General features: G+C 40.5%; 1 protein-coding gene and 1 long non-coding RNA gene across 2 annotated transcripts; one reads left to right on the forward strand and one right to left on the reverse strand.

The window, feature by feature from the left end:
• Positions 1–14,035: 14,035 nt before the first annotated feature.
• On the forward strand, positions 14,036–49,001 carry FDX1 (ferredoxin 1). The gene is made up of 4 exons (XM_069554975.1): positions 14,036–14,525; positions 19,511–19,635; positions 37,335–37,464; positions 48,067–49,001. The coding sequence occupies exons 1-4, from the start codon at positions 14,347–14,349 to the stop codon at positions 48,191–48,193; spliced, it is 561 nt and encodes a 186-aa protein (XP_069411076.1). The 5' UTR covers positions 14,036–14,346; the 3' UTR covers positions 48,194–49,001.
• Positions 43,516–48,056, reverse strand: LOC138421130 (uncharacterized). The gene is made up of 3 exons (XR_011249415.1): positions 47,667–48,056; positions 46,493–47,381; positions 43,516–43,753 (listed from the first exon to the last, which is right to left on the reverse strand). It is a non-coding gene; the product is annotated as an uncharacterized lncRNA (long non-coding RNA).
• Positions 49,002–72,089: the final 23,088 nt, after the last annotated feature.

Below are 72,089 nucleotides of genomic sequence, written 5' to 3' on the forward strand. Positions count from 1 at the left end.
AGGGGTGAGGAGGTCAGTAGATATGTGATTTTGGAGAAGGGTTACGTGCAGCCAAGCACACATCTTGGTAGAAGGTTACTGTAAGTCACGAGGCACGGGTCTCTCAGTTAATGAATTTAGTGCTTTTCTAAGTGTGGGAAGACGCAAGAATCTGGATTTATGAAATTTCCTCCTGAAAATATCTAACTATCTGAGGGCCTGTTTCGCAGTTTTCCCAGAGCACAAAGTGCCTCATCACTGATCTTCACCCTGAATTCTCTGTGTGTTGCAGGACAGTGGGAGCAGTGGCCAATGACTGGATTCTTGTAGAGCTAGGTGGTGGGTGACATTCCTTAGTTGGCAACATCAAGGTAGCAATCTTTCGCAAGAACATAGAACTTAACTCCATTTATTACATGTTTTGTGCTAAAAAAAATTTGAATGAATCATGCCATGAATAAACAAATAGTACTAAAACTACACATTCCACTGGCTTGAACCACAGATGAGTTAGGCAGACTATATGCTAGTTTGCTGTTCTACAACATTTGAGATGGCCTAGCCTGGGCCTGAGGCTGCAAGAAGACTTTTGAGGAACTGGCAAGAAAGTCAAATCACTGGTATTTCAGGGCAATGTTGAATCCATCTCTGTTGGAACATTTACATAAAGATGTATAAATGCACTGGGTGGTTTTGTCATGCTTGTGAAATTGGACCCTTTGGAAACTCTTTTGGCAAGAAATAGTTTGGTCTATGTTTCAGAAATTTAAAATATGGCATACACTAGGTTTATAAAATTCTAGAGTTGAAGGAATTTCAGACTATTTTGTCTGACAAAACTTAATGAAAATAAATCAACACTGTGCTGTTCATCTTTTACAATAGCAACACTGTGGATGAAGAGTACTGAGCTTTGTTATTGACTCACAGTGCCACGTGGTCCTGCAAACTAGTGATGCCAACAGTGAAGTATCAGGACTTGATATCTCAGGGATCATTAATGTAACATAAATTCATTTGGAAAACTTCTATCTTCTGATGTACTTATATTGTAGAACAAAGATATGTAAATAACACATTTTAACTTATTTCAACTACTTTTTTTCTCTATGATATCACTTTTTTTGAAACGTGCTGACACTTTATTACCTAGTATATTGTCAAACGTTCTCTCTAAACTTATTAGAAAATTGGATTATTTAAGTACAGGTTACTAATGTATGAAATTTATGATATTCTTATGGATTGATCTATTCATTATTGAAAGAGATACATTTAAAAAAGTCCCTCAATATGATGGCATATTTGCCCATTTTCCATGAAATTCTGTCTAGTAAATATTATATATACACACATACACAAACACATAGGCCATGTTCTTAGAAATTTGTAGGTTTGGAATTACTAGATATTGCAAGTTTTTTTTTTAATTTTAAAAATTTATTCATTTTTAAATTTATATTTATTTTAATTTGAGGCTAATTACTTTACAATATGTTAATTTAAATGTTTAGCATTAGATAGTGGCTCCATTTATCCTTTATAATGCTTTTCCCCTTGAAAGTCCATTTAATCAAACAGCAATACAAAAAATTAACTTCCTTTGAATTGTTTTTACCTAGTATTTGTTTTTCTAACCTTTTAGCTTCAATCTTTTTGTCTTTATAATTTTGATGAGTATTTTCTAAATGTGGTAGTATAGAATTTTTGCTTCCTAAATAAAAGTCTGCCTATTCATTGGTGTATTTAGTCCATTTTCTTTTGATACAGTGGAACTTACTTTCACTATTTCATTTTACTCTTAAAATATGTTTCTTTTAAATGTTTCTCCCCTCATTTTATTCTTTCTTTTAGAGCTTAAATGATCAGGATAGATGCTAAACTGCAAGGATAACGAAAAGAATTCAAGTAGGTTAAAGAGCATAAATACTGACTTCTCTCTCATGGGACATTTCAGAAGTGAGCCAAGATGGGGATGGGGTGGGGAGAGGCGCTGCCTCGCAGACGTAGGCAGGCAACTCCACTACATGAGGTTCTTCAGGAGCTTAGGCTGGTCGGTTGGTTCTGACACTCTGCTATCTTTCATGCTTTAATGAATCTCATGTGAGCACTCTGGTTGCTGCCATTTTCTAGCCTGTGGAAAAGGAAAATAGAGAACGCTTCCTTATAAAAAAAGATTATCTGGTTGCACACATCACTTCTACTTGTGCACAACTAGCAAAAACTATAATAAGGACACACCTAGCTAAAAAAGAAGCTGAGAAATGTGGCCTCTGGCTGCTAAGTCATGTGTTTAGCTAAAATTCAGGGTATTCTATTTCTAAAAGGAAGAAAGGGGCAAAGGATCTTGCCAATAACACTTTGGCTCATTACTGCTATATATGACATTTTGGTCCATTAATATAGTTCTGTGTTTATCTTTGTCTTCTAATGAGATCATAATTATTGTTATTCAAATTTACCCATACAGTTGCTTCCCAGGTGGAGCAGTGGTAAAGAATCGGACTGCCGGTGCAGGAGACACAAGAGACTTGGTTTGATCTCTGGGTTGGGAAGATCCTCCTCCAGAGTTGGGAAGATCTCCTAGAGCAGAAAATGTCAACCCACTCCGTATTCTTGCCTGGAAAATTCCACAGACAGAGGAACCTGGGGGGCTACAGTGCATAGAGCCACAAAGAGTCGGACACAACTGAGCATGCATGATTCAGCTGCTAATTTTTTTGCTTATAATTTCTTCTTACCTCTTAGTCCTTCCTTTTGCATTCAGCTTTGCTATTCTAGAAGAACACTGTATTGTCTATTGTTGCATAACAAATTGCTCTAATATGTAATGAATTGAAATAGTATTTATTATCTCATGGCTTCTGGATGTCAGAATCTAGTGCGGCTTTGCTGGGCCCGCGGCTTCAGGGTCTCTCCCAGGCTGCAATCAATGGGGGATGTGATAATGTCAAGGTTCAACCGAGGAAGTATCTGTTTCCACCTCACTCAAATATTTGTTGACAGGATTCAGTTCTTTGAGAGTAGGCAACTGGACTGAGGTCTTGGTTCCTTGCTGGCTGTTTTCCAGAGGCAACTCTCTGTTCTTTGCCTAGTGAACCTCACAAACATGGCAGCTTCTTCATATCATGGAAGCCAGGAGTATAATAGAGGAAGAAAGTCAGCAAGACAGAAGTTACAGTCTTTTAGTAACCTAATACCAGAAGGGATATCCTATCACTTTTTCTGTATTTATTTGTTAGAAGCAAATCACCTGGTCCAATCCCATGTTCCAGACGAGGGAATTAAACCTAGGCATGAACCCCGGTAGGCAGGGATCAGTGGGAGCCAGGTCGGAAGCTGCCTACTATAAACTTTCTCTGTGTGAGTTCTAGTGAGAGTCTGAGGGTGATAGCTCTTTTAATTTTTGTTGGCTTTAAAATGTCTCTATTTCAGTCTCATCTATTTCTTCTGGACTTCAAATAGAAGTATGTTAGGCCACCTGATCAGAGAAGGCAACGGCAACTCACTCCGGTACTCTTGCCTGGTAAATCCCATGGACGGAGGAGCCTGGTGGGCTGCAGTCCACGGGGTCGCTAAGAGTCGGACACAACTGAGCGACTTCACTTTCACTTTTCAATTTCATGCATTGGAGAAGGAAATGGCAACCCACTCTAGTGTTCTTGCCTGGAGAATCCCAGGGACAGGGGAGCCTCGTGGGCTGCCATCTATGGGGTCACACAGAGTCGGACACGACTGAAGCGACTTAGCAGCAGTAGCAGCAACAGGCCACCTGATATTGTAACAGAGGCCAGTGATGCCATGTTCTTTCTCTTTTCCCCCAGCCTTTTTCTTTTTAATCTTTGGATGCCATTTTGGAGAGTTTACATTGCTGTTTTCAAGCTCACTGATCTTTGCTTCTGCCATGCTATTAATTTCTAACCTTTGTACATTTAGACATCAAAACATACTTCCAAATGGTTGACTGTTAATGAATAAACAGAGTAGAAATTTGAAAATACTTAAACAAAACAGTAAACTGTTCTGTTTCAAATTGTGGATGCAGCCAAACATAATAGAGAACCTTAAATACTTAAAAAAAAAACAAAACTGAAAATTAATGAGCTATACATCTGGATGAAGAAGTTAGAAAAAGAACGACCAAGTGAATCTAAGGAATTTAGAATAAAAGAAGTTGTTAATATAAATGAATAAATAAAATTAGAAAACAAAGGTACAGCACAGACCAATGCCCAGAGTTATTATTTGAAAAGCTTAATAAGATCAACTTTTGACAAGATTATTTAAAAAATAGGGAGATGAACCAGAAAAATAATATATGAAATATAATTGTCAGTATAGCTATAGACACATCAGAGATTTTTAAAAGATAAGTAACAGGAAAATTTTAATGTCAATAAGTACTGCAAATTAGGTAAAATACACCATTTGCTAGAAAATTATCACTTTCTAAACCAGCTTTTGAATAAATGGAAAATAAGAATAAACTTGTAAGTATGACAGATAAATAAAAGGAGGCAATCAAACATCTATTCTGCTTTTCCCATACAGGCTCTACTTCAGAATATCTGAATAGAAGATAAGGGCAAATCTCTCTTTGCAGAAGTAGCCTAGGCAATCAATGAAGAAGGATTGGCTGAATTAGAATACCTCATTTTGTATGCCCAAGTGAACTGTTCATCAGGACTGGCTAAGATCACAAAAAGAGACAACCAACTATTAACATTTGAGGATCATGTTTAAAAGTTTAGATGTACCTAGAAAGTAAACTTGAAGAATGGAACCTTAAACTGGGCATGCCACTTGGTCCAAGTTCCTATTGCACATAATGATTTAATTGCAAGCAATGGCAGAGGGATTTATAGTGTTGTAAGGTTCACAAAAGTTGTTTATGTCAGAGAATGGTTCTTGCAAGGGCTGAACTGAGTCCTGGAGGCTGGTTACACTTCAGCCAGGTACAGGCAGAAGAGTACATAACATAATTCAGGGGAGAAAAGCATGAGGCAGGACGGATGGGTAATGGAAAGAACTTGAAGGACACTGTGGATCCAATTTAACAGTTTGTTTTATTCTACTAATAAATGATGATTTTCACTTCAAGAGTGATGGAACAGCACATGATGATGGAATGTCATTCAAGGATTTCATACAGAAAGTGAAAATAAAGGAAACCTCATTTAAAATGGAGTCAGGGGACTTCCTTGGTGGTCCAGCGGTTAAGACTCAGTGCTCCCATTTCAGGGGGCCTGGGTTCAATCCCTCCCTTACCAGGGAACTAGATCCCACATGCCGCAGCTAAGACTTGGTGCAGCCAAATACACACATATTAAAAAAAAAAAAATTAAATACAATGGAGTTGGGAAGTCCTGAAGGGGGAACTCTCACACACTATCACTAACTGCCCCTTGCAGACTCCATCAGGAAGAAGCTTTCTTTCACTGTCTAACAGGAAGCAGCTTACTTTACATACCCAACAGTAGGCTGTTGCCCAGCAACAACCCAGCCAATGAGAAACTACTACACTTCCGGTCAATGAAAAGCCATTACCACCCTGAACTTTGATTTGTTGTTGTTCAGTCGCTCAGTTCAGTTCAGTTCAGTCGCTCAGTCGTGTCCTACTCTTTGCGACCCCATGAATCACAGCACGCCAGGCCTCCCTGTCCCATCACCAATTCCCGGAGTTCACTTAGACTCACGTCCTTCGAGTCGGTGATGCCATCCAGCCATCTCATCCTCTGTCGTCCCCTTCTCCTCCTGCCCCCAATCCCTCCCAGCATCAGAGTCTTTTCCAATGAGTCAACTCTTCCCATGAGGTGGCCAAAGTACTGGAGTTTCAGCTTTCTTTCCTTCCAAAGAAATCCCAGGGCTGATCTCCTTCAGAATGGACTGGTTGGATCTCCTTGCAGTCCAAGGGACTCTCAAGAGTCTTCTCCAATACCACATTTCAAAAGCATCAGTTCTTCAGTGCCTCAGCCTTCTTCACAGTCCAACTCTCACATTCATACATGACCACAGGAAAAACCATAGCCTTGACTAGATGGACCTTAGTCGGCAAAGTAATGTCTCTGCTTTTGAATATGCTATCTAGGTTGGTCATAACTTTCCTTCCAAGGAGTAAGCGTCTGTTAATTTCATGGCTGCAATCACCCTCTGCAGTGATTTTGGAGCCCAAAAATATAAAGTCTGACACTGTTTCTACTGTTTCCCCATCTATTTCCCATGTAGTGATGGGACCAGATGCCATGATCTTCGTTTTCTGAATGTTGAGCTTTAAGCCAACTTTTTCGCTCTCCTTTTTCACTTTCATCAAGAGGCTTTTTAGTTCCTCTTCACTTTCTGCCATAAGGGTGGTGTCATCTGCATATCTGAGGTTATTGATATTTCTCCTGGCAATCTTGATTCCAGCTTGTGCTTCTTCCAGTCCAGCGTTTCTCATGATGTACTCTGCATATAAGTTAAATAAGCAGGGTGGCAATATACAGGCTTGACGTACTCCTTTTCCTATATGTAACCAATCTGTTGTTCCATGTCCAGTTCTAACTGTTGCTTCCTGACCTGCATATAGGTTTCTCAAGAGGCAGGTCAGGTGGTCTGGTATTCCCATCTCTTGAAGAATTTTCCACAGTTTCTTGTGATCCACACAGTCAAAGGCTTTGCATAGTCAATAAAGCAGAGATAGATGTATTTCTGGAACTCTCTTGCTTTTTCCATGATCCAGCGGATGTTGGCAATTTGATCTCTGGTTCCTCTGCCTTTTCTAAAACCAGCTTGAACGTCAGGGAGTTCACAGTTCACATATTGCTGAAGCCTGGCTTGGAGAATTTTGAGCATTACTTTATTAGCGTGTGAGATGAGTGCAATTGTGCAGTAGTTTGAGCATTCTTTGGCATTGCCTTTCTTTGGAATTGGAATGAAAACTGACCTTTTCCAGTCCTGTGGCCACTGCTGAGTTTTCCAAATTTGCTGGCATATTGAGTGCAGCACTTTCACAGCATCATCTTTCAGGATTTGAAACAGCTCAACTGGAATGCCATCACCTCCACTAGCTTTGTTCGTAGTGATGCTTTCTAAGGCCCACTTGACTTCACATTCCAAGATGTCTGGCTCGAGATTAGTGATCACATCATCATGATTATCTGGGTGGTGAAGATCTTTTTTGTACAGTTCTTCCATATATTCTTCCCACCTCTTCTTAATATCTTCTGCTTCTGTTAGGTCCATACCATTTCTGTCCTTTATGAAGCCCATCTTTGCATGAAATGTTCCCTTGGTATCTCTAATTTTCTTGAAGGGATATCTAGTCTTTCCCATTCTGTTGTTTTCCTCTATTTCTTTGCATTGATCACTGAAGAAGGCTTTCTTATCTCTTCTTGCTCTTCTTTGGAACTCTGCATTCAGATGCTTATATCTTTCCCCAATTTTAGGGTTATTTGTTCTAGAAACGTTCGTAATTTTTATCTCATACCATTAGCTCAGCAACTCTGTAGAGAAGACATAAATATTTACTGACATTAGCAGTGTGAAAAATCACGATGCTAGTGCTGAAGACACAGCAGTGAACAAAACAATCCCTGCCTTCTTATTTCACAGATGAGCAAACTGAGGTACACAGTGGTTGTGACTTTCTTAGAATTATACTGCTAGTAAGTTGTGAATCTAAAATTTAAATCCAGGTCTTCCTGGTCCCAAGTCTGGGGCATAATCATAAGAAATGACCATTTTATTATTTTATTGTATATATTTACACATAAAATTTTATTATTATATTATTGTACAAAAATGTAGATCTTCCTGACCCAGGGATTGAACTGGCGTCTCTTGTGTCTACTGTATTGGCAGGCAGAATCTTTACCACTAGTGTCGCCAAACAAATGGGACCTAATAAAATGTAAAGAATACATTTTTACATTAATTTGTAAATAATTACATTTACAAATGTAAATAATACAAAAATGTACAATAATATAATAACAAAAATTATGTGTAAATATATATAATAAAATAATAAAATGGTCATTTCTTATGCTTATGCCCCAGACTTGGGACCAGGAAGACCTGGATTTAAGTTTTAGATTCACAACTTACTAGCAGTATAATTCTAAGAAAGTCACAACCACTGTGTACCTCAGTTTGCTCATCTGTGAAATAAGAAGGCAGGGATTGTTTTGTTCACTGCTGTGTCTTCAGCACTAGCATCGTGATTTTTCACACTGCTAATGTCAGTAAATATTTATGTCTTCTCTACAGAGTTGCTGAGGTAATGGTATGAGATAAAAATTATGAAAGTTTCTAGAACAAATAACCCTAAAATTTATATAGAATCATAAAAGCCCTAGAATTGTCAAAGCAATCCTGAGGAATAAAGAACAAAACTATGGGTATAACCCTTCCAAACTTCAGACTATACTACAAAGCTACAGTAATCAAAACAGTGTGGTATTGGTTCAAAGCAGACATATAGATCAATGGAAGAGAATAGAGACCCAGAAATAAATCCACATACCAATGGTCAATTAACCTATGATGAAGGAGGTAAGACTATACAATGGAAAAAGACAGATTTTCAATAAGTGGTGTTGGGAAATCTGGATAGTCACATGTAAATAAGTGAAATTAGAACACTCTTTCTTCACATCATATACAAAAATGAATTCAAAATGGTTTAAAGACCTCATAACTCAGTTGGTAAATCATCTGCCTGTAATGCAAGAGACCATAGGTTCAATTCCTGGGTCAGATAGATCCCCTGGAGAAGGAAATGGCAACCCACTTCAGTATTCTTGCCTGGAGAATCCCATGGACAGAGGAGCCTGACAAGCTACAGTCCATGGGATCACAAGAGTCAGACACAACTTAGCGACTAAACCACCACCACCACCACCATAAGATATGATACCATAAAACTCCTAGAAGAGAACATTGTCAAAACATTCTCTGATGTAAATTGTAGCAATATTTTCATAGTTCAGTCTTGCACGGCAAAGAAAATAAGAGTAAAAATGAACATGTCCTGTTTCTTGCTCAGTTATGTCTGACTCTTTGTGACCACATGGACTGTAGCCTGCCAGGCTCCTCTGTCCATGGGATTTTACAGACAAGAATACTGGCATGATTAGCCATTCCCTTCTCCAGGGGATCTTCCCAACCCAGGGATTGAACTGGTGTCTCTTGTGTCTACTGCATTGGCAGGCAGAATCTTTACCACTAGTGTCACCAAACAAATGGGACCTAATAAAATGTAAAAGATTTCACTCAGCAAAAATATCCCATCAACAACATGAAAAGACAATCTATGGAATGGAGAGAATATTTGCAAAAGATGCAACAGACAAGGGTTTAATTTCTAACAAACAGCTCTTATACTTCAATATCAAAAAAACAAACAATTCAAACAAAAAATGAGCAGAAGATCTGTAAACACTTTTCTGCAAGGAAGACATGTAGATGGCCAACAGGCATATGAAAAGGTGATCAACAAAATTAACTATAGAGAAATGCAAATCAAAACCACAATGAAATACCACTTCAATCCTGTCAGAATAGCTATTATCAAAAAGTCTAGAAATAAATGCTGGAGAGGGTGTGGAGAAAAGGGAACTTCCTATAATGTTGATGGGAATGTTAACTGGTGCAGCCATTATGGAAAACAGTATGGAGTTTCCTTAAAAAACTAAGAGAAAGCTATCATATGACCCAGAAATCCCATTCTTGAGTATATATCCAGAAAAGATGAAAACTCAAATTCAAAAACATACATGTTCATAGCACTATTTACAATAGCCAAGACATAACAATCCAAGTGCTCATCAAAAGACAAGTGGCTTAAGATGTGAGATAAGTATTATAGACATCACTGGTGGGCAATCTAGGGCTAGAAGGGGAGGGGTATCAGTCATCTCGAGTAGGGTCGTGCCGAGGTTCCCCCAATACTGCATGCAGATGGTGCCAGGTATCAACATGTACAGCATTCTATAGGCGCCTTGTGTTGCCAGCACTGAGTCTCCGGTGCTTATTGGGTCCTGTGGTCTGGCCATGGGGCTGATGCTGGTGTATATATTACTCAGCCACAAATAAGAATGAAATATTGTTATTTTCAGCAACATGGATGGACCTAGAGTTTATTATACTTAGTGAAGTAAGACAGACAAAGACAAGAGAGTTATGTGATATCACTTATAGGTGGAATATAAAAAGTAACACCAATGAATCTATATACGAAATAGAAACAGACTCATAGACATAGAAAACAATCTTATGGTTACCAAAGAGGAAAGTGGGTGGGATAAATAGTATGGTATTAACAGATACAAACTACTATACATAAAATAGATAAGCAAAGAGGATTTATGTGTAGTAAAGGGAACTATATTCAGTATCTTGTAATAACATATGGTGGAAAATACTCTGAAAAAAAAAAAGTAACTGAATAACTTTGGTGTATACCTGAAACATAATATTGTAAATCAAGGACACTTTAATTTTAAAACATTGCGAAAGTCTGTAACACAGTTCTTAACAAAGATACTATTAAATGGCTGCTTTTGTGCATTGCACTATGCCAGGTGCTGGGAATATGAAGACGATTAAGTACCAGACCACCTGACCTGCCTCTTGAGAAACCTATATGCAGGTCAGGAAGCAACAGTGAGAACTGGACATGGAACAACAGACTGGTTCCAAATAGGAAAAGGAGGAAGTCAAGGCTATATACTGTCACCCTGCTTATTTAACTTATATGCAGAGTACATCATGAGAAACACTGGACTGGAAGAAGCACAAGCTGGAATCAAGATTGCCGGGAGAAATATCAATAACCTCAGATATGCAGATGACACCACCCTTATGGCAGAAAGTGAAGAGGAACTAAAAAGCCCCTTGATGAAAGTTGAAGAGGAGAGTGAAAAGGTTGGCTTAAAGCTCAACATTCGGAAAACGAAGATCATGGCATCTGGTCCCATCATTTAATGGGAAATAGATGGGGAAACAGTGGAAACAGTGTCAGACTTTATTTTTCTGGGCTCCAAAATCACTGCAGAGGGTGATTGCAGCCATGAAATTAACAGACGCTTACTCCTTGGAAGGAAAGTTATGACCAACCTAGATAGCATATTGAAAAGCAGAGACATTACTTTGCCAACAGAGGTCCGTCTAGTCAAGGCTATGGTTTTTCCTGTGGTCATGTATGGATGTGAGAGTTGGACTGTGAAGAAGGCTGAGGCGCTGAAGAACTGATGCTTTTGAAATGTGGTATTGGAGAAGACTCTTGAGAGTCCCCTGGAGTGCAAGGAGATCCAATCAGTCTATCCTAAAGGAGATCAGCCCTGGGTGTTCTTTGGAAGGAATGATGCTAAAGCTGAAACTCCAGTACTTTGGCCACCTCATGGGAAGAGTTGACTCATTGGAAAAGACTCTGATGCTGGGAGGGATTGGGGGCAGGAGGAGAAGGAGATGACAGAGGATGAGATGGCTGGATGGCATCACGGACTCGAGGGACATAAATCTGAGTGAACTCCAGGAGGTGGTGATGGACAGGGTCACAAAGAGTTGGACACGACTGAGCAACTGAACTGAACTGAACTGAAGACAGCCTTCCTACTTTTGATACTTTCACTCTAGAGGGGCTATACAAAGTATTTATGATAGAGCACATGTTACCCTGAAGATCAGAGTAGGTGCTCAATAAACACTGAACCAGAATTTTTATAATAGTTTACAGTTTACAACACACTTTCCTGAACCTTATCCTATTTGAAACAATGGGGACCATAACGTTTTCAAGAATAAACAAAGGTCTCAGGCATTTAGCAGAGAGAGGGATGATCTTTTGCAATTAGTAGCTATAACTTCATGGCAAAGATCAAATATGACATGAGTGAAGGGATAGGCTACCCACTTCAGTATTCTTGAGCTTCCACTGTGGCTCAGCTGATAAAGAATCTGCTTACAGTGTGGGAGACCTGGGTCTGAGCCCTGGGTTGGGAAGATTCCCCTGGAGAAGGGATTAGCTACTCACTCCAGTATTCTGGCCTGGAGAACTCTGTGGACAATATAGTCCATGGGGTCAGAAAGAGTCGGACACGACTGAGAGACTTTCACTTTCACACTTTCAGAATACAGATGGATTTTGACAGGAGTGACAGATGGGAGAGCGGGAGTTTTAGATAAATACAGCAGCAAAAGCTTGTCCTCAGTAATTCCATATTACTTTTTAATCTCTGTTTATGAACCTATGTTTATAAATTCCCTTTGGAATACTGCTGAATCTGCATGTCTGTAATTTTCGGAATCTACCCTTACTGCCCTTTGAAAATCTGGAAAACTTTTTTTCATCTTTAATCTTCCTGCACATGGTTCACGAATTCTGATGATTACTAATGGAGATTATACTATTCATTTATTTACAGATACTTATTGAAACCCTGATATGCTCAAGGCCAAGGCCCTGGAACCATGGGGGCTACTACAAGGAAGTATGTATACAAACAACTACCCCACAAAGCAGAAATCTGTTAAGTGCCTCAGCAGAGCTCAAGCTGGATTTATAGGAGGGCTGAGAAGTTTCTGGAGCATTTGTTGGTTTCCATTTCTTCTCCTACAAGTAATTCATCTGACCTTGGAAATTTCATCTTAAAAAAATGATTAACTGTGTTTTTTTTTAAGCAACTTCCTCTCCCAGGCTACTCTCAGGGTTTGCTGAGGACGGTTCAACTTCACGGTCTTTATCGGAAGACTGAGACAATTTAGGAGCTGATATACTGCGGGTCTCTCTGCCCTCCGGTTCAATACTCACTGTACATTGTCTCCAGAGAGGCTTTCCTCAGGTCTATACTTTCTTGTTCTGGATATTCTTTCAAGTATCTTTTCTTGTGTTTAACATATTTGCAAGAGCCACCTGACTTTAACCTTTAAAGAGTAGCCTTTGGCAGGAAGGCCCAGGAAGAGTTATGGCTCTGTGACGCACTATCCCATCCTTACCTCATCGTGTGGGTTAGTTTGTCTAACCCTCAGGCTGGCCCTGAAGAATGGAACATCTTATCCACGTAAAAATGTTCGGGGATTCTGATCCTCTAACAGAGTAATTTATCCAAGGTCTCAAGAGCTGAAAAGTGGTAGACCTTGGATTTGAACATCGCTATTTCTGACCTCAAAGCCCACGTGTTCCCCACAACGTATTAACCACGATGAAGTGTATTTTTAAATTCATCTTCCTGGTTTTGTAAAACTCTTTTAAAAAGCTCTCAGTTCATCAAAGTTTCCTCTTCAGGCTCGTGGATTTCAGCTGCTCAACCAGCATTTATTTGCCACTCAAAGTCTGGGAACATCACTTGCCTTCTCCGGTATCCTCGTTCATTCATTGCTGTGATTCTTTATAACTTTATAGTCAGTTATTCTTCTTTGTGTTTGCCTATTAGCATGTTGAAATTTCCTACGGTCCTTTTTAAACAACTGTTGTAATTCTTTTTTCTTCTGTTTTTTGAACTCCCAGATGGCCATCTCCCACTTTTTTTTTAATAGGAGAAGGAGGGAAGTGCAGAAAAAAAAATTGTATAGTTAACTGGGGATTGTTTTATTGTATCTTTTTGTCAGACGTTCTGCTATCTTTTAAAGTTTAATGTTTTCACTTTAAACTTTAAACATCTAGGGGATGTTTAGTGTTCTCACTTTAAACATCTAGGGGAGCCTAGATGCCAACGAAGCAGCAAGAACAAGACAAAACCTGGTCAGTAGGTAAAACAAGGCGCGGAGTCCCGCCCCTAAAGCCAGGGCCAGGGGGCGGGGCGGAGCGCGGGCAGGGGGCGGGGCGGAGCGCGGGCAGGGGGCGGGGCGGAGCGCGGGCAGGGGGCGGGGCGGAGCGCGGGCAGGGGGCGGGGCGGAGCGCGGGCAGGGGGCGGGGCGGAGCGCGGGCAGGGGGCGGGGCGGAGCGCGGGCAGGGGGCGGGGCGGAGCGCGGGCAGGGGGCGGGGCGGAGCGCGGGCAGGGGGCGGGGCGGAGCGCGGGCAGGGGGCGGGGCGGAGCGCGGGCAGGGGGCGGGGCGGAGCGCGGGCAGGGGGCGGGGCGGAGCGCGGGCAGGGGGCGGGGCGGAGCGCGGGCAGGGGGCGGGGCGGAGCGCGGGCAGGGGCCGGGGCGGAGCGCGGGCAGGGGCCGGGGCTGCGCTCGGGCGCGCGGGCCTTATAGTCACCCGGAAGGCGCGCCGGGTCCCCGCTGGCGAACGCAGCAGGCCCTCGAGGGAACCTCGGCCCTGAGAGCCCTCTGCACCTCTCTTCTCTACGCAGACCCGCGCGGCGTCAGCCCGCCCGTACTCGCTGAGTCTGCCCCCGCGGCCGCTGCCGTGCGGCCTGCGTCGCCTCCCGTAGTTCCCCGACAGGCTATGGCCGCCCGCCTCCTGCGAGTCGCCTCCGCCGCCCTCGGCTACACGGCCGGCCGGTGGCGGCTTCTCGCGCGACCGCGCGCGGGAGCCGGCGGCCTCCGCGGGAGCCGAGGGCCGGGCCTGGGCGGCGGCGCGGCGCCGACGCGGACGCTGAGCGTATCGGGGCGAGCGCAGAGCAGGTGAGGCGCGCGCGCGCGCGGGGGCGCGCCGAGCTCGTGGGTCCTCAGGTGGCGGCGCCTCCGTCGCCTCCAGAGGTTTCCAGTTCTGTCGTCCTCTCCCGGGCGCCGGCCTGCGGGCCACAAGCCCAGCCCCGCTGCCTTCTCCGTGTCCCCGGGCTGGTCGTCCCGTGCGGTCGCTTCCTCCTTGTCCGGTTGCCAAGTTGCTTCTCGGGTCCATTGGCCGGGAACTGGGGCCTGGGACCCCCGATTTCCCTGTCCCAGCGCCTCCTGTGCCCTCAGGACTTTGCTGCTGCTGGTTCTCCGTGCTGTTTGGCGTGGATCTAACCTTTGCCCCGCGGTGAACCTCGCACCCAGTTTGTGTCGCGGCCAGGGCTTTCTTCTGGGCCCTCTTCCTCCTGCCGGGTCTGGAAACGTTCTGTCTCCAAGTCCATTTAGGGTACACCCGCTTGTCCCCGAGCTTGCCTGTGTGCTCCCTCTGGTGCGTGCTAAGTCTCTTCAGGCGTGTCCTACCCGTTGCGACCCCATGGACTGTTGCCCACCAGGCTCCTCTGTCCGTGGGATTCTCTAGGCAAGAATACTGGAGTGGGATGGCATGCCCTTCTCCACTCCTGGTTGCTGTCGGATAAAAAGTCCCCTGCTTCGGACTGGCAAAGCCAGGGTTTTTAAACTGGGCTTTGACACTTAGTATCCAGTTTGTCTAATGTCTGTAACTGGGGGTTAAGAGTCATGTAGGCCTCAGAGGATTAATTAAAGAAACAAATAGGAGCATACACATATTGCAGGGAGTCTGAGGGGCTCAGTAAATCCCACCTGTTAGCCTCAGCCACCTCCTAAGCCCTCAGCGTTGAGTTTCGTGTACTAAATGTCGAAAGAGATGTGAAAAAAATTTGCCCAGAATATGTTGCAGTTTTATATTCTTGGGTAGATTTGTTTCTCAAAGACACAATCCCCTTTAGATACAATAGAGATAAATGAACTCAAAATTTCAGAGTTTAGCACTGTGGTGGATGGAGCCTTAATATAATGTAGGTCTCTGAATAGCTCTCTGACCTGCTGTCCCGTAGTAGGAAGCAAGGAAAACCAGCTGGGTTTGTGTTCCTCTCTAGTTTCTTTGTGAAGTTCCTGAGAATAGGGTGTGGGACCTACTCATCTTTTCCCCCTTAATCTGTGAGGTAGTGGGTGTTCACTAAATTTTTGTTGCGTGAACTGTGAAGGAGATAATGGGGAAGGCAAGCTGAGGTTATTCGTTACTTTCCAGTCTTTGACGTTCATCTACCTGGATGCCTTGTTTTCTACGTCGGTTGCCTTCTTGAAAAATTGTGTATAAATTGGGACTCTTATTGAACACATTTATGTAACATATTTAAAGGGGGGCTATAGTCCATGGACACAACTTAGTGACTAAACAGCAATAACAAAGCTTAGCTCTAGGGTGCCCTAGAAGAGCAGCAGTCCCCAAATCTCCAGCCTTCAGTAGTGTGTGTAAACTATGGAAATCTTTCTGTTGTGCTTACTGTCGCTTAGTGTACCAGGTGTTTTTTGATGTCAGATCTCTAGACTTCTTGGGTCTCAGACATATATTTCCCTTTGGCTTCTGGAACTTTGTTTTTCCTATTATTATTATTATTTGTATGTTCAAGATAAGTTTTATTTCTGATAATAGTACACAGTTTAGTGAACTGGGAATAAAGTTTTCTAGATTTAACAATTTAATGATTTAACGATTTAATAATCACTAGACACATCAATTTTCTATCTTTAGCTAAGCATATCATAACTTTTGATAGAATTAGGAAAACATTTATTTGAGGTATAACATAAATCATAAAATATACTGATAAATATAAAATTCAGTGATTTTTAGCAGATCTTTAGGGTTCTGCAGCCATTACCATATCTTAATTTGTCCAGCCATAAACACGATCCAGCCGGAGAAGGCAATGGCACCCCACTCCAGTGCTCTTGCCTGGAAAATCCCATGGATGGGGGAGTCTGGTAGGCTGCAGTCCATGGGATCTCGAAGAGTCGGACACGACTGAGCAACTTCACTTTCACTTTTCAATTTCATGCATTGGAGAAGGAAATGGAAACCCACTCCAGTGTTCTTGCCTGGAGAATCCCAGGGACGGGGGAGCCTGGTGGGCTCCATCACCATCTCCCGGAGTTCACTCAGACTCACGTCCATCGAGTCCGTGATGCCATCCAGCCATCTCATCCTGGGTCATCCCCTTCTCCTCCTGCCCCCAATCCCTCCCAGCATCAGAGTCTTTTCCAGTGAGTCATCTCTTCTCATGAGGTGGCCAAAGTACCGGAGCTTCAGCTTTAGCATCATTCCTTCCAAAGAAATCCCAGGGTTGATCTCCTTGAGAATGGACTGGTTGGATCTCCTTGCAGTCCAAGGGACTCTCAAGAGTCTTCTCCAACACCACAGTTCAAATGCATCAATTCTTTGGCGCTCAGCCTTCTTCACAGTCCAACTCTCCCATCCATACATGACCACAGGAAAAGCATAGCCTTGACTAGACGGACCTTAGTCGGCAAAGTAATGTCTCTGCTTTTGAATATAGTATCTAGGTTGGTCATAACTTTTCTTCCAAGGAGTAAGCGTCTTTCAATTTCATGGTTGCGGTCACCATCTGCAGTGATTTTGGAGCCCAGAAAAATAAAGTCTGACACTGTCTCTACTGTTTCCGCATCTATTTCCCATGAAGTGATGGGACCAGATGCCATGATCTTTGTTTTCTGAATGTTGAGCTTTAAGCCAACTTTTTCACTCTCCTCTTTTACTTTCATCAGGAGACTTTTTAGTTCCTCTTCACTTTCTGCCATAAAGATGGTGTCATCTGCATATCTGAGGTTATTGATATTTCTCCTGGCAATCTTGATTCCAGCTTGTATTTCTTCCAGCCCAGCGTTTTCTCATGATGTACTCTGCATATAAGTTAAATAAGCAGGGTGACAATATACAGCCTTGATGTACTCCTTTTCCTATTTGGAACCAGTCTGTTGTTCCATGTCCAGTTGTAACTGTTGCTTCCTGACCTGCATACAGATTTCTCAAGAGGCAGGTTAGGTGGTCTGGTATTCCCATCTCTTGAAGAATTTTCCACAGTCAAAGGAAAATTGTGATCGACACAGTCAAAGGCTTTGGCATAGTCAATAAAGCAGAAATAGATGTTTTTCTGGAACTCTCTTGCTTTTTCCATGATCCGGTGGATGTTGGCAATTTGATCTCTGGTTCCTCTGCCTTTTCTAAAACCAGCTTGAACATCTGGAAGTTCACGGTTCACGTATTGCTGAAGCCTGGCTTGGAGAATTTTGAGCATTACTTTACTAGCATGTGAGATGAGTGCAATTGTGCGGTAGTTTGAGCATTCTTTGGCATTGCCTTTCTTTGTGATTGGAATGAAAACTGACCTTTTCCAGTCCTGTGGCCACTGCTGAGTTTTCCAAACTTGCTGGCATATTGAGTGCAGCATAACCAGGCTTATATAACTGAGTGTAAATGTTTTCAAACATTTGAAGGTTCAAATGTGTTGAAGCATAAGTTTTTTTCTGTTATTAAATCAAACACATCTAAACTTGAACCCATTTTCTATCTTCCCCCAAAACTCCTCCTCCTAAGTTAATCCTTAGTTAACCTGTGTTCCCCATTGCCCAGGCAAGAAATTTCAGCATTACTTCCTCCCTCTCCAGAACCTTTTAATTCTGTCTCCTGAATATCTCCTAAATTAGTATCTCCTACACTGTTGCTTCATTTATGCCCTTTTATAACCTCCAACGAGCTCTCCCTGCCTCCAGAGTATGTATCTTCATTCTTAGTCATTCTTCTTTGAAAAAATACCAGTTGAAAATCATGCATGTTTGGGAGTACTTGCTTTAAAGCATTTTTTTTTTCCCCTGTGAAAAGAAGTTGGAGAGTACAGGCCCATTTAAGGGACATTCTCTCTTTCTCAACACAATTCTGATCAATTTTTAATAGAATCTTTTTTTTTTTTTGCCTTGAGTTATCAGGGAAGATATTATTTGATAAGGCTGCCTTTTTTGTGAAATGAGATGACTGGACTTGGTAATTTGTATGATATTTATGGCTCTGAAATTATACAATTCTAGGTTTTACTTACATTAAACAGTTTTCTTTGATGAACTATGACTGTCTATTGGGAGTGGTGAAAATTACAACTAATTATTTTAAGCTGAAGTACATCTTTTCAATTATGAAGTAAAAATTTAAATAACCAATGGTGGGAGGGTATTATCTAGTTGATAGTATGATTTCTCTTCCCAAAATTTGGACTCATGTTTGAGAGAAGGGTAAGAAATGTAAATAAGTTTGATGACTGACTGATAGATATCCTATACTAATGAGATATATAAGGAGGGTTATATTTATCTTCCCGCAGATTTAAACAGAGGAAACCTTCTTCTAGTACCTTTGGTTTTCTGCCAAAATGAAATGTTCAACTACTCGAAGCTATCAATCTGCTGCCTTTTGGTGACTGTATCTGTCAGACACTTGCGTAACAATTGCCTTATCAATAGCATGATTTGTGTTTAAAGCTCTCCATAGCCCTCATCTAGTTTTTAGGGACACATTCATAGAGATGTTGGTTTTTGGAGGATCTGCATGAGAGCAAAACAGACTTCACAAGTGATAATGATTGCTAATGATTTCATGTAACTGTGACTGATGGTGACCACTGGGAAGACATACTTCAGGTGGCCTTGATAGTGACGTACTTGCTATTCCCCTTAGGGTGGCAGAACTTCCCTTCCGGTTGGTGGGTAGATAGTTATACCTCTGATTTCTGGTGTCTCCTTCCCAAATGAACTTTAGAAAGAAAAGAAAATCCTATAAAGGAGCATATTTGTATGCACACAGACCCACACACAGCCTAATTATTTCACCTTACGGGTTCTTCAAGCAGCTATTTTAAAGTATGTTGAAATTACTGAAAGTAATAAAGAACTGTTTCCTTTTCCAGCTCAGAAGATAAAGTAACAGTCAACTTTATAAACCGTGATGGTGAAACATTAACAACCAAAGGAAAAGTGGGTGACTCTCTGCTAGATGTTGTGGTTGAAAATAATCTAGATATTGATGGTTTTGGTGAGTATGGAACATTCCTTAAAATGTATAAGTGAAACTATTAAATAGGTTTCAGCTTTGTTTTTTTCTTTTTGAAGAATTTTAACTATAGCATGCTGCTGCTGCTGCTGCTAAGTTGCTTTAGTTGTGTCCGACTCTGTGTGACCCCATAGACGGCAGCCCACCAGGCTCCCCTGTCCCTGGGATTCTCCAGGCAAAAATACTGGAGTGGGTTGCCATTTCCTTCTCCAATGCATGAAAGTGAAAAGTGAAAATGAAGTCTCTCAGTCGTGCCCAACTCTTAGCGACCCCATGGACTGGAAGTGAACTATTAAAATTCAGGATACTTTAGTGTTATATTCTCAATTACAAAGAATAAGAGTGACACTGTGTATCTATTCTTTGAACATTTAGTTAGCTATATGCCCTAAAGTCTGTTGCCTCATTACCTTATTGATTATATGTGTGATGCAAAGCTGAGAGTAGTGTGTGGAATTGAAAAATACCAGGGACTCTGGGAGAAGGCGAGGGTGGGATGATTTGAGAGAATAGCATTGAAACATGAATATTATCATATGTGAAACAGATCACGAGTCCAGGTTTGATGGAGACAGGATGCTCAGGGCTGGTGCACTGGGATGACCCTGAGAGATGGGATGGGGGGCTCAGGATGGGAGACACATGGCTTATTTGTGTCAGTATATGGCAAAAACCACCATAATATTGTAATTAGCCTCCAATTAAATAAATTTTTTTTAAAAGAAAAATACCAGGTTGAGATACTAAATGTCATAATGTCATATTACAGAGGCTATGGGATCTTAGTTCCCCAGCCAAGGATTGAACCCAGGCTCTTGGCAGTGAAAGTGCCAAGAGTCCTAACCACTGGACTGCCAAGGGAATTCCCAGACTGGTATTTTCTTAGTTACATTGAACTTACGCATTCTTTTTGTTTTAAGCGAGTTTTATTTTACTTACTACTTTTTAATTGAGATGTAGTTAATATATTAGTTCCAGGCATACAACATAAAGGTTTGATACTTGTATGTACTGCAAAGTGATATAGATCACAGTAAGTCCAAATAGCATTCATCACCATACATTGAAGATCTCTGTGGCTTACGTGGGCTTCCCAGGTGGCACCAATGGTGAAGAACCTGCTAGCAATGCAGGAGACGTAAGAGACACAGGTTTGATCCCTGGGTTGGGAAAGCCTCCTGGAGGAAGGCATGGCAACCCTCTCCAGTTTTCTTGCCTGGAGAATCCCATGGACAGGGGAGGCTGGCCGGCTACAGTCCATGGGATCTCAGAGAGTTGGACATGATTAAAGTGACCTAGCACGCATGCACTATACAGTCAGGGTTGTCAGCTCACCTTCCTTGAAAGGGTAGTTAATCTGTTTCTTATTAAGGAGGTGTTTTGTTTAGGAAATTTTCACTCCTAGACTTTTCACCTTATTCCTTAACCACTCACAGAAAGCCCATATCCAGGAACCTGCCATCTTAGAGCTCAGGGATACACTGTATGTCACTTGCCAGTTTTGCTTGAGCATTCTCTCTAGTCTAGAATGGTAGTCCTCTACATCAGTGCCACTTGGGAAATTCACATTCTCAGGCCCCGCTCTGGACTTCCTGAATCAGAAAGTCTGCGATAGGCCCAGAAATGTGTATTTTAACAAGCCCTCCATGTGATTTGATCCATGTGAAAGTTTGAGAACCACTAGTCTGCAGTCAGGTCCAAGGAGGATATCTGACTATTTTTCATTCAAGGTACTGTTCATATTGCACTCTTAAAAACTCTTTTCAGATCAGAATTATTTCTTCCCTTCCGTTTTCCCATGATATATTAAATATACATCTCTATGTTAATACTTATTTCAGTTTTCTTTTTTAGAGAGAATGTTCCTTCCCTTTATTAGATTGTGTGCTTTTGGAAGACTCTTATCACTCAGGTAACCAGAGTTGGCACTCAGTAATATTTGCTAAATTTCTGAATCTAATGTCAATTACAGGGATAATTATAACTGGACCTACTGCATTCCAGCATATGTTATCTATTATTGTAACAACTCTAAGAGGCAGTTTTTTTTTTTTTTTAACTTCCAGTTTATAGGTGAAGAAACTAATAAAGTTCAGAGAAACTTAATGTTCCCTGGATCATACGGTAGCAAGTGAGAAGGCCTTATAAGATTCAAGCCTAAGTTTCTCCTAACTCCCAAACCTCGGCTTTTTCCTGTAAGCCATTTTTCTCTTAAGAAGTGTCTTTCCTTTGTGAACACTTGTTACAGAAATTAGGTGATGACATACTTGCTATAGTTCTAGTTTTAAGGGATTTCTTACTCTAAAGTGGTGGTTCTTGGCTGGGACTGAGTTTCAGAATTCTGTAGAAATGTTAAAATATGTTATGTCCTGATTGTATAGGGAGAGTGGGAAGTTGTGCAGATATCCTTTTGAATTTACATGATTCAGATCCATACCATAGATTGACTGATTTATGGAAAAGAACCCATGGATAATTTATATATATTCTGTAAAGTTTATATATAATTGAGTTCCCTCATGAGTTCATATTCAGCAACACTTAGTTGACTAAGCTTGGTTTCTCTGAATTATTCTCTCACAAATGAAAAGTAATACACTGCACAGTAATTGAGAATAGACCCTGGAATCAGACAAATTGTGCTTCATAAACCAACATTGTTACTTACTAGCCATAATACCTGGAGCAAGCTGCTTTATATCTGTATGCCTCAGTTTCCTCTTCTGTAAAATGTGGTTGTAATAGTTCTAACATCATAGGATTGTTGAAGATTAAGTAGTATATTGGAAGTGAAGTGCTTAGCACAGTGGCTATGTTGGTAAGAACAGTAGAATTTGTGGCATTTTAACTTGGTCTGCTCTCCTCCTCTTCCCTGTTCAGCAATAGCCTTAAAAACTGGCAGCCCTGAAGCCACTGGAGGAACAAACTGATTTGACTTCCTCAGAAGCGTTCTCTAGAATGTCATCACTTATTTTGCAGCTTCTCAGAAAAGCTCCATTCCAAGGAGTTGTTATTCGATTTGCCTCAGAGATTGCTCTGTGAGGAGGCTCTGTCCCTAGGACTTTCATCTGAAATAATGACCTGCAGTTGTTTAACACTGTGCTGCCTGAGGCTGTGATGCCCCTTGGAGCAAACAGGAGCCTGGCCAGAAAGCCTAAAAGAAAAATCTGGGGAATGAAATGTCTGTAGTGGGCTTTGAAATACTTTGGGGATCTGAAGGCCATGCACAAATGCAGGACTGTATTTATGCCCAGAAAAGACCCGATAGGGCCTTAGTCTCCCATCTGTGCCTCTCTGGCTGACCTTGAGGGTCTCATGCAGGTGAAGGCCAAGACAGACATGCAGAGTACTTGAATGTTGAAGGTGTGCCTAATCATGAACTGTGCTCCTCAGCAGAGGGTAGAAGCCTTACTGGTTCAAAGCCCTGAAGGAAATCTCCAGATAGTGATCTAGCTGATCACTAAGCTCACTGAACAGAGACATCGCTGATCACATGCTGCCGGGAATACAGATCTCAGAGTTAGTTTGGGAAAGTCACTAAAGAAACAAATAGCTGCAAGAACAACCGCCAAAAAGCCAGCCACAGCAACAAACCTAGGGGAGACAGTGGTGAGCCCTGATTTCCAGAGCTGCCGTATTATATTAGTTAAAATGCCTACTGTGCAATAAAAAATTCAAGACGCCCAAGGAAACAGGAGAGTATGGCCCATACTCAGGAAGAAAAGCAGTCAATAGAAGCTGTCCCCGAGGAGTCCCAGCTATTAGACTTACTAGACAAAGATGTTGAATCAGCTGTTATCAAAGTTCAGAGAGCTGAAGGAATGTATGTGGGGATGATCTTTGGCCTTTGTACATCACTGTGTGTGGACTTTGTTACCACTGTGTGTGAGGGTACATTAAAGAAGTAAAGCACGTTTTTGCTGTCCTTGAGAAAGCTAAACTTTTGTGTTCTGGAACAGCTAATGTGGAGGCTGTGATCCAGTAAATCTGTTTTTATACATTTCTCCACAGCTTAAGTCTCAGCTTTATGAAAATACATATATACTAGACTCTTTACTCCAGAGTTATTTGTGAGAGCAAAAGATTTGAAAGAAGCAAATGCCCATTGATAGAAGACTGATATTTAGTCATGCAAGGGGATACTATATTACTCCATTAAAAAAAACAACAAAACTGTGGAAGGAGTCTTGAAAACAAATATCAGTAGTTACCTACTGGTAGGAGGGAGGCAGGAGGGAAGCTTTTAATTCCATGGTATATTTAATCCATTTCTTTCTTTGAACATTTAGATGACTTCCATTTTTCAGCTATTACAAATACCCTTAAGGTGAACATCCCCAAGAGTACTTTTCTATGTTTGTGTTCTGTAATTTCCTTGTGGTAAATTCCTAGGGAAAGAATTACTTAGTAAAATTGTTTTATTAATTGCTCAGATTATTTGTCTGCTTTTCTGATGAGGTATTTTTAGCCATTAGGAAAGGCTCTTTAAATGTGCTGTTTGACCAAAAAAACTAATGAAAATGAAAATTAATTTTAAACATTTATTTGAAGGGCTCTTAATCTCTGTTTTACATGGAGCTACATTTTGGTCAAAATAATATAAAATATTTTATTTACAGTAGATAATTTTCATAAGTTGCTTTCCATTTCTTTGAAATAAAAGCATATTTTGACCTTAATACTTAAAAGTACTTTAAAATTTTTAAAGTATTTTTTCTTTCATTATTCATGACTATATATTGCAATAACACTGTTTTTCACATTGCAGTTTGCAACCATTAGTCATATAATCAGTTTAGTAGCTCTCAGCAGTTAAAGTAATTAAAAAGAAAATATAAAAACACCATCTTTTGTATTATTCCATGAAATGCTTGTTTAGCTATTGTACAAAGTATATGTTATACCAGGTTGTAATGTAAAATGGGACTCATACTATGAGTCACAATTTAAAATATATATTTTTTCTTTTTGGAAAGCTGTTGCCTGGAATGTTAAGAATGAAGTTCCTGCCTGTGTTTGCTTCCCAGCTCTGTCACTTTGCCACCTTTGTGACCTTCAGTTAGATCTCTAACCTCTTTATACCTTGTCTCCTTAAGGGTAACATAGAAATAATGTTAGTACTTAAGTACTTTGTTAGGTTGCTTAGAGATCAAATGAGGTTATCTAAGCAAGGCTAAATTAATGTTAGCTATTCTTGTTAGCATAGTTATTACTACAGGTTCATTTTTCATTATAACAAATTTTTAAAACACGTTAAAAAATTGTTACTTCCCATAGTCTTAACACAGAGATAAACGCTAAAAGAGTCCTTTCCCCCCAACTTCCTAGAAGTACCTAAAGTTTAATGCCAACACAGTCTTTAGTAATTCAATAAGAATTCTGCATTTGTTTACATGGACATAGAAGAGATACTTTAAAGATCAAGGATCCTAATGTGTCCAGAATTTTGGGCATGTAAATATAAATTTGAGATAAGCTAAACTAGGCTCACAAAAGATAAGAGTTAAGCCTAAGTCACTTTCTAGAATAAAAATGGAAGAAATGAAATCAAGAAGTCTGAACTACCATGTTTATAAAGAAGAGATTATAACAACATTGTAAGGGACAACTGTGCATCCCAGGTGGAGCTAGTGGTAAAGAACCCACCTGCCAATGCAGGAGCTATAAGAGACGAAGCTTTGATCTCTGGGTCGGGAAGATCCCCTGGAGGAGGAAATGGCAACCCACTCCAGTATTTTTCCCTGGAGAATCCCATGGACAGAGGAGCCTGGCAGGGTATAGTGCATAGGGTTGCAGAGAGTCGGACATGACTGAAGCGACTTGGCAGGTATGCAGGGCCAGCTATTTCATTCATTTCTAAAGCTGAATACAGGAGACACTTTAAATATTGCCCTTGTTCTAGTCTTACTCAACAGGTGAACATTGTACACAGCTGAGATTGGCCTAGTTCAGAGTGTCTGCGGTTTCTCTCTGGGTGATCTTATCCCTTCTGTGGCGTTAAATCCCACCTAGATGTCCATAGACTGTTGTTAGCTCACAGTGTCCCTCTGAGCCCTGGACTTAGAGATTCATCTTCCTATTTATATCTTTTCTTGGAGATTGCACAACTTCCTACTTTATATCTTTTCTTGGAGCCTCTTGATGAAAGTGAAAGAGGAGAGTGAAAAGTTATTTCAGACTCAACATTCAGAAAACTAAGATCATGGCATCTGGTCCCATCACTTCATGGCCGATAGATGGGGAAACAATGGAAACAGTGACAGACTCTTTCTTGGGCTCCAAAATCACTGCAGATGGTGACTTCAGCCACGAAATTAAAAGACACTTGCTCCTTGGAAGAAAAGCTATGACTAACCTAGACAGCATATTAAAAAGCAGAGGCATTACTTTGCCAACAAAGGTCTGTCTAGTCAAAGCTATGGTTTTTCCAGTAGTCATGTATGAATGTGAGAATTGCACTATAAAGAAAGCTGAGTGCCAAAGAATTGATGCTTTTGAACTGTGGTGTTGGAGAAGACTGTTCAGGGTCCCTTGGACTGCAAAGAGATCAAACCAGTCAATCCTAGAGGAGATCAGTCCTAAATATTCATTGGAAGGACTGATGGTGTAGCTGAAGCTCCAATACTTTGGCCACATATGCGAAGAGCTGACTGATTTGAAAAGACCCTGATGCTGGGAAAGATTGAAGACAGGAGGAGAAGGGGACGACAGAGGATGAGATGGTTGGATAGGATAGCATCACTGACTCGATGGACATGAGTTTGAGCAAGCTCTGGGAGTTGGTGATGGACAGGGAAGCAGGGAAGCCTGGCATGCTGCAGTCCATGGGGTTGCAAAGAATCAGACAGGACTGAGCAACTGAACTGGAAAAAGTTGTCATATTTAAACAGATTTTGATTCCGTCCCCCCCCCGCCCCCGCTGCCTTATTGAAACTTACCCTTCTGAGGATCTTGACTATCAGCAATGAGCATCTCTCAGGTGCTCAAACCCGAAACTGGAGAGCATCTTTTATTCTTCCTTCTTCCGCATCCTCTCTTCAGGCCATCAGCAGTTCCTCTCAGATGTGCTCTGTTTATCTCCAGTAGGTCCTGTTCTCACTGTTTCTGCAGTCACTGCCTGGGGCTGCCGCTTAACGTGTTCCAGGAGCTGCACTTCTCTGCTTCTGCTTTTGAACCCAGTATCTGGGGTCATTCATCATATTGCAAATAAGACAGATCCTCTGATTAAAAACCATGAATAAATTCCCATTTCATTTAGGATAAAATCTACATTCCTTATGCTAGCCTCTGCATTACCTGGCTCCTTCTGCCCTTCCTCTTCTCTCCCACTTCTCATTGTTCTTTCTGTTGCTTTGGCCACACTGGCCATTTATCAAGAGCTGAACTCACCTAGAATTTCTAGCTTGAAGACTTTGTATGTCCACTTGATGCTTTTTTCTGCCCGGGACACTTCCTCTCCCTCCTGAAAAATCCTTTATGTGTTGCTTTTCATCTTTCTGGTCTCAGTTTATGTTACTTCCTTAGAGGGACTTTGCCCAACCACCCAGTCCAAAATAGCAGTTCTTTTATTACCCTGAATCTGTTTTTCTCCATCACAGCATCCTGTTCATTTCTTTCATCGCATCACAATCTATTTATGTATTTGTTTATTTCTGCATCTTTCTCCCTGGAGACTGTATTGAAGGATTAAGTGATTCTTGTTTTCACATATGAAGTGAAGTAATGAATGGATCAGTGAGTAAAAAGTAAATTTTGGAAGCAATCAATTTATAAACATTCTTATTTCCAACTTTTATGTTAATGTAGGTTTTCTTGGATGATCTCTGAAGTTTTCAGTATTACAGTATTCTGTCACTAGGGGGCAGTTACACCTCTCTGATCAAATGTACCTCCTTTATTATCTCAGACTATTTATATTTTCTTACTATGTATTTCCTTTGTGTGACTGTTTTGAGGGAAATTATTCAAATTGTGTGGTCCTGATGATGATCATATAAATATTTATTCATGTCATGTTAATTGATTCTTTCTGGCTCTGGAATCAAGCTTTACTTTAGAAAATTAGGTTTTAATATTTATATAGCATTTCATATTTTTAGGATATAATATTCCAGCATAGCTATCCTCTGGAGTTTTGTTTGAGAAAGGGGTTAGCATTCTTTCTTGTCAGCATCATTATAGAGCTCCAAGTTTTCTTAGTATAATATAAGCTACAGACACACACACACATGCACACAACCATGAAACAATCTATTCCTGGTGGAAAACTCTTAAGTTACATGAAAGGAGTAGTAGTCTGCAGATAGCTAACTTATTCTGGGAATTTGTTTTTTATGACAGGAATTTTAATCTTTAGTATTAGTCTTGTTAAAAACAAAAAACAAGTTTTATTCATCATCAGCCTTGAAATTAGCCAATAGCCATGCCTTACTAAACAAAATACCTTACTTAACATAATTTTAAAATTATACAAAATTGAAATTGTACAGATTAATAATATTAAGTTTCTTACTCTAGTAAAATCAGAAGTACTGTGAAGCCCAAAACTTTTGTCAAGAATCCCATAATTTCAGGCTGGCAGACTGTGAATTTATAAATTGTGTATTTGTTTCGATACCTTTTACAATTACAAGCCAATATCTGTCAGCTTTGTCAGTATCATGTAAACTGTGCTGTTTCCAGACATCTGATGTCTGTGTGATTTTTGTTGACTGTAGTGCTGATATTTTAAAATGTGGTTATAGTTTAATATCATTTTAAAGCCCATGACGGTTTCAGCCAAGCATTCATTAAGTGTTAATAATGAAAAATGCATCTGAAAATGAATTATTTTGGAACAGAAGTTAAATGTGACAGAATGCAGTGAAGGAAGCCAAAAACCTGTCATAATTTCTATTACTGCTAATTTAGGAGAAAGAACTCTGAATTATTAGGCAAAACGCCAGCAAAATTAAAGCAGCACTAAACTGGATATACCTTTAAGTTCATGACAGTTATTGGACGATGGTAAAATGTTGGTACCGCGGGCTCATGAGGCTGTAATGTGTCCCTAAGTCGTATCAGATTATCGTCTGTTGTAAGGCACGGAGTATTTTTGATTATTTGAAAGGTGGACATAGTAGTGTAAAAAGTTTCACTTCAAATGTTTGTTCTAGTTAAGTATATATTGCAACAAAAATAATGATTTGAAGATTAAAGATTTATGGACCGTAAGAATCCATTTTGTTTCATTGAGAATATAACTCTTGAATTGTGAGACTTCTAACAATTTCAAAATCTTTGAGAATATTTCCTCATAAAATGTGATCATGTTCTGTTTAATATATTGTGAGTATATATCTGTATATATAAGTATATGGAGAAGGCAATGGCACCCCACTCCAGTACTGTTGCCTGGAAAATCCCATGGACGGAGGAGCCTGGTAGGCTGCAGTCCATGGGGTCGCTAAGAGTCAGACATGACTGAGCGACTTCACTTTCACTTTTCACTATCATGCATTGGAGAAGGAAATGGCAACCCACTGCAGTGTTCTTGCCTGGAGAATCCCAGGGACTGGGAAGCCTGGTGGGCTGCCGTCTATGAGGTTGCACAGAGTTGGACACGACTGAAGTGACTTAGCAGCAGCAGCATACATGTGTGTATATATACACACATATCTACAGATTTTATCTATTAATTTACTTTATTATAGCCAACCACTTACAAAGACACTTAAAACCAAAAGTTGTCAGTACTGCTTTGGGATTGTGTATAAGCATAAGTCACATAACTTTTGTACTTTCAGTTCCCATCTCTCCGCATGTATTATTGTATCAATATACCCATATTTTGATCAGCTATCATTTTAACTTTTAAATTTTATTTTAGATTATCAGTTTTAGATTGAAGTTTCTATAGTAGTTGGTGCTTGTGTATCCTTTTTTGTTTGATAAGTTGTCTCCCACTGTTTTGTGGACTTGTTCCCTATATATGTGATTAGCATAAAAAACAACAAACACTTTTCATTTCTGGGATAGGTTTTGTTTACCAGATTCATTTTTAGGTCAACTTCTTAGTGTTTGGAATTTGTTTTCCCATGGAAATACTGTTACACATGATGGCTAAATTTTCAGGCCAACCCACAGAACTAACTTAATAGCTAACTAACCATTTATAGCCTGGTTTCTATGAGAGACTGCATTACAATGTCTAACTTTTAATACTAGATCAAGAACTTCTAAACTCCTTGGGCCCACATACTGCATAGGCACAATGCATGTATCCCCTCATATGCATTCCAGTTTGGTAATAGGAATATATTTACTGCTGATTTTCAATGCTGGTGATTTCACGGTGGATAGGAACCTGGGAATTCTATAATGTGGAAGAAAAGTTAGAAGATGAAGCCCAAGGTGAGTGTCGTTCAGTTTGTTCTTGCCTGTAGCGTGTGCAGTTTGAGTTGTGGCTTTAGTCGAGCTTGGAGCTGCAGGGATGGTCAGTAAGGACATGAAGTTAGTGTCAAATAGGATACAGAATTGGTGGCAGCTCTTGCATTTTAACTAAAGACAAGTAGGCAGTGCCAGATCAGCTCTGGTGAAGATCTGGTGCTGATAAAGTTATCTACAAAAACCTACAGCTGATATCATGCCTAATAGTGAAGGAGGAAATGTCTTTCTCCTAAGATTAGGAACAAGCTTAGGATGTCTGTTCTTAACATCTTATTATAACATTATGATGAAAGTCTTAGTCTATGTAATGAAGCAAAAAAAAAAAAAAAAGGCATACTGATTTAAAAGAAAGAAATACAGCTGTTTGGTTTTTAGATGGCTGTTTACATAGAAAATCACAAGGAATCTTAAAAAAAAACAACAAAAACTTAGATCTAAGTGAGTTTACCAAGGTCCTAGTATGTGATCAACACATGAAAATCAATTGTATTTCTGTATACCAGCATGAATAGTTGGGAACCAAAAAAGTTTTTAAAAGAACATTTATAATACCTACCCCAAATGAAATTTTTAGGTTTAACAAAATATAACATCAATTTCTTGAAAATTATAAAACTCTGATGAAAGAAAGCAAAGACTTAAGTAGTTGAGAGACATACTATATTCATGAATTGGAAGACAGCATAGTAAAGATGCTAGTTTTTATTGATATATAGATTTGTTACATTTCCCGTTAAAATCTCAGCAGGATTTTTTGTAGGTACAAACAAGCGATTCTGAACTTTTTACAGGAAAACAAAGGAACTACAACAGCCAATTTTAGAAGAGAAGGATAAAGTTGGAAGTACGTGTAGTACAGATAAAAAACCTTGATGTTACAGTAAGCAAGACAGTCTAATAATACCAAAAAAAAAATTGGTCTAGTTGATTTTTTGGAGAAGAACTTCACTGAGATTTAATTCACATACCATATAGTTTACTCATTGAAAGTATACAGGTTTTTGGTGTTTTTTTTTAGAATATTCAGTTATGTAACCATCATCACTATTGGTTTTATTTGTTTTCTAGCTTTATTGACATATAATTGACAACTAACATTGTGTAAGTTTAAAATGTACAATGTAATGGTTTGATACACTTATCAGTTTCAAAATGATTATCACAATAGGGTTAACCTCACATCATTCCTTTTTTTTTGGTGGTTAAAACATTTAGGATTACTCTCAGCAAATGTCAAACATATAACACAGTGTTGTATCTATAGTCACCATGTTTCACAGTAGATCCTCAGACCCTGTTCGTCTTAAAGTTGAAAGTTTACACCCTTTGACAGCTCTCCCCATTTCCTTTAGTCCCTGCCCTCACTCTCTGTTTCTATGAATTTGACTTTTTTAGATTCTACATATAAGTGAGATCATACTGTTTTCGTCTTTCTCTGTCTTACTTATTTCAACTTAGCATAATAGCTCAAGGTCTACTCTTATCTCACAAATGGCAGGATTTTCTTCTGTTTTATTGCTGAATAATACTCAATTGTGTGTATGCATAGTATCTTACTCATTCATCCATAGGCATACACTTAGGTTGTCTTCATATCTTGTGAAAGTTGCTCAGTTGTGTCCAAGTATTTTCTCCTTTTCAGTAGGTTGTCTTTTCATTTTGTCAGTGGTTTTCTTTACTCTGCAAAAACTTCAGTTAGGTCCCATTTGTTTATTTTTGTTTTCATTTCCTTTGCTTTATTAGACAGATCAAAAAAAAAATATTGCTATGATGTTGAAGAATATTCTGTTTTCCTCTAGGAATTTTATGGTTTCAGGTTTTACAGTTAGGTCTTTAATCCATTTTAAGTTTATTTTGTATATAGTGTTAGAGAATGTTCTAGTTTCATTCTTTTACATGTAATAGCCAGTTTTCCCAGCACCATTTACCGAAGAGACTGTGTTGTCTCCATTTTGAGTTCATTTTTGTATATGGTGTTAGAAAATTGTTCTAATTTCATTCTTTTATATGTAATAGCATTTTCCCAGCACTATTTAATGAAGAGACTCTCTTCTCCATTGTATATTACTGCCTCCTTTGTCATAGAGTAATTGACCATAGATGAGTGGGTTGGTTTCTGGGCTGTCTATTCTGTTCCACTAATCTATGTGTCTGTTTTTATGCCAGTCCCATGTTCTTTTGCTTACTGTAGCTTTGTAGTATAGTTTGAGGTCAGGGAAATTGATACTTACAATTCTGTCCTTTTTCAAGATTGTTTTGGCTTTTTCAGGTCTTGTGTGTTTCCATACAAATGAAAAAAATTTTGTTCTAGTTTTGTGGAAAGTGCCATTGGTAATTTGATAGGAAGTGTACTGAATCTGTAGATTGCCTTGGATAGTGTGGTCATCTTAACAATATTAATTTTTCTAACCCACGAACACAGTGTATCTCTCTGTCTGTATTGTCTTTCATTTCATCAATGTTTTACAGTTTTCTGAGTATAGTTCTTTTACCTCCTTAGGTACATTTATTCCTGGGTATTTTATTCTTTTTGATGCTATTATAAATGGAATTGTTTCCTGAATGGAGAAATGGAGGCTGTGTCTCCGAGAGCACAGCAGACATGAGGATTTTCTTCTGGGTAATGAACCTGCTTTGTGTCCTGGTTGTCGTACTGGGTGCACATGTGTTAAGGTTCAAAGACCTGTATACCGAAAAGACAAAAGTCAGATGCTTTTTACAAGACCAGGAAACAAACTGGCACAAATACCCATCATGAAATCATGAGATGAAAAAAAAATTTTTTTAATGGAGTAACTTAAAGTTTTCTTCTCACAGTTTTACGTTGTCTTTTAAAATCTCTTTTTTCCTCCAAACACCTTATCAGGGACATGTCTTCACTGTTCTCTAATTTTTTTCTTTTTTTATAGAACATACAGATTAAGGAAAAAAAAAAAAACCTCCCCCAAAATGCTCAGATTGTTGTATTATTTTGGAGTTTTGCAGGATAGACTATTTCTTCTTTTAAGTACTATTCACAGGGTTTGTAAATCTTTGCTCCAGATTTTTTTTTCTATAGTGATATTTGTTCCACAACATGACCATATGTGTCTCTGGTTCAGTGATAGCCATTTTATATAGGCTAAGTTGATTTCATCCTGAACCTTAAAGTTTCTATTGTATTTGAGTTTCTTCCCACTACAAAGAATAAGAAAAGCATATCTGTTGACAACTTGTGATAGAAAAAGTTTGAAAGAAACTGTAAAATCAGGAGGAATCCCAAGCATGATGTGTTTATCTAAAGAATAAATATGGGACTAGAATGTGTAATAGGAACTTGAGTGTAGGAACCAGAAGTTAATCTTTTGTATATATTCAACATTTGTCAGATTCTTATTAGAATACTCTCTTCAGCTCTGAACTTGGCATCCTAAGCAAGATGTGGAATCAGCTGGCAAGGTTCGTGAGAGGAGCTATGAAAATTATTAGAGAGTGAAAATAAAGCCTTTAAGAGAAGGTTAAAAGAATTGGGATTTTCTAGGGAAGAAAGCAAAGACCTAGAACACGGATGGTAACTCTTCATTTTGACTGACCAGGTGGTAAAAAGAATGTCCTAAATTTTCTGCAGGGATTTATTGGCATGTGGACTTTTCTGTGAATTCCAAGATGATTGAGACCATATTGTATGCACTGGCTTCTTCCCTGGGCTTTTCTTATATCACCCTTTTCTGGTTCTCTGTTTTCCAGCTGACACATCTGTATTTTAACTCCTTTTCTTGGTGGGTGGGGGAAAGCGTCTCCTTGACTCTCGCAGTCTCTTATCCTTCTTTTCCTCTTTCCCCCCTCCTCTCTGGTGAAATGTCATGACTTCTGCTTCTGTCTTGTCCATGTCAAACCCATCCTTTACACACAGGCACCAGCAGGATATATCCAAAATAAACATGCCATGTCACTTTCCTGCTCAGAATCCTTTAGTAGCTTCCTGGAACTTCAGCAGCAACCACTGGATTGGATTCAGGGGCTGGATTCAAGAGGGGTGGTAGAGTGACAGTTGCTGGTAATCCCCAGCCAGAAACATCTCTGTGGCAACTCACCCACTGAGAATGTGCTAGTTTACCTACCCAGTGTGTCGGCAAGTGGAGCACGTGCTTACAGCGCACGCTCAGGCTCCTTAGGAGGGCTTGGGAGAGCTCTGTGCTTGGTCCTCCGTCTGCCTCTATAGCCAGCTCCCAACTCCGCATTCTGCCCAGGATGGTGAGTTTGTTTTTCTTGCATCTTCTGTTATGCATTGCTTGCAGTTCTCAGGATTTGTTTTTTTAATAATAAAAACTTGAAGCTTTTTAAAGCTTTTTAAATTAGGGTAGTTGCTTGGTATATTTTAGGGAGGGTTTTGCTTACATTTTAAGACAAAACATGCTGAATTTCCTGAACTTTGTCCCCCAGTATCTCCAAATGGATTTGACATTTTAGTTTTGAGTTTGTCTGGATTGGGTACTGATCAGATAAAAACAGAAAGCAAAATTAGTATGTATTTATTGAATACTAGTGAACAAATCCATTAAGAACTACAATTCTTCTTTGTGGAGTCATAAAATATTAGAGTGAACAGGCCCTTCGGTATCATCTACCTCAATCTCCCATGATACAGATGAGAAAAAAATTGAGGTCCTTGAGAGGCCTGCCCAGGACACAGCGGACAGTGTGGCAGATTCATCAAGAGCCCAGCTGGCCTCAGGGTTGCACTCCACCAGTTCTCCTTTTACTGCAGAGGTTTTCTTTCTCTCTACCTCTCTGCCTACCTACTTGGTGGCTCAGCGCTAAAGAATCCGCCTGCCACTGCAGGAGACGTGTGTTTAATTCTTGGGTTGGGAAGATCCCCTGGAGAAGGAAATGGCAGCCCACTCCAGGATTCTTGCCTGAGAAATTCCCATGGACAGAGGAGCTGGGTGGGCTGTAGTCCATGGGGTCGCAAGAGTCAGACACAACTTAGCGACTAAACACAATTTACCTACCTTTTTTTAAGCAGAGGAAGCCCGCTTCCTTTTAAGTAAAATATATCCATTTACCTTTTTGTGTGAAAAGCCTCAAATTTATGCAAAAATAGAAAAGTAAACTGCTTGTTCAAATAACTAATTGGTGTGCGTATATATTTGTATATTACATAAATGTATATACATATTTATATATTTATTATATAAACATACATATAATTTAATATATAAGAAAGTTGAAATTCTTTTAAGTTTTCTTATAACTTCCAAATAATAATAATTGCCAACACTTGAATTGGTCTTACTCTACCAGTCAGTCATGGTTGCAAGTATATATGTTAAGTACACATTCATATGTAATGCTTGCAACTGCCCTGTGAGGTTGGTACAGTTACTACTGAGGAAATTCAGGCATGGAGGGTGGAGTAGCCCAAGGTGATGCCATTAGTAAAAAGTGGAGCTGAGACTGAAGCCAGGGAATCTGGCTCCAGAGTCCATGCTTATGACCCCTGTACGTCACTATATGGTATGTCTCTGCTTCATCTTGTTTCACTTTGAATGAGATTTAATAAAATCTGCTTTGGATGAAATTTAATAAAAATGAATGTATAAGGAAGCCTCTTTTCTTTCTTTATGTTTTAAAGTAATAAAATATGAGTAACAAATGTTTAAATTGTGGAAGAACAATTCTTATTACAATGATAAATTTTTTCACAGGAAAAGTAAGAAATTCGCTAACTATTGATAATAGTTCTATTAATATTTTATATAATGTTATCGACCAAGAGAATCTAAATCCAACTGATGTTACTTCCAAGAGTCTATAATCTTTACAATTGTATTATGGCTTTAAAAATTATTTAAAAATGAAACCAGAACAACTTTTTAAGGTAGAGTTTAATGAGAACATGATATGGATGGTTCTGTTTTATCGGGTCAGCTCTTGGATGCTGTATTTTAAGGAAAACCCAACCAGACTGAAAGAAGGGATTTAGAACTATGTTACTATGTAAGAAAAATCTGAAGGACCTGCATATGCTCAGCCTGGAGAAGAGCATTTTTAAATATATGAAAAGCTGTTGTTTAGAAGGATTCACTAAATAAGCTTATAGACACAGAGAGTAGAAAAGTGGTTGCCAGGGGCTTGGTGGAGATCATGGAAATAGGTGAATAGGTAAAAGGGTTTAAAATTTTACCTCTAATATTAAGGACTGAGGATCAAATGTAAATCATGGTGGCTATAACTTTGTTGCTGAGAGAGTAGACCTTACATGTTCTCATGGAAAATAAATAAATAGACATGTATGGGGTTACAGGTGTATTAACTGGGGTCCTGAGAGGAGTCCTTTCACAGTATATGCATATATCAAATCATTATCATGTGTGCTTTAAATATCTTATAGTTTTGTGAATTTTACCTCAGTAGAACCAGAAGGAAAAGAAAGATTCGACTCCATGGGGTAGAGTTGGAGCAGTAGGTGGAAAGTTACAGAGTGACAGACTTTAGCACAGAAGCAGCCAAATGTGAGATCAGCCGGCTTACGCAGGAGGACTTCTCTGCCAGAAGGTTTCGAGCAAGAGATGCTAAACCCTGAGAAAAGGGTGTTGTATAGCATATTCAGTCAGAGTTTGGTCGGACTAGATGACTTTTCAGTTCTGTTTATAGTGCCTGGTGTGTAATAGGCACTTAATAAATAACTGTCAAATTAATGACTTTTAAAAACATGGAGCAGGAGAAATATTCTCTTTATTTTAAACCAGTGTGACTCTTAAAGTGACTTATTTGATTATGTCCTGATTATAAAGAAAGATTGAGAGGGAAGAATATTTAACTTTATTTAGATGTCAGTTTGATTACTTTCTGATCCCTCTTACACACCACAAAAGCTCCTATAAATTGTGTTGAGTTTTCTAGGAAAAGGTAAGTAACTTCCACAGCTGTATGTAAATTAATAACTGTATAAATTTAAAAGGCATATATTTTTGTATCTATACATGTCTCATTAAGTTGTAAACTCTTTCATATTAGGATTTGTATTTTTGAGTCTCCCTCACAGCATCTAACCCATAACCTCTTAAAAGTAATATTTGAAAGTGATTTCCAACTCTGTGTGTACTGGGTATGGGGAGTTGTCCCTAATTCTCATTATTATTCAGAAATAAAGTCCTACCATTGATGTGTGCTAATGCTGATCTTTAAATTTAGAAATTACTTCATTCCAGGCAATTCTGAATCTTGCTGAATGTAGAGAGGAGCGTGTTCAATGTTTGTTGCTTTTGTAGGTGCATGTGAGGGGACCTTGGCTTGTTCTACCTGTCACCTCATCTTTGAACAGCACATATATGAGAAATTGGAAGCAATCACTGATGAGGAGAATGACATGCTTGATCTGGCATATGGACTAACAGATAGGTAAGATTTTCAGACCATTTCTGTTGTAAGAATCATCTGGGAGGGTGAAAGTTTTATTTGTTCATGTCTGTCTCTGACCAGAGACATGTAATCTGCATGCATGTAATAGTGTTCTCCCAGTGTAGACAGATAAGTCGCAAACTTTGAATATCAAATATGTGACATTTCTCCATGTATTCTACAGTTTAACCCTTATGAAGCTTTCCTTTTAACAAAAGTGAAAAAAAAAGTTAATTGGAAGTATTAGAAGATAAGTTCTAGATCCTAATAAATCTTCTTTCATCTATTTTTATTCAAGGAATTAATATTTGTCACAATTTAATGAGTTGGGATGAAATATAATGCTTTATTATGGTATTCTTGAAGGACAGATTTGATAAATGAAAGAAATTATAATGAAAAGTTTTGCCTACTTGTGAGAATACAGTTCTCAGAAACTTAATATATAATAGTTATGTTAAAATGAATAGTTTTAATTGTACATTGAAGAAACTCAGATATTATTCTTGTTATTAATAGAATTATTCTTAAATTTGGAAGTGGTAAGATTTATAGTAGTAAGTGATCTCAAATGATACCTTTTTTTAAAAAATTATCTAGAATTTTCGTTTGAGTTAGGGAAGATACAGAGTTAATTTAATGTTTCAAAGAGCAAGATAATCAGAGTTTACTTCAGGTTGGCTTTGGCTTTTAACTCCAGTTTGGTGACCCTAATGAAAAATAGTTGAAAACAATAAAAAAGTAATAATAAACTTTATTTCATGTGTATTATGTAACCATCATTTTCTTAGACCCTTGATGTCAACTCTGTAATCCTCACAGAAGTTTTTAGTTCATTGGTTTTTATTGTGGCTGCCTCCTATCAGTCTCCCCTCGCATCTTCAGGTGCCACATTCTCTACAAACACCTCCTTTTCTGTTCAAAGGATAACACATAGAACACACTCAGTGGTTGTGTTGATTTGGTTCTGAAAATTGTTTCTCTCAATGTGAGGGAGAACCATAGCTAGCTGCTTGCTCTTTTATTCAGATAAAATTTATAGATGCATGTAACAGATAATATTCTGAACCAAAAGAAAAAATGAGAGGAAAGGGAGAGCTTCATTTAGGAGAGATACATGACTGTGAGATGATATAAGGCCTATTGCAAATGCTAGCCAAAAATTTTGATAGTGAAATTCAGAAGTTTTAGAACAAAATAATGGAAAGCAAGAAATAGCTTTTATGACTTTTTATAGCTGGTATTCTTAAGTGCACAAAATTTTAGTAGAAATGCTCTGTGGGGAAAGTTCAGTTCAGTTCAGTTGCTAAGTTGTGTCCAACTCTTTGCAACCCCGTGAACCACAGCACACCAGGCCTCCCTGTCCATCACCAACTCCCAGAGTCCACCCAAACCCATGTCCACTGAGTCGGTGATGCCATCCAACCATCTCATCCTCTGTTGTCCCCTTCTCCTCCTGCCCTCAATCTTTCCCAGCATCAGGGTCTTTTCAGATGAGTCAGCTCTTTGCATCAGGTGGCCAAAGTATTGGAGTTTCAGCTTCAACATCAGTCCTTCCAGTGAACACTCAGGACTGATCTCCTTTAGGATGGACTGTTTGGATCTCCTTGCAGTCCAAGGGACTCTGAAGAGTCTTCTCCAACACCACAGTTCAAAAGCATCAATTCTTCTGCGCTCAGCTTTCTTTATAGTCCAACTGTCACATCCATACATGACCACTGGAAAAACCATAGCCTTGACTAACTAGACGGACCTTTGTTGGCAGAGTAATGTCTCTGCTTTTGAATATGCTGTCTAGGTTGGTCATAACTTTCCTTCCAAAGAGTAAGCGTCTTTTACATTTCATGGCTGCAGTCACCATCTGCAGTGATTTTGGAGCCCAGAAAAATAAAGTCAGCCACTGTTTCCCCATCTGTTTCCCATGAAGTGACAGGACCGGATGCCATGATCTTAGTTTTCTGAATGTTGAGCTTTAAGCCAACTTTTTCACTCTCCTCTTTCACTTTCATCAAGAGGCTCTTTAGTTCTTCTTCACTTTCTGCCATAAGGGTGGTGTCATCTGCATATCTGAGGTTATTGATATTTCTCCTGGCAATCTTGATTCCAGCTTGTGCTTCTTCCAGCTCAGTGTTTCTCATGATGTACTCTGCATTTAAGTTATATAAGTAGGGTGTGGGGAAAGAGTATAATGCTTTTAACAGGTAGGATTTAGAAAGCACTGATAAAATGGAATGAAAATAATTTTGTTCAAAAATGGTAACTGTATGTAAACTTCTATTTCTAGGGTACTATATACTTCCAAAGATTAAAGGAAACTCAGTCTTTAGATCTAAGTTTATTTTAAAATTAAGTTTGATGTAACTGTCCTTAATTTTTAGATTGAAGAGCATTTTAATGTTTTTATAGAGTGTACTTAGCCTTGATTAATAATGGACTGATGATCCATTAATAATAAGTTCTGATTAATTTTCTTTAATGTACAATTAAAACTTTTCATTTTAACATTATTATTATATATTAAGTTTTTCTAAAAACTGTATTATCTCAAGTAGGTAAAACTTTTCATTATGAGTTCTTTCAATTATCAAATCTGTCCTTCAAGAATACAGAAAAGGAGTCAAATTTCTTCTCCACTCATTAAATTGTGACAAATATTAATTCCTTGAATAAAAATAGATGAAAGAAGATTCATTAGGATCTAGAACTTATCTTCTAATACTTCCAATTCATTTTTTTTTACTTTTGTTGGAAGGAAACTGATGATCTAATATTTCATTATTATATCTCTAGTGCCTGACTCACAAAGGGCATCATCACCAGCTATTTTTGGAATTAATGGTTGATAGATTCAGAAATTATTTGTGAATCTATTTTTGATAGTTGTCATTGCTCTCTGCTACCAGTTTCCATGGATAACCTACACAGAGACCTCATTTTCTTATTTCTAAAATGGGGATAAGAAAATAGTACCTACCTCATAGGATTGTTGTGTCATGTCAGCTAATACATGCACGTGCAGCTCCTTAAATAGTGTCTGATGGAAAAAGTGTTCACTCAATGGTTGGCATTTGTTGGCATTTTAACTATAATAATATTAATTCAAATGCCAGACATTTACTATAATGCCTACAATCTTAACAAAGATTGTTTCTAACCCTCAGAGTTTGCAGTATTATCACCACTTTATAGAACAGGGCGAGATTTGCTCAAGGCCACATAGCTGGAGAATGACAGAGCCCTGGTTTCAGTCAGTTACACTGGACCCCAAAGCCGTTGGTTTCTTATAGTTTGAGGCTGCTTCTTTGCTTTGAAAACTAAACTTCAGAAGTCAAGTTAACACACCTAGTATATTTCCGCTGTCAGGTGTATATGACAAAGTGGCTGTAGAAAATGTCTTCAAGGTTTGCACAAGTGGGAGATTTTGTGGGATTAATAGTGAAATCAAGGGAGACTTGCTGTTCAGCTCCTTCTCTAGAGGTTTTACACTGGTTCACCTTAGAGCTGGAGACATCCCAGGAGAAAGTAGGGGAGTGAGAGCGGTCCCAGCACCACTGCCTTATCCTCTCGGGTTACAGAACCAGGAGGGGTTCCCTGTGTTCTAAGTACTTCTGGTTCTTCTGTTACTGTGCTTACTTGATTCTGACCTATATCATTGATAGCTTTTTCCATCTTCTTCCTCAAATTCCTTGAAGACTAGCGTTACTCTTCAGTTCAGTTGCTCAGTCGTGTCCGACTCTTTACGATCCCATGAATTGCAGCACTCCAGGCCACCCTGTCCATCACCAACTCCCGGAGTTCACTCAGACTCAGGTCCGTCAAGTCGGTGATGCCATCCAGCCATCTCATCCCCCGTCGTCCCCCTTCTCCTCCTGCCCCCAATCCCTCCCAGCATCAGAGTCTTTTCCAGTGAGTCACCTTTTCACATGAGGTGGCCAGAGTACTGGAGTTTCAGCATTAGCATCATTCCTTCCAAAGAACACCCAGGACTGATCTCCTTTAGAATGGGCTGGTTGGATCTCCTTGCAGTCCAAGGGACTCTCAAGAGTCTTCTCCAACACCACAGTTCAAAAGCATCAATTCTTTGGCACTGAGCTTTCTTCACAGTCCAACTCTCCCATCCATACATGACCACTGGAAAAACCATAGCTTTGACTAGATGGACTTTTGTTGGCAAAGTAATGCCTCTGCTTTTTAATATGCTGTCTAGGTTGGTCATAACTTTTCTTCCAAAGAGCAAGTATCTTTTAATTTCATGGCTGCAGTCACCATCTGCAGTGATTTTGGAGCCCCCCAGAAATAAAGTCTGTCATTGTTTCCACTGTTTTCCCATCTATTTCCCATGAAGTGATGGAACCAGATGCCATGATCTTAGTTTTCTGAATGTTGAGTTTTACGCCAATTTTTTCACTCCTCTTTCACTTTCATCAAGAGGCTCTTTTGTTGTTCTTCACTTTCTGCCATAGGGATGGTGTCATCTGCATATCTGAGGTTATTGATATTTCTCCTGGCAATCTTGATTCCAGCTTGTGCTTCCTTCAGCCCAGCATTTCTCATGATGTGCTCTGCCTATAAGTTAAATAAGCATGGTGACGATGTACAGCCTTGACTGACTCCTTTCCATGTTTGGAACCAGTCTGTTGTTCCATGTCCAGTTCTAACTGTAGCTTCTTGACCTGCATATAAATTTCTCAAGAGGCAGGTAAGGTGGTCTGGTATTCCCATCTCTTTAAGAATTTTCCAGGGTTTGTTGTGGTCCACACATTCAAAGACTTTGGCACAGTCAATAAAGGAGAAGTAGATATTTTTCTGGAACTCTCTTGCTTTTTGGATGATCCAGTGGATGTTGGCAATTTGATCTCTGGTTCCTCTGCCTTTTCTAAATCCAGCTTGTACATCTGGAAGTTAACGGTTCACCTACTGTTGAAGCCTGGCTTGGAGAATTTTGAGCATTATTTTACTAGCATGTGAGATGAGTGCAATTGTGCGGTAGTTTGAGCATTCTTTGCTCAAGATTGTCAGGACTGTTTCTAAGTCAACAAATAGGAACTGCTAACAGAAAGGGGTTTTTTTCTATCAGCAGTCAATATTTTCCATGACTGTAGTTGTTCGTTGTTGTTGAGTCGTTATGTCGTGTCTGATTCTTTTTTGACCCCATGAACTGGAGCCGATTTCCTTCTCCTGGGGATCTTCCCAAACCAGGGATCAAACCTGTGTCTCCTACATTGGCAGGTGCATTCTTTACTACCGAGCCAGCAGGGAAGCCCATGACTGTAGTACTTACTCCCTTTCAGAAACCTCCCAGGGCCCCTCATTGCTCACTAGTAAAAACATGAACCACCCCTTCATTGGTGTTCAGGGCTGTCCGTGGCCTGACTAGCTTTCTAGCCCATCACTCTTCTTGTCCTTGTCTGGCCTGCACAGCAGCCAAGTCAGAAACCCATATTAACTCAAGCCTGCCTTGAACCCTTATTACCTTTGCCTCAAGTGCCTTTCTCCTTTATCTTTTATTAACTATTAAATCCTACCCAGTCTTCAGAACCCATTAGAAACACCGCCTCCCCAGCCGGAAGTCAGGGCTTCTCCTCAGACCTTTCAGCCTTCTCCCATGACATTTGTCACAGTCTCACATGTTAATTACCTGTGAATGTGTCTCAGCTCTTCTATTTGATTTAAAGTTCACGCCTTGATACTGATATTAGCAACTAATCCTTACAGCAGTCCTGTGAGGAACCCACTTATTATCCATCTTTAGGATGACATTTGGAAACTAATACTTGTCAGGATTAAGAAAGTTGCCTGTGAACACGTCATATTCAGTGCTGGATCTGGACCACTGGTCTGTTTGGTTCTAGCCCCCGTGCTGCCTCCTCCTGGCGTCCCTGGTACCCGGCATGTAAGAGGTGTTCAGTAAGGTTCGAAGTGAACTGCTCTTTGCAAACCCACTGACATTTAATTCTGTCTCTTTAAATGCTCAGCAGGTGCTTGATGAGTATTTTGATGAAACCAAGACCTGCATATCACATTCCATCAAAATTTTTGAAGGCAGTTGGAATATGAGACGAATATAGTATTTATTTTTACATGCCATTAAGAAAGAAAAAGCTCTGTAATTCACCACATTAACAAATTGAGAAATAAAAACCATATGATTATCTCAATAGATGCAGAGAAGGCCTTTGACAAAATTCAACATCCATTTATGATAAAAACTCTCCAGAAAGCAGGAATAGAAGGAACATATCTCAACATAATAAAAGCTATCTATGACAAACCCACAGCAAACATTATCCTCAATGGTGAAAAATTGAAAGCATTTCCCCTAAAGTCAGGAACAAGACAAGGGTGTCCACTTTCACCGCTACTATTCAACATAGTTCTGGAAGTTTTGGCCACAGCAATCAGAGCAGAAAAAGAAATAAAAGGAATCCAAATTGGAAAAGAAGAAGTAAAACTCTCACTGTTTGCAGATGACATGATCCTCTACATGGAAAACCCTAAAGACTCCACCAGAAAATTACTAGAGCTAATCAATGAATATAGTAAAGTTGCAGGATATAAAATCAACACACAGAAATCCCTTGCATTCCTATACACGAATAATGAGAAAGTAGAAAAAGAAATTAAGGAAACAATTCCATTCACCATTGCAACGAAAAGAATAAAATACTTAGGAATATATCTACCTAAAGAAACTAAAGACCTATATATAGAAAACTATAAAACACTGATGAAAGAAATCAAAGAGGACACTAATAGATGGAGAAATATACCATGTTCATGGATTGGAAGAATCAATATAGTGAAAATGAGTATACTACCCAAAGCAATTTACAAATTCAATGCAATCCCTATCAAGCTACCAGCCACATTTTTCACAGAACTAGAACAAATAATTTCAAGATTTGTATGGAAATACAAAAAACCTCGAATAGCCAAAGCAATCTTGAGAAAGAAGAATGGAACTGGAGGAATCAACTTGCCTGACTTCAGGCTCTACTACAAAGCCACAGTCATCAAGACAGTATGGTACTGGCACAAAGACAGACATATAGATCAATGGAACAAAATAGAAAGCCCAGAGATAAATCCACACACATATGGACACCTTATCTTTGACAAAGGAGGCAAGAATATACAATGGAGTAAAGACAATCTCTTTAACAAGTGGTGCTGGGAAAACTGGTCAACCACTTGTAAAAGAATGAAACTAGATCACTTTCTAACACTGCACACAAAAATAAACTCAAAATGGATTAAAGATCTAAATGTAAGATCAGAAACTATAAAACTCCTAGAGGAGAACATAGGCAAAACACTCTCAGACATAAATCACAGCAGGATCCTCTATGATCCACCTCCCAGAATGTTGGAAATAAAAGCAAAAATAAACAAATGGGATCTAATTAAAATTAAAGGCTTCTGCACAACAAAGGAAAATATAAGCAAGGTGAAAAGACAGCCATCTGAATGGGAGAAAATAATAGCAAATGAAGCAACTGACAAACAACTAATCTCAAAAATATACAAGCAACTTCTGCAGCTCAACTCCAGAAAAATAAACGACCCAATCAAAAAATGGGCCAAAGAACTAAATAGACATTTCTCCAAAGAAGACATACGGATGGCTAACAAACACATGAAAAGATGCTCAACATCACTCATTATTAGAGAAATGCAAATCAAAACCACAATGAGGTACCACTTCACACCAGTCAGAATGGCTGCGATCCAGAAATCTGCAAGCAATAAATGCTGGAGAGGGTGTGGAGAAAAGGGAACCCTCCTACACTGTTGGTGGGAATGCAAACTAGTACAGCCACTATGGAGAACAGTGTGGAGATTCCTTAAAAAATTGCAAATAGAACTACCTTATGACCCAGCAATCCCACTTCTGGGCATACACACTGAGGAAACCAGAATTGAAAGAGACACATGTACCCCAATGTTCATCGCAGCACTGTTTATAATAGCCAGGACATGGAAACAACCTAGATGTCCATCAGCAGATGAATGGATAAGAAAGCTGTGGTACATATACACAATGGAGTATTACTCAGCCGTTAAAAAGAATTCATTTGAATCAGTTCTGATGAGATGGATGAAACTGGAGCCGATTATACAGAGTGAAGTAAGCCAGAAAGAAAAACACCAATACAGTATACTAACACATATATATGGAATTTAGGAAGATGGCAATGACGACCCTGTATGCAAGACAGGGAAAGAGACACAGATGTGTATAACGGACTTTTGGACTCAGAGGGAGAGGGAGAGGGTGGGATGATTTGGGAGAATGACATTCTAACATGTATACTATCATGTGAATTGAATCGCCAGTCTATGTCTGACGCAGGATGCAGCATGCTTGGGGCTGGTGCATGGGGATGACCCAGAAAGATGTTATGGGGAGGGAGGTGGGAGGGGGGTTCATGTTTGGGAATGCATGTAAGAATTAAAGATTTTAAAATTTAAAAAATAAAAAACTAAAAATTAAAAATAAAATAAAATAAAAAAAAATAAAAAATAAAAAAAATAAAAAAAAAAGAAAGAAAAAGCTCTGCTAATTAAAATATGGTGTAAAATGACCTTATAACTTAACATTTTATGCTTGTTGAAAGATTTGTTTATACTTAGATTTAGAGCTATGTAAACCAAGGATGAGATGGCTGGATAGCATCACTGACTCGATGAACGTGAGTCTGAGTGAACTCTGGGAGTTGGTGATGGACAGGGAGGCTTGGTGTGCTGCGATTCATGGGGTTGCAAAGAGTCGGACACGACTGAGCAACTGAACTGAACTGAGATGTAGATTTGTACATCACTGTTTGAGATTCCTTTTTAAACATAAAATTGGTCATCAGTTCAGTTCAGTCGCTCAGTCGAGTCTGACTCTTTGCGACCCCATGAATCACAGTACGCCAGGCCTCCCTGTCCATCACCAACTCCTGGAGTTCACTCAGACTTACGTCCATCGAGTCGGTGATGCCATCCAGCCATCTCATCCTCTGTCGTCCCGTTCTCCTCCTGCCCCCAATCCCTCCCAGCATCGGAGTCTTTTCCGATGAGTCACCTCTTCACATGTGGTGGCCAAAGTACTGGAGTTTCAGCTTCAGCCTCATTCCCTCTAAAGAAATCCCAAGGCTGATCTCCTTCAGAATGGACTGGTTGGATCTCCTTGCAGTCCAAGGGATTCTCAAGAGTCTTCTCCAACACCACAGTTCAAAAGCATCAATTCTTCGGCACTCAGCTTTCTTCACAGTCCAACTCTCACATCCATACATGACCACAGGAAAAACCATAGCCTTGACTAGACGGACCTTTGTTGGCAAAGTAGTGTCTCTGCTCTGCAGTATGCTATCTAAGTTGGTCATAAATTTCTTCCAAGGAGTAAATCTCTTTTAATTTCATGGTTGCAGTCACCATCTGCAGTGATTTTGGAGCCCCCCAAAAATAAAGTCTGTCATTGTTTCCACCGTTTCCCCATCTATTTCCCATGAAGTGATGGGACCAGATGCCATGATCTTTGTTTTCTGAATGTTGAGCTTTAAGCCAACTTTTTCACTCTCTTCTTTCACTTTCGTCAAGAGGCCTTTTCGTTCCTCTTCGCTTTCTGTCATAAGGGTGGTGTCATCTGCATATCTGAGGTTATTGATGTTTCTCCCAGCAATTGATTCCAGCTTGTGCTTCCTCCAGCCCAGCGTTTCTCATGATGTACTCTGCATGTAAGTTAAATAAGCAGGGTGACAATATACAGCCTTGACGTACTCCTTTTCCTATTTGGAACCAGTCGGTTGTTCCATGTCCAGTTCTAACTGTTGCTTCCTGACCTGCATACAGATTTCTCAAGAGGCAAGTTAGGTGGTCTGGTATTCCCATCTCTTTCAGAATTTTCCACAGTTTATTGTGATCCAAGGATTCTGTGAAAAAAATGAAATTACAGTTATTCTTCCAGTGATAAATATTTACTTTCCTTTTATCAATTTATGCTTTCTATATTTTTAAATTTTTTTAGTCTTTTTTCTGTAAATTAATTTAGTTTTATTTGAAGGATAATTACTTTACAGTATTGTATTGCTTTCTGGCAAACATCAACAAGAATCAGCCATAGTGTAATTTTTGGGGCTGGAATTATTTTGAATGGTAATGAAATTCAATACATAGTATTAACATATTTCCCATAACTCAGTTGAAGGGATGGCTACCTCTGATGTGCCTATCACCTCCCAGTGTAGTTGTGACTGTAAGGTAATTACTGTCTTGGCATTGCTAAAACCTGAGTTCTCTTCTTCACTGTTGTGTCTTCTTACTGTTTCATTGCTTGTCGTTTCTGTCACCAAAAAGCAGTAGTTCTGATGAAACAGGTAGTAGAAGATAGAAACTGGAGATTAAAATAAAACTTTGACATATCACACTTTTTGTTTTTATGCTTACATTCAGTTATCCTCTAGTTGAAAGGGTTGGATTTATCTTTTTTGACTTAATGAAAGCTTACAAGGTAAATAAATCCCAATATTCTAGGAAAGAAAAGGTCCTATTAACTGCGTTGCCTTGTGAATAAGATATACTTAATACTAAACCGTACCTTCCCCCTTTTTTATACAGATCGCGGTTGGGCTGCCAGATTTGTTTGACAAAGGCTATGGACAATATGACTGTTCGAGTACCTGATGCCGTGTCTGATGCCAGAGAGTCCATTGATATGGGCATGAACTCCTCAAAGATAGAATAAATAGGAATATTTTCACAACATTTTACCCTATTTTTATAATTATTATTTCTTAATGTAATTAAATGAGAACATGGATGAATGGATTTATTATTATGACTAGATTTACTACTTAATTCATCTGATATAACTGCTGAATTTTGTAGTTCTGGATGTATGCCATTTTTATTTTGATTAAATTATAAAAACAAATACTAGAACGTAGTTAATAGGATAAAACCTTATATATTTTACCTGTGATTGATCAGCAACATAAATCTTATGCCTACTTACCTATAAGTAAGTAGGTTAAAAAAGGGTATCATTCTCTCTCTTGGATGTGGGTAGAGGCAGAGATGTAAGGTGGCTTGTCTAGGACCCTACTGCAAATTAGAAGGTCAGTACCAGAACTGTACATGTTTAAATCGAAACTGGGGATATTAGGGATATCTTATTTAAAGTCTGAGCACAGATAATAAAGCACTGTCAAAGATGTTTGGTCTCAATTCTGACTGAGGTAGAGGAGTAAACTAAAAATTAGATGTGTGTGTGTATGTGTTTTTTAATCCTGATTAGAATGGTCTGTCTTTGTAATCTCTAAAAAGTAATGCTTATTTATAAATCTCTCCCTGTGACAAAATGGATATCTTACGGATTAGATTTTCTCTGTTCTAAGAAGGGAATGAGGCCAGGACAGAGCCAAGTGGTGTGCAGTGAGCACGCAGGCAAGGTCCTGAGGGACGGGGGGCTTGAGCCCCTCAGATCGCCATCCATGTGTGGCAGACATTTGTATTTTATCTTTACTCTGAATAAACTGATAAATGACAATAAAGGGGTATGAAGTATGCTCTTGGAAGTATAATGAAACTAACTATTTTGGACTAATGGGGAAGGGCAGAAAAAAATTAGTGCAAAGTGAATTGTAAAGTTGAGTTAGCTTCAAGTACATCTGTGCACTTTGAGCATTGGAAGCCAGGTGCTAGAATCATCTGAAGGGTTGTGATTCCCTTATGTGACTGGCAAGTTGATGCTGGTGTCTGCTGGGGATCTAGCAGGGGCCGTTGACCGAAACCCTCATGTATGTACGGTCCCTTCATGTGAGCCGGATGTCCTTACAATGGGTTAGGTGGTTTCTGAGAGCCAGTGCCCTAAGAGGGCATATAAGCTTTGCTAGGCAGAAGCTGAAAGTCATGGAGTATTGCTTGTGCTTGTTTGTTTGATTAGAAGTGAGACACCAAGTCTGACCCATCATTTGCATTGTGGGATGTCAGAGAATTTTCAGACATTTTTGATCCATCACAGTAACCATTACTTTCAGATTAATTTACTAGCACTTCATTGCCTGTGAAGATTAGCCTTTTAATTAACAGTACTCTAAACTTTTAAAGAGGGCTAGGTTTTACTCTTCAGTTGTGTTTCAAAAGATTCTTACGTCTCCTTTATTATGATGGTTCATTTGTTTTATTCTGACTCCTCATAGTTTTCTTCTTGATGGTTTAAATCCAGGAGAAGAAAGATAGGCTTTCTTGCAAAGCTGGGTAATTTTTAGTTTACATTTCTATGTCACTTTGCCATCAAGAAATGCACCTTCCTTTGGCACAGTACTCTATATAATTGTTGGTTACGTGCTAATACTTAATGTTGTATTTGGTTTTCACAGATAAAACCATCCTGTAATTATGGAAGTAATTCAGAACTGCTGAATTTGTTTAAGTGAACAGTTCTAAGAATTTCCAAAACCTTTTGCTTAAGTTTCACTGTGAAAAATACTGTCAAATTTTTGTCTTAAAGGACAACTGTTCTCCTTTTTAAATAACTACTCAAGTATCACATGGTGATCCATATGGTATTTGTGGCCATTAAGCAATAGAACAATTACATTTCACTTGGAAAAATGTTTTCTGAGGAAAATTTAGATTCAGTATATGTTTTTCTATTTTTTTCTTCCTTCTTACAGCCCTTATAATTGCTTTTTCTTTTTTTAAGCTACTTGAAATTTTGTGGTAAACCACATTTTGAGATCAGAATTTCTTTTATGACTTTCTTATTTGTAGGATCACATCACTATAAATAAAAAAACAAAATAATTATATGCATATTCCTAAAAACAGCCTGTGAAAATTTATTCTAAGTGTAAACCATTCATAGATATTCAGAAACTATATATAAACTTTGTTTCTTGTTGGAAAAGTTTTCAAGAATAGAATCATGATCTTTGTGAAGCAACAACAGGATTCCTTTAACATATCAACACATCACATGATATCAAGTTATTTTTATCAGATTTTCTTCTGTTTCAAAGTTGCTAGAAACTGAAAAATTAGACAGCCAGCTGGCAGGAGGAAAACATGATCACCAGCAGACAGAAATAAATGTGGCTATGACAACAGAAACAGGAAGTTAAAAGATAATTTAAATCTCCAAGCAACTTGAGAAGTTGATGGGAAAGATCTTTACAGTGAGAGGTGTTACTTCTGCAAAAGCTGTTAGTAATAAATCACCTAATCAATGTCTTATTCCTCTTCCCTTTTGAATCCCATTTGCTTATCTTATTATCTGGATGTATTATTGGTCATTTAATTTTTAGACTTGATTTGATAATAATGTTATAAAATTAAGAAAAGCCATTGTGCCTTTCTGGCTCCCTCTGTCCCTTTGTCTGCTGGTCACTTGGAGTAAGGACTACGTTGTGTTCAGCTTTGCAGTTTCTGTTGTGGTATTTAGCCCACAGTAGGTGTACACTGGGAAGCATGGGTGGCTCAGTGGTAAAGAATTTGCCTGCAGTGCAGAAGCTGCAGATTCAATCCCTGGGTTGGGAAGATCCCTTGGAGAAAGAAATGGCAACCCACTGTAGTATTTCTCTATGGGAATTCCCATGCACAGAGGAGCGGCAGGCTACAGTCCATTGCAGTCACAAAAGAGTCAGATGTGACTCAGCGACTAAACAACAAGGTATATAATACGTAGGTGAATTAATCAAAACTTGGTCTTACAAGGAATGTGATTCTGGCACTTTGCTCTTCAGCAGTCACCTGTTGCTGATGGGATTACATGAGCCCAGTATAGGCCTTATACTGTGCCTGTATCCTAACTCCAACTTAATGGGAGTCAGATACATAGGAGTATTTTCTTGAGAAGTCAGATAATCTCCATTATATTTAAAAGGATGGTGTTCAACTTGTGATTTTTTTTTTTAATTGAAGTATAGTTCATATACCATATTATGTAAGTTACAGGTGTACAGTGTAGTGATTCACAGTTTTTAAGGCTTATAGTCATTTATAATTAAAATACTGGCTCTATTCCCTGTGTTGTACAGTATATCCTTGTAGTTTATATGTAACAGTTTTGTACTGTTTAACCCCCTAGCCTTATATTGTCTTCCTCCTTCCCTCCATTGGTAATCACTTTTGTTTTTTTTATATCTGTGAATGTTTCTTTTTTGTTATATTCACTAGTTTGTTTTTTAGGTTCCACATATAAGTAATATCATACAGTGTTTAACTTATTTCACTTAGCATAATACTCTCCAAGTCCATGCATGTTGTGGCAAAATTTGACTTAAATCATTGCAATATTTTTTGGATCTGTCTCCTAAAGCAAAGGAAACAAAGGCAAAAAATAAACTAATGGGACCTAATTAAACTTAAAAGCTTTTGCACAGCAGAGGAAAACATAGACAAAATGAAAACACAACCTACTGAATGAGAGAAAATATTTGTAAATGATATGACTGATAAGGGGTTAATATCCAAAACACATTAGCATCCTCTACACATATCAAAAAACCCAATTACAAATGAATGGAAGATGGGTAGACATTTTTCCAAGGAGGACATGCAGATAGCCAGCTGACACATGAAAAGGTGCTCGACATTGTAAATTATCAGGAAAATGCAAATCAAAACCGCAATGAGATATTACTTCACACCTATCAGAATGTCGATCATCAAGAACGCAACAAATGTTTTCAAGGATGAGAAAAGGGGACTCTTGTACACTGTTGGTGGGAATGTAAATTGATGCTGTCACTGGAGAACAGTATGGAGCTTTCTCAGAAAAGTAAAAGCAACACTACCATATGTTTCAGCAGCCCTACTCCTGGACATATACCAGGAAAAGATGAAAACTCAATTCAAAGAGATTCGTGTATTCCAATGTTGTTCAGAACAGCATTATTTATAATAGCCAAAGTATGGAAGCAACCTAAATGCCCATGAACAAATAAATGGGTAAGGAAGATTTGTATATACACTGGAATGCTACTCAGCCATGAGAAGAATGAGGTGTTTTTTTTTTTTTTTTCCCTGACATTTTGGCCGAAACAGTTTTGAATGAGGTCAATGCAGATCCCTCTGCTGGTCTTAAGATTTCACTGGTTCCTGAAGTCTGAGTGCTGAGGTCCTATAGGTGATACATGGACTCCATTCTCTTGAATCGTGTGACACTTGCCACCGTGCCTGCAGATCAGTGGTGCTTCATCTTAGAAGTGTCTGACATCCTGTAGTTTTTTTCACCACACCGCTTGGCATGCATGACTTCCCTGGCCAGGAATTGAACCTGCACCCCCTGAAGTGGAAGCACAGGGTCTTGACCAGGAAAGCCCTGGCATCCTGTATTTATGGTAGCCGTCAGTGAGTTAGCATCAGCACTGGGTTTTCCATCAGTTCTGATGAGCATTCTTCAGGGCTGTGGAAAAGGAATAGGAAGTCAGAATCTCCCCAAACCAAGCAAGCAAAGACACTGAAAAGAACTCAGTGGTTTTGCTTTAATGTTCTTTCTTGCTGTTGTATAGTCACTAAGTCATGTCAAACTCTTTTGTGTCCGCGTGGACTGTCCATGGGATTTTCCAGGCAAGAATACTGCAGTGGGTTGCCATTTCCTTCTCCAGGGGGTCTTCCTGACCCAAGAATTGAAGCACAGCTCGTGTGCTGTCTCCTGCATTGCAGGCAAGTTCTTCACTGCTGAGCCACTGGGGAAACCCCTAAAGTTCTTTAATGAGAGCCTTCTGTGCTGTAACAGAAGTCCAAAGCCTGAATGACCCTTAGAGAGACAGCAAAGTAAGCTGTCATATAGTGCAGGGAAAGCACCGCAAAAGTTGTTTGAAAGCCTGGGTACTACCATTTTTTCTTTGTTGTTGTTGTTGTTGCTTTTTTTTTTTTAACTTTATTTTACTTTACTGTATTGGTTTTGCCATACATCAACATGAATCCTGGGTACTATCGTTTTTAAAAAATTACCTAAAACTTGGAAATAAAGCAGAAAGATTACTGCAGGTCACTTCAAAGTTGTACTTAGAGGGTTGTCTAACGGCTACCCAAGGATCATCTGAAGCTCTAGGGCAAGGAAGTTGGCAAAGTATCCTATGGGTCAAACCATGCCTATCCCCTGTTTTATGTAAGTAATGTCTTAGGGCAGCATAGCCATGCTCATTATTTGTTGCCTATGGCTACTTTGATGTCACAACAACAGAGTTGAGTAGTTGTGACAGGGACCAAATGGCCTAGAACGCCTGATGCGTGTATATATATATATATATATATATATATATATATATATATATGCTGTCTGGCCCTGCACAGGGAAAATTTGCTGACTCCTGCTCCAGAGGAGGAAGGTAACTTGGTACTCACTATTGACTAGGCCCCAGCCCCTCTAAAGTTAGATGTGAGATAATTTAGAGAAGACTGGTAAGTTGCAAAGGAATTGTTTGGTAAAAAAGGTAACTGAGTTACCGTTTTCTTGCCTTGAAAGGCATCTGGTTTTGCATCTATCTCTGCAGTCTTAGAACAGCATTCTGTTTTCCCTCTGCATGCGCACGTGTGTGTTTGTGTATCAGTTTCTCCTGTCTGTCTTTGAACCAGCCTTGTCATTCTGCTAACCTCCTTGCTAATGAGTTAAATCTTTGACATGTGGTCACTATACCTTTGTATGAGAGTTTTTTATAATTTGTAGGAAATTGTACAGTGTCCGCTTAAGGCCTGGCTATGCCTCCTCACGAATGTTCCATCTTGAGGTAGTCAGGGTAGACCCTGCGGAGTCTCTGGTTACATATCTTAAGTAGAGATGATAATACCCATGCTTGAACTAAACTACTTTCTCATCTGCGATGTAGTATCTGCTGGACACAGTTTAGGAATTATTTAAGATGATGCATATAAACATTTTTTGTTAACTGTAAAGCACTGGTTGCTTCTTGACAAAATCTAACCCTTAGGTATTAAAACATGAAATCCCTGTTACATATGAATTGCAAACTGAGACTCGATTCTTTGACTTTTATGTTCAGAGTGTTATTTCTGAAAGGCAGATGTACAAAGGGATTACTCTTAAGCCTATTACCCGCCTGATGAATGCACTAAAAATTGCTTTATTATAGTGCTTTATTATGATATTTTATGTTAGACATATTCCATTGATAACCACATATATTAAATTCTCAAGAAGCAGTTACGAGTTGAAAATTTCTAGGCTATGATAACTACAAAAGGAACCAAATAAGATAATACAGCTGTGTCTGAACTGGAAATAACTGTCTTTTTATTGAAAGAAAAAGGAAGGAGCAACTTTCAATAAAAGTGACAGAAGTGAGGGCCCCATTGCTGAAAAATGAAGCAATAAGTTGTTTACTTTTTAGAGCAATGTCAGTTCTTTCAAACCACACATTTATTCATATACTAAAATATTAATACAAATTGCTATATGGAAACCTGTTTTTTTTTTTTTATTAGTGGAAACATGTTTTGAAAAGAATAGCAGCACTTCTGTGATCAGCTTACTCCCTTCCCATAAACTAAGATATACTTATGAGTTTTAATATAGTTTTAAAATCAGCTCAAAAAAATTTTATGCATTTCTTGATACCCCAAATTTTTTAAAGCATGATCACTGCTCATGATAAGGTAAATCATTCAGTCTTTTATTTATTATGTTCCAAATGCCTTGAGAGGAGTATCTGACATATAGTAGGTGGTCACTAAATATTGGTTGAATTTATTGAATGAAATTCCTAGAAAAAGACCCATTTCCTTTGCCCACCACTGCACTCTGAAAGGTTTCAGGGGTAAAGTGGGAGGGGCTTGAGAGGAGAAAATCTCAGTTTAGGGGTTTGGATTAAGTAAGTGTGATTATGTTAAATGAGTCCACTAAACCAAAGGAAAAGCAAAAAATTTATATACTATCAACAGCTTTCAGGGTTAAAGTCTTGGGATATAGCTGTTCTTGGGGCTTCTCTGGTATCTCAGCAGTAAACAATCCACCTGCTAACGCAGGAGGTGCAAGAGACTCAGGTTCAATCCCTGGGTCGGGAAGATCCACTGGAGGGAGGGCATGGCAACCCACTCCAGTATTCTTGCCTGGAGAATTCCCTGGACAGAGGAGCCTGGAGGCTACAGGCCATGGAGTTGCGTAGAGTCAGACACAACTGAGCGCACACGCACACATAGCGATCACCAGGATGATGAGAAGACAGACTCTCAAGTGTTTTTATTACTCTTGCCAGGCAGTTGAACTCTTCAGAAGGACAAGATGATTATTTCTTTTAAGGATGCTGCCAAAATTTACAAGGCTGGAATTGTTCATATACCTAACAGTGGAGTGGACATACTTTGACCTGGCACCCATTTCTATCAGATTCTACTGTCTGGGGTGTCCTGCCTGGTGAGCACACCTTCAGGAGATGGAGGCTTCTTACTGTGGAAGACAAAGAGGGTAGTAAGAAGCTGAGTTCCTTGGCTTTTCCTTCCTCTACCAGGGACTAAAATGTTTGTCTAACTGTTGTACCAGCTCTCAGGCTGGTTATGTTTGTGTAGTCATGCATGACAACCCAGTCCAGTATTCTTGCCTGGAGAATTCCATGGGCAGAGTCATCTGGTGGGCTGCAGTCCCTGGGGTCGCAAAGAGTCAGACACAGCTGAGTAACTTTCAGTTCACTTCATGTTCAGACTTGGAACCCTTCCTTCCAAAGCCCCCATGAGACTCTATCCTGAGTGGGTGAGAGCCTCATCTTGATGTGGTTGATGTGCACACCGCAAAACAACCATCATCAGGCTCAGAATTCATGCTGAGCAACAGGATGACAGAAGTTATCATAAGACATTAGATTGCAAAACCACCTGTTGGCACTCATGTGTCCCCACTATTACACAATTTTTTTATGCCACTAGTACAACTGTGGGCTGACTGCAGCCTTCCAAACTAAAAGTTGTTTGGAGAGCAAAGCGCAAACTGAAAAGGAAAGAAAGCCAGCGGTCATCACCTAATGCCAGTGCACAAAAACGTTTAAAAGTACATTAAGTGTTTTCAAAATGTGTAGATACCAAAGAGCAAAACCATCTGGGTGAGGCATCCCCTTGCTCTTATTTTCTGTAGGGGTATTAATTCTGAACTGGAAAAAGCTCACCCTGTCCAAGGTAACATACTTGGTACTTAACACCTCATCCCAAACCCCCAAGCATGTTAAATTCTAATTAGTAATAAAATTTAGAAGTGCGTGACTACTAATGCTTTTTTTTTTTTTTTTTAAAGATTTTACCATGAGGCTTGAGACGGAGAGGAATCCCTCCTTGTCCCACTCACACTTTCTGCCAAGATACTAATTCCATTCTAGTGCCTCCTCCCCCCACCTCTGTCCTGCCCCTCTCCATTTAGGTCTTTTTTTTTTTTTTGGCTTGTAAACAAGATAAATTTATTTCTCACAATCTGGAGGCTGGAAGCCTGGGGTCAAGGTGCCAGCATGATCAGGTTCTGGCAAGAGCCCTTTTGAGGGTTGCAGACTCCCAGCTTCTCATCGTGTCCTCACCTGGAGGAGAGCAGAGAGAGAAAGCAAGCTCTCTCTCAATTTTTTTTTAAAAATTGGAGTATAATTGCTTTATAATGCTGTGTTACCTTCTGCTGTTCAATGAAGTAAATCAGCTCTCTCTGTGTGTGTGTATATATATCCCCTTCCTCTTGAAGCTCCCCCGCCATCCCACCCATGCAAATACCACAGAGCACCAGGCTGAGCTCTGTGCTACACAGCAGCTTCCCACTAAATTGTCCACGGCAGTGTAATACGTGTCAGTCCCACTTTCCCGGGCTTCCTTGGTGGCTCAGCAGTAAAGAATCTGCCTGAAATGCAGGAGACAGCCTGCAATATAGGAGACGCAGGTTTGATCTGGGTCAGGAAGATCCCCTGAAGAAGGAAGTGGCAATTCACTCCAGTTCTTACCTGGGAAATCCCACGGACAGAGGAGCCTGGCAGATTGCAGTCCATGGGGTTGCAAAGAGTCGGACATGACTCAGCAACTAAACCACCACCACCATCACTTTTCCTTATTTGTCACACCCTCTCCTTCCTTCACTGTGTCCAGACATCTGTCCTCTATATCTGCATCTCTATTCCTGCCCTGCAAATAGGTCCTTCTGTACCATTTTCCTAGATTCCATACATATGTGTTAATATATTTGTTTTTCTTTTCCTGACTTACCACTCTTTAAGTGGTCCATCATATCACTACAAATGACCCAATTCCGTTCTTTTTGTGGTTGTCTTATTATTATTGTTATCTTTTTAATCAGCTTCATAAACCCTTCTGATCCATCAGGGTGCTCTACCCGCCCTGACTCCTACATGACCCTCCGTTGTCTTTTTCTTCCTTTCTGTTAGTGCCCATTATATCCTCCTTTACTAAGGGATCTTCCACATTGAACCCAATAATAGCACCGAGGACTTGGCCAGAGAGAGCTGTGGGTAATGCTCATTAGTCTTGAAAGAATTTTTCAGTTCGATCACCTGATGAATCTAGAGGGAGATGAGGGGCTGTGGTCTTGACTAAGGTGAAGACACCTAAGAATGTTTAGGGTCCACTGCTGAAGACTCAGAAGTCCCCTGCAGGGGCCCCAGCAGGACTGGCATGTGATGTCATGCCCCATCTGGGGGGAGGAGGAAGACAGGGCGGTGTGGCAGCTGCTGTTTCCCTCCAGCCAGTTGTTGCGACACAGGAAGGCAGGCCAGTATTTTCAGATTATTTTCTCCAAAAAAAGCTGGGACCCATATTTTCATGTGAAATCTCCCGATTTTGATATTTTTGCATGGATTTTAAGTTGTTTTAGCTTCTGTTTTTAATATTACATGGGATGAATAAAAGAGCATTGAGCAGATAAAGTGGCTGCTACTTTGCAACCTCTGGTCTAGAGAATCCCTGAGAAGTGAGTTGGTTGAGTCCTAATTGTTAGGATTTTCATGACACTCAGAAGGCTCTGAAATGTCAACATGGGTCTTTTTCAATGAATCTGATTTTCGAGAAGTCTCAAAGTTGATTCACTTGCTTCTCTGGTTTTAGCAGGCTCAACAGTTGGAGTGAGCCTGTAGGTTGACCATGTACTTTAGTGGATCACCCAGCTGCTCTAGGCATTTTTCCTAATTCTATTAATAAAAAATCCTCTAGGCCAGGGGTTCCCAACCTCTGGAATCTAATGCCTGATGATCTGCAGTGGAGCTAACATAATAACAATAGAGACAAAGTGTATAATAAATGTAATGCATTTGAATCGTCTGGAAACCATCCCTCCACACCCTCCTATAAAATCCACCCCTGCTGCCAAAAAAGATTGGAGACCACTGCTGGCTACAGCAGCTTCTGAAGGGTCTGTATCTTCTGTTACCATATGAAAAAGGCCAGATGCATCATCCAAGATCTCACCAAGTCTTGCTTTCATAGACCTAAGGAACCTTTCACAAGCCTGCATTAAAACTGTCCTCCATTCAAATGATCAGTCTGCAAAAAATGGGGTCATTTCACATTCTAAATGTGAAGTCTGTTCCCCTGCATATAGCATGTAAGAGACTCTGAGCTCATATCTTATGTCTGGTAACACGCAACCCTGGTAGTTCCCCAAACACATCATGAAGTTTTGCAACTGCACTTAGAGTGACTCCTGGATCATCCTCCTGCCCTTTCTTGGCCTGGGGCTGGCTTGATCTCTTCCGGATGTCTCGAAGTCATCTCTGAATTCCCGACTGGGGTTAAATTCCCCCTTTCTGGGCCCCCTAGGGTGTACTCTCCTCTTAGCATTTGCCGTATTAGAATGTGCTGAGGTTGGCTGTTGGTGTTTGTCTGCCACCGACTGAGCCCCATCTTGGGTATCACAATGCTCAGAACGTGGTGCCCAACACACACTTGTCAGCCAGCAGATGCTTGTTCTGAAGTGTTGGAAGGCAGCGAGGGGGTGCCTCCACGCGAGGGGGACAAGCCACGTGAACACTAAAAACCAAAAAAACGGCGAAGTACCAAATATCACAAACTCAGCAAGGAGTTATAATATGAATCCAGAGGCCCTGGTAACACTAGCGCTGGTAACCTGGTCCAAACCTTGGTTTGGACCTGTTCTTTGTCTTGGAGCCCTTTAAAATGTTTTTTATAGGTCAGGGGCAACAGCCGAGAGGAGCAACCCCATGTCCAGGGAACGGTGGCTGTGCGGGTACAGGAGGGCTGAGAGGAGCTACCAAGGTAGGGAGCAGTGGCTGCTTTGCTGCAGCAGCTGTGAAGAGATACCACCACGTCCAAAGTAAGAGAAACCCAAGTAAGATGGTAGGTGTTGCAAGAGGGCATCAGAGGGCAGACACACTGAAACCATACTCACAGAAAACTAGTCAATCTAATCACACTAGGACCACAGCCTTGTCTAACTCAGTGAAACTAAGCCTTGCCCTGTGGGGCCACCCAGGACAGGCAGGTCATGGTGGAGAGGTCTGACAGAATGTGGTCCACTGGAGAAAGGAACGGCAAACCACTTCAGTATTCTTGTCTTGAGAACCCCATGAACAGTATGAAAAGGCAAAATGGGATAGGATACTGAAACAGGAACTCCCCAGGTCAGTAGGTGCCCAATATGCTACTGGAGATCAGTGGAGAAATAACTCCAGAAAGAATGAAGGGATGGAGCCAAAGCAAAAACAACACCCACCTGTGGATGTGACTGATGATGGAGGCAAGGTCTGATGCTGTAAAGAGCAATATTGCATAGAAACCTGGAATATTAGGTCCATGAATCAAGGCAAATTGGAAGTGGTCAAACAGGAGATGGCAAGAGTGAATGTTGACATTCTAGGAATCAGTGAACCAAAATGGACTGGAATGGGTGAATTTAACTCAGATGACCATTAGATCTACTACTGCGGGCAGGAATCCCTCAGAAGAAATGGAGTAGCCATCATGGTCAACAAAAGAGGACGAAATGCAGTGCTTGGATGCAGTCTCAAAAAATACAGAATGATCTCTGTTCATCTCCAAGGCAAACCATTCAGTATCACAGTAATCCAAGTCTATGCCCCAACCAGTAACGCTGAAGAAGCTGAAGTTGAACGGTTCTATGAAGACCTATAAGACTTCTTAGAACTAACACCCAAAAAGATGTCCTTTTCATTACAGGGGACTGGAATGCAAAAGTAGGAAGTCAAGAAACACCTGGAGTAACAGGCAAATTTGGCCTTGGAATACGGAATGAAGCAGGGCAAAGGCTAATAGAATTTTGCCAAGAGAATGCACTGGTCATAGCAAACACCCTCTTCCAACAACACAAGAGAAGACTCTACACATGGACATCACCAGATGGTCAACACTGATATCAGATTCATTATATTCTTTGCAGCCAAAGATGGAGAAGCTCTATACAGTCAGCAAAAACAAGACCAGGAGCTGACTGTAGCCCAGATCATGAGCTCCTTATTGCCAGATTTAGACTTAAATTGAAGAAAGTAGGGAAAACCACTAACCATTCAGGTATGACCTAAATCAAATCCCTTATGATTATACAGTGGAAGTGAGAAATAGATTTAAGGGCCTAGATCTGATAGATAGAGTGCCTGATGAACTATGGACTGAGGTTTGTGACATTGTTCAGGAGATAGGGATCAAGACCATCCCCGTGGAAAAGAAATGCAAAAAATCAAAACAGCTATCTGGGGAGGCCTTACAAATAGCTGTGAAAAGAAGAGAAGCGAAAAGCAAAGGAGAAAAGAAAAGATATAAGCATCTGAATACAGAGTTGCAAAGAATAGCAAGAAGAGATAAGAAAGCCTTCCTCAGCAATCAATGCAAAGAAATAGAGAAAAGAACAGAATGGGAAAGACTAGAGATCTCTTCCAGAAAATGAGAGATACCAAGGGAACATTTCATGCAAACATGGGCTCGATAAAGGACAGAAATTGTGTGGACCTCACAGAAGCAGAAGATATTAAGACGAGGTGGCAAGAATACACAGAAGAACTGTACAAAAAAGACCTTCACGACCGAGATAATCACGATGGCGCGATCACTCACCTAGAGCCAGACATCCTGGAATGTTGCAGGGGGTACTCCTCAGAAAGAGAAAGGCAGTGGAACTTCCCTTAGCAGACCTGAGGGGTCCCAAGGAAAAGTGAGCCTGCTGTCTGCCAACCCAGCCCCTCGGTGAGCAAGAGACAATCAGACGCGACAGGGGTTCTGTCTAAGCAGTTCCGCTTTATTGTCGTAAGCTCCTGGTTTATATAGGCAAGCAGGGGGGTTTTGCGAGGGACTTTCCATAGTTCTACCAGTCAAGTTAAAGGTCAGATTACCATGTGCTTACATCATGACAGGGGTCTATCGTGATCACGCATTGTCCACATGCACAGAAATCAAGAGAGCCAATCAAAAAGTTTGACAAACAACTTAAGCCGTGCCCTCATCTCTTCCGCCAGGCGCCATCTTAGCTCTAAACCACAAAGCTAGCCCTTCTTTTTAAGGTTTCCCAGTTAGGGCCCCACAGAATGTGAAGTCAAGTGGGCCTTAGAAAGCAACACTACGAACAAAACTAGTGGAGGTGATGGAATTCCAGTAGAGCTGTTTCAAATCCTGAAAGATGATGCTGTGAAAGTGCTGCACTCAATATGCCAGCAAATTTGGAAAACTCAGCAGTGGCCACAGGACTGGAAAAGGTCAGTTTTCATTCCAATCCCAAAGAAATGCAATGCCAAAGAATGCTCAAACTACTGCACAATTGCACTCATCTCACACACTAATAAAGTGATACTCAAAATTCTCCAAGCCAGGCTTCAGCAATACGTGAACCGTGAACTTCCTGATGTTCAAGCTGGTTTTAGAAAAGGCAGAGGAACCAGAGATCAAATTGCCAACATCTGCTGGATCATGGAAAAAGCAAGAGAGTTCCAGAAAAACATCTATTTCTGCTTTATTGACTATGCCAAAGCCTTTGACTGTGTGGATCACAAGAAACTGTGGAAAATTCTTCAAGAGATGGGAACACCAGACCACCTAACTTGCCTCTTGAGAAACCTATATGCAGGTCAGGAGGCAACAATTAGAACTGGACATGGAACAACAGACTTGTTCCAAATAGGAAAAGGAGTACATCAAGGCTGTATATTGTCACCCTGCTTATTTAACTTCTATGCAGAGTACATCATGAGAAATGCTGCGCTGGAAGAAGCACAAGCTGGAATCAAGTTTGCTGGGAGAAATATCAATAACCTCAGATATGTAGATGACACCCCCTTATGGCAGAAAGTGAAGAGGAACTAAAAAGCCTGTTGATGAAAGTGAAAGAGGAGAGTGAAAAAGTTGGCTTAAAGTTCAGCATTCAGAAAACGAAGATCATGGCATCCGGTCCCATCACTTCATGGGAAATAGATGGAGAAACAGTGGAAACAGTGTCAGACTTTATCTTGGGGGGCTCCAAAATCACTGCAGATGGTGACTGCAACCATGAAATTAAAAGATGCTTACTCCTTGGAAGAAAAGTTATGACCACCCTAGATAGCATATTGAAAAGCAGAGACGCTGCTTTGCCGACTAAGGTCCGTCTAGTCAAGGCTATGGTTTTTCCTGTGGTCATGTATGGATGTGAGAGTTGGACTGTGAAGAAGGCTGAGTGACGAAGAATTGATGCTTTTGAGCTGTGGTGTTGGAGAAGACTCTTGAGAATCCCTTGGACTGCAAGGAGATCCATCCAGTCCATTCTAAAGGAGATCAGCCCTGGGTGTTCTTTGGAGAAAGAATGATGCTAAAGCTGAAACTCCAGTACTTTGGCCACCTCATGTGAAGAGTTGACTCATTGGAAAAGACTCTGATGCTGGGAGGGATTGGGGGCAGGAGGAGAAGGGGAGGACAGAGGATGAGATGGCTGGATGGCATCACAGACTCAATGGATGTGAGTCTGAGTGAGCTCCGGGAGTTGGTGATGGACAGGGAGGCCTGGCATGCTGCAATTCATGGGGTCGCAAAAGTCTGACACAACTGAGTGACTGAACTGAACTGAAGTGATAGTTACTTATGGTTAAGTTTGTGGCTCAGACAGTAAAGAATCTGTCTACAATGTGGGAGACCTGGATTCGATCTCTGTGTTGGGAAGATTCCCTGGAGAAGGCTATGGCAACTCACTCCAGTACTCTTGCCTGGAAAATCCCATGGACAGAGGGGCTTGGTGCAGGCTACTGTCCTTGGGGTCACAAAGAGTCGGGCACGACTGAGCGACTTCATTTTCACTTTCATGGTTAAGTTTTTTTCTTGCCTTTTTTATATTTTGGAAGGGCGGGCTGTGTGACTTTGAAAGAGGAAGGAAAGGAGGGAGAAAGGAGGATAATATCCATGTATTCATTTAGCAAATATTTATTGAGCATCTAGTAGTGCTGGGGATTCAGCAAGCACAAAAAACAAACAAACCAAGTTCCTGTCCTCACAGTTTAACTTTCCAGGGTCAAGGGAGGTTAGAAAATAAATGAAAATACATAGGATATTTTAGATGGTGGTAAGTGCCTTGGAGAATAAAAAAGCAGAGGAGAGCCACGGCGTTGAGGAGAGGATGGGGGTGAGGAACTGCATTTTAAGTGAGGTGGTCTCAGGTGGATGCCTCAGGGACAGCAGGAGCCAAGAGGATCAGGATGGGGTTAAAAGATCTGTGTGTGGAGGGGCATTTACAGGGGGAACAGGCCGAGGAGACTTATTCCTGTGGGATGGAAGCTGCTGGAAGTTTTTGAGAAAAGCCGTGTGATGTTCTGATTGGTGAGTCAGTGATGTTCTGACCGCCCAGCTTTCTGTGCTAGACGTTCACATAAACTACCCATTCAATCTTGTAAAGTACCCCACAAGGTACTTGATCATCGTTTTGCAGATGAGAGCCTGCATGACCTTTTCCAAAGTCACACCTCTTTGGTGTGACTAAGGATCAGGGAGAGTTAACCTCTGTGCAAGCCCTGGCTTCGTCCCCTGTGAAATAGAAATGATACCTATCAGCATGCTAGTGTATATCAAAGGCCTAGCAAAGTGCTTGGGGGAACACAACGAATGTTTATCTCCTTCTTTGTCCTCAGATGGCACCCACAATTAAGAACAAAGTCAACACGCTAGATATAAGGCACTCACAGAGCCTAGGCACAACCATGCACTTCCTAGGTCTTAGTTGCCTTCTTTCTCCTTTTCCCGCCCTGTCTCTGGGTTCAGTTTTCTCGTCCATGTACGGAGCCTGTTGGACTTCTCTCTCAGGCAGTTTTCAGTTAGAAAGTTCTTCACTGGTTCTACATTGTTTTAGAGGCTAGTTACACCCCCTCAGCAACCAGCTTGTGCCCACTGTGGGGACTCCATCCTTCTCAAGGATGATTTGAGAGGTGTGATGATAGGGTGGGCAGGTGATGTCACGTTCAGGTTTCGCTAAGTCAGCGGTGCTTCCAGAGGGCAGCTCTGAGTGCCCCAAGGAAGTTCTTAGATTTTCTGAAAATGAATTCGAAATACAAAATGTCACTGCTTGGAGTGATTCTGCCTCTCATATGTCATCCTTATTACTTTATAATTACCTTCTGACCTTTACTGACTCTGACAGTTGTGAGTCTTTAAAAAAGATTCAGGAATATTACCATTATGCAGTTGCCTAGAAACAGGGCCTAAAATACATCTGGCTTTAATAGAAGAGCTAAAATGAGTTTTCATTTTTTGGCATTGTCTTGCTTTTCTCTCTTTTCTCCTACCCCTCCCCCCCTTTTTTTTGAATCAACCATGAATTGCAATAAAATTTCTCACTAATCCTTTCTGAACCATCTGAAGCCAAGATATTTAGCATCGAGAGCATTTTTCCATCACGGGAAGCTTTAGCAACACTAACTTGGTATTAGGGAAATCTAATCCCTAGCCCACTTATGCACAGCATGTATAGAATCTGTATTGTCAAATCACTCACCACTCTCTCAGAGGAAGCTTTTGCTGGCACTCCTTGAGAATGCTAGAAGGAGGAGATATCATTTGTCTCGTCATTAAGGCATGTTCTATTACACTTGGCCAAATGGCTGCAAACCTCATTTTCTGACCCATAAAAATTTCTCTTCACTACTCCAACCTTTCTTCCAGGATTCATCCTCTCCATTCTACTCCGTTTCAATTGCAGTATTCAGACAGTCTATAGCTAGTGCCCACTGCAAACACAAGATCTCATCACCTGATAAAGAGAAAAGAAAATAACAACAGTGAAAAGAAGACACAGACAATATTCTATTGCTTCTTTGTCTGCTGTTTGATTTCTGCCAGTGGGAATGTACTGGCCTGCAGGGATGCTGCTGGTGGCAAAGGTTACATCCAGCCTCAGTAGGTCATGAGATCTGGAAGTCTGCAGCCCAGGTCATCGGACCAACTCCTACTGACCCTGGAGAGATTCAGGGGGTGTGCACTTCTGCAAGGGGAGGAGTGAGGATATATTTTGTTTTGAGCTGTTCTAGAATTAGCTCCCATTGCTCAACTTTGCCTGCAGGCTGTTTCCAAATGTGCTTGGTCATAAGAACCACCGAAGTCTTGCTGAAAGGCCTCATTCAGAGCCTTGCTGAAGACCCTGGTGTAGCAGGCCTGGTTCAGCCTTTAACAAGCACCTGGGTGATTCTTATCAGGCTTGTGTAGGAAGCAAAGACAAACAGAGTGGAGCCCAGGCCGGCACCTTAGACCCACAGCGCCGTTTCTCTGGCGCCGATTCCGCCATCGCTTGTGCGCCCTTTTGGCTCCAGCCATTCCGCTGGTGGCACTACTGCAGGAGCCAGACGGGAGGTGGGCTCGATCCCTGGGTTGGGAATATTCATCTGGAGGAGGGCACGGCAATTCACTCCAGTATTCTTGCCAGGAGAATCCCATGGGCAGAGGAGCCTGGGGGCTATAGTCCATGAGGTCCCAAAGAGCTGGCTGAAGTGGCTTAGCAGTGGCAAGGTGCCACTCACGTGTTCCGTGCTAGGGGATGACTCCACGCCTTTCCTCATGCTCTGCCCACTGCCCCATGCTGCATGCCCCCTTCACCAGGCTCAGCATTAGGACTCTGGGCTGGTATCCCTTGTGTTTCTTGAGCCCCCAGCTCTCGCTGGAACAGGAACAGCCCCAGTACTTATTACAGTCAGTGGCCTCCCTGCCAATAACCCATGTCCTACTTTCTTCAGTTCACCTCTGCCTCAGACTTCTTATTTTGAGTGCAAGGGACTTGGCGTGTTTTATGGTTCTCGTGTTGTGCAGCCCACACTTACGCTAGAGAGCCTGGCACGTGGTAGGCCCTTGATAACTCTGTTAACCTCAGTCTGCTGCGCTAGACTAGGAGTTCCTGAAGCTGGGCCTTCACCTCCACCACCCCAGCACCCTGTTCATGCCAGCCACTTGAATGTGAGTTGAATGAATCATTGAGAAACTTGACGTTATAAGCAGGCGTGGGTCCAGGCAGAACTCTGAGTGGAGGGGAGATTAAGCGAATACAACTTTGAAAGGGAAGAAAGGAGCCAGATAGTGGGAAAGCACAGAAATCTGAAGAAGGGAGGAGGGAAGTGAGACACAGGAGAGTGGCTGAGAGCCCCGGCTTTCAGATGCAGTAGGTGTGGTTTAGAGACCTTGCTCCACCAGGCCCTAGATTTATGACCTCAGGCGTTACTTAATTTCTCTGAACGTCACATCTTCATGTGTAAAGTGGAGCCAATAGCTGCTTTTTTATTAAGCATTCACTATATGCTGAGCTGTTTGTATCCATTAACTTGTATGATCCTAACAACTATCCTATAAGCATATAACCCCCATCTACCCATCACCCAGTTTCAACAAGTGCCAACTCCCAGTAATGACTCTTTCTTCTATAACCTCAACCCCTCCAACCCCACCCTCCAGGCCCCTGTCAACTGAAATAAAAATGCACAATGTGAGTTTTGGGTCTCTTTGGAGGTTTACTGAGGACTAGAGGTGAGGAGACACCTCACAGAGAGCTCTGAGGAGCTGCTCCGGAGAGGGTGGGGGTGAGGAGGTCAGTAGAAACGTGATTTTGGAGAAGGGTTACGTGCAGTCAAGCTCACATCTTGGTAGAAGGTTACTGTTAGTCACAATCAGTTAATGATTTTAGTGCTTATCTAAGTATGGAGAGATGCAAGAATCTGGGTTCATGAATTTTTTTCTCCTGAAAATAATCTACCTGAAGGCTTTTTCTGTCAGTTTGCTCAGAGCATAGAGTGCCTCATGGCTGGCGTTCACCCGAATTCTTTCCAGGGTGTTTTGCAGGTCAGTGAGTGCAGGGCCTAATGTCCAGATTCTTATAGAACTGGGTGGCAAGTGACATTCCTTACTTGACTCTCCTACCCCAACCCTACCCTCTGGTTATTTTCAAGCAGACCCCAGACAGAATGTTGATATCTTCTATAATGTTTTGATAGCTTCGCCACATCTGAAGTTATTCTAATCTAAGTAAACAACCTGGGTTCTGGACAAGAAACAGTTGAACGCCTTTCCTGTTTTTGTTGCCATTCTTGTCTTTCAACTTCTGAACCACACAGCCCACTCATGAGCTGAGTGATACCCATCAGGCCGCAGGTGGCCCTGAAGTTAGAGAAAGAATGAGGCTTAGCACTCTTGCTCGCCAAGTGAGAAGGCAGCTGGTGGAGAGCATCATGGAAAACCATCTCTTTTTCTGGGCTTTGTGTGCATGAGCTCGATAAAGATGGTTGCAATGACTGGTTCAGACCACAGCCAAACCAGGCTCTCCCTGAATAAATCTGCCTCCAGACCTAAAACTGTCCACATGGCACATTCCCTTGATTGCTTAGAAGAAGCAATCACCCAGATGGGGTGCTCATCTGGGGACAGTTCTGGGCCACTGAGACCTCATTAGAACTGGTCTCCTTTGGGTAACAGCAATGAGCTTTAGCAGCTGCACAGGCAGACAGCAAAAAGAAAAGCCCACTTTGATTAAATTGTCACTTGGTCCTGTCACATCAGGCTATCATTTCGGCTGATCTTTCAAAGTTCTTTGTCCCCACATCTGAAGGAATTCTAAAATACCTGAGCTCTGTGATAAGCAGATAACTGTCTTGAGTATTCCTTCTTTTAGACATGGATGTCTCAGCCATTTTGAGACTAATGTGCTGTTTAAAAGTTTCTTTTCTTCTTTTTCCCCCCCAGAGTTCATTTTCCTACTTAAGCAATGAGCTCTAAATAGACTGGTTCACCACGGCTACAGAAAAAAACAACAAAAAAAGCAGTCCTTGTAAAAAGGGAAATATGATCAAGTTGCCACTTCATAATTCTCTCTGTAGATTAATACCAGTTCTTCTTGAATGAGACTCTAATCCTGAAGGAATCTCCTAAGGTATTCTTTGTGATCAATATAAGGCAAATCAAAGGTAAGCTTGGAGCCAGTGAGAGAGCTTTATTTATTTATCATTTATTTTTTGTAGTGATGCCAATATTCCTAGCACACTGTAACTTCTGAGGCAGACAGCATTATGTAACCATGCATCGATAAAAACCACCCCCGTCCTGCTGAGGCAGGGCTTCTCCTTCCTCCTAATAATGAGCTGGAGGTTGTTAGAGGTAAGGAGGCAGACTGCTTTCTTTCTGTTGCAAGAAAGTTTTGATGTCAGCCCTTGGCACGAATAGGAAGCTGGTCGGTCCCAGGAAGGAAAGCCTGATCTGGGTTCTGCCTCGGGGCTGGCAGAGGTTTCTACACCTGCACACCTGCCATTCAGAGCACAGTAAACAGTAAACGATGTCCTCATTCAGAGGTTACTGAAATTTCTGTGTCAAGACACATCATTAAATGTATCCACAGAAAGGCTGCTTCCACCACCTTTGGCCATAGTTCTCTGAAATGGCGTCTCTGAGTTAAGCTTCCCTGCTAGTTTAGAAAATTCTAAGGCAAAAGGGGGCTCTAGTGATGCCCTCCATTTTAGCTAACAGCACCTGATGCCTGAAAGCTCTGCTCATCCTCTTCAGTATTGGACCAAGATACTGGTTCTCAACCACAGTGTGGCTCTGTTCACTGGCATAATAGCAGTAGCTGCCCTAAAAGACAAAACGGCAAACCTTAGTGACGTAATCCAAAAATGTTTATTTCTCATTTACTCATTGCCTCTCCCCTCCCCTCCTCTACCTGGAGGCAGGGCTGTCTGAACACAAGGATCCCAGGGTCTCTGCTGTGGGGAAGGGAAAAGAGGGAGGAGGTTCCCGGCTCTTAGCCCATTGGCCAGAATTAGTTATGTGACCCCAGCCCACCTTCAAGGGAGGCTGGGAAACATGAAATATCCGGTGAGCACTGATATTCTGTATTACATTTGCTGTCATAATTCCACGATTTTCTGTATTTTCTAGCAAATCACAAACAAAAATGTTGAATAAAGTCAGGACAAGAACCCTAAATGCACTGTGAAGTGACTCCCCTCTGGTATTTTGGTTCAGAGAAAGCCATTCTTCACGCCAGCTCCACTGTGGGGTTCAGGATAGGTTCTGGGTCCTGGCCGAAGGACATTCAGGAAACATCAGGGCCCTAGTCCTGAAGGAATGGTATTCTGCTCAGGGCAAGAATGCTGTTCTTTTGTAAGAAACCCGCATCATTCCTAGAAGGAAGGGACTATGAAAATAACACTGTTCTCTTTTTGGTGGCTGAAGTTCATATGCTCATTTTCAACTCCCCTGTTGAGGCAGGTTTCCAAGTCCCAGCTGGAGGATGCATTATGTCATCTGCTGCTCAGTTCCTAATGAACACAAAGAAGGTAGCAGCTACAGAAAATGTTTCAGGTAGTAGAGGAACTACTGAAAAATAAAATAGCATCCCGCTCCTGCCCTGCAGATCCAGACTGCGAAATGACACTGGCCATGTAAACAATACAGGCAGGGAAAGTTCTAGCACCAGTTCCAAGTCAGTAGTCTTCTACAGCTAGGGGAGCAAGTGAAAACAGGTGAACTTTCCACCTGGTGCATCAACTTTCTGGGAGTGATAAATGAGAGATTGAGAGGAATGCACCTTTCAAAGGCATTCCAGAATCTTGGAGAGAGGATGATTAGGGAGACTGAAGACTTTTATTTATTTCTCAAAAGAGACTTAAGAAGGAAGGGAGAGAAAGAGTTTTTAAACTTATAGTTAGCAACTTGCCAAATCTGAGCAGGGTGTGAGTATGTGGCTGAGTGCTCATGTATAATTACAATGCTATAGAGCCTTGTGTCATGTGGAGTAGAGGTGAATAGATTTTCTGAAGTGCTATGGTGGGACTTTTTCATTACTCTGAAAGGAGGGGCTGATTCTGAGGTCACTTGATGAGGGGGGTTTCTTTCTCTTGCAAGGGGTTTTCAGTCTATGACCCGGATGTTACCAGAAGCACTTCTGACCCCTAAGATCTCAGTAGTATCTTTCAGTAGTATATTAACATAACATAATAACATCAGTTTCACTGCCTGTGGAGGTCCAGTGCCAAATATCCATCAATTCTTGGGGACGCACCCTCCCATAGCCCTGTGCCCTTGGCTACACACACACCGCTTTGGTCCTCACCATGTTATCAAAACATGAAACTAAGCTCTTTCAGCAGTTTTCAGACACGCACATAGACCCCACTAAACTTTATGAGCATATGTTTATAAGTTTATGACTTTCCTGAAGTTAGCAGACAACATTTAAAAATCCATTTTATGGAGAAATATTCCACTCTTGTGAATTGAAAGACTCAACATTGTTATAATGTTCTCCCTAAAATGATCTATAGATTCAACACAGTCCCTTTCAAAATTCTAAGAGGTTTTATATAGAAATTGATAAGCTTATTCTAACATGCATATGCAAATACAGAGGGCCTAGAATAGCCAGAATAATTTGAAGAACAAAGTTTGAAGACTTACATCACCTTAGTCTAATATATATTATAAATCTATAGTCCTCAAGATAATGTGATATTAGCATAAAGATAGATATATATGAATCAATGGAGCAGAATAGAGTTCAGTGATAGACCCACACATAAATGGTCAATTGACTCTGACAAAGGTATACAGGCAATTCAGTGGAAGAAAGATGTTCTTTAACTAATGGTGCTGGAATAATTCATGTCCATATGCAAAAATATGATCTGTGCTACATACTTGCTCCATGTCAAAAGAATGAACTCAAAATGGATCTTGGATCTAAATGTAAAACCCAGAAGTATAAAACTTTTGGAAGAAAAGATAAGAGAATATCTTTGGGACCTTGAGTTGGGCAAAGGTTTTTTAGTTGTGACACCAAAAGCATCATGCAGGAAAGAAAAGACCGAATTAATTGGACTTCACTAAAATTGGGAACTTCTGCTTCAAAAGGCACTGTTAAAGAGAATGAAAAGTCAAGTCACAGAGTGGAAAAAAAATGTGTAAACTACATGTCTGGTAAAGGACTTGTATCCAACAGTATAAATAGCTCTCAAGACTCAGTAAAACAACTCAATAAGAGAAATGGGGAAATATTTTAATGGGTATTTAATAAAGAAAGATATGTAGATGGTAAATAAATACATGAAATGATGCTCAACATCGTTTGTTATTCTGTTCAGTTCGGTTGCTCAGTCATATCCGACTCTTTGTGACCCCATGGACTGCAGCATGCCAGGCTTCCCGGTCCATCACCAACTCCTGAAGTTTACTCAAATTCATGTCCATTGAGTCAATGATGC

The sequence above is a fragment of the Ovis canadensis genome, chromosome 15 (genome assembly GCF_042477335.2).
Source record: "Ovis canadensis isolate MfBH-ARS-UI-01 breed Bighorn chromosome 15, ARS-UI_OviCan_v2, whole genome shotgun sequence".
NCBI lineage: Eukaryota > Metazoa > Chordata > Mammalia > Artiodactyla > Bovidae > Ovis > Ovis canadensis.

Coding starts and splice junctions, on each gene's coding strand:
- FDX1 (XM_069554975.1), top strand. CDS start 14,347: ATGGCCGCCCGCCTCCTGCGAGTCGCCTCCGCCGCCCTCGGCTACACG. Junction 19,636..37,334: donor TCTAGATATTGATGGTTTTG/GTGAGTATGGAA, acceptor TTGCTTTTGTAG/GTGCATGTGAGGGGACCTTG. Junction 37,465..48,066: donor GCATATGGACTAACAGATAG/GTAAGATTTTCA, acceptor TTTTTTATACAG/ATCGCGGTTGGGCTGCCAGA.